General features: G+C 44.7%; 2 protein-coding genes and 1 non-coding gene across 4 annotated transcripts in view; 2 read left to right on the top strand and 1 right to left on the bottom strand.

The window, feature by feature from the left end:
* Window positions 1–5,124, top strand: part of LOC123412449 (metal transporter Nramp3) — a 5,694-nt gene extending 570 nt beyond the window's left edge. Inside the window, exons 2-14 of the mRNA XM_045105396.1 lie at window positions 609–778; window positions 1,049–1,127; window positions 1,221–1,261; window positions 1,420–1,498; window positions 1,594–1,698; window positions 1,897–2,006; window positions 2,273–2,454; window positions 2,541–2,610; window positions 2,840–3,013; window positions 3,390–3,494; window positions 4,050–4,181; window positions 4,309–4,404; window positions 4,521–5,124. Of these exons, the coding sequence (XP_044961331.1) occupies window positions 650–778; window positions 1,049–1,127; window positions 1,221–1,261; window positions 1,420–1,498; window positions 1,594–1,698; window positions 1,897–2,006; window positions 2,273–2,454; window positions 2,541–2,610; window positions 2,840–3,013; window positions 3,390–3,494; window positions 4,050–4,181; window positions 4,309–4,404; window positions 4,521–4,865 (1,647 nt within the window). The 5' untranslated portion in view covers window positions 609–649 and the 3' untranslated portion in view covers window positions 4,866–5,124. The remainder of the gene's footprint in view (window positions 1–608; window positions 779–1,048; window positions 1,128–1,220; window positions 1,262–1,419; window positions 1,499–1,593; window positions 1,699–1,896; window positions 2,007–2,272; window positions 2,455–2,540; window positions 2,611–2,839; window positions 3,014–3,389; window positions 3,495–4,049; window positions 4,182–4,308; window positions 4,405–4,520) is intronic.
* A 28,545-nt stretch (window positions 5,125–33,669) lies between these two features.
* On the bottom strand, window positions 33,670–41,252 carry LOC123407927 (alpha-glucosidase). 2 transcript variants are annotated; one of them, XM_045101175.1, is made up of 4 exons: window positions 40,645–41,252; window positions 35,696–36,357; window positions 35,364–35,594; window positions 33,670–35,277 (listed from the first exon to the last, which is right to left on the bottom strand). In XM_045101175.1, the coding sequence occupies exons 1-4, from the start codon at window positions 41,019–41,021 to the stop codon at window positions 33,749–33,751; spliced, it is 2,799 nt and encodes a 932-aa protein (XP_044957110.1). In that variant the 5' UTR covers window positions 41,022–41,252; the 3' UTR covers window positions 33,670–33,748. The 2 variants fall into 2 exon arrangements, with proteins under 2 accessions (XP_044957110.1, XP_044957111.1); XM_045101176.1 differs by lacking the exon at window positions 40,645–41,252 and adding an exon at window positions 36,758–37,230.
* Window positions 36,430–36,502, top strand: TRNAR-CCG. Its single transcript has one exon. It is a non-coding gene; the product is annotated as a tRNA-Arg (tRNA).
* Window positions 41,253–72,089: the final 30,837 nt, after the last annotated feature.

The following is a 72,089-nucleotide window of genomic DNA, read 5'->3' as shown; positions in this document are numbered from 1 at the left end:
ACTCCATACATTATTTTACTTCCCTCTTGCACCACATGCCCGCAGGACCCCGCTCCAAGTTGCTAAGCTTCCGTATGGGATAAAGCCAGCACTACTCACTACGTCGCCGTTGAAGCTTGCGATTCAATATTAGCCACCGCTCAAAGATACCATTAGGTACTGTTTATGGTTTCTATATTCCCGATGCTGCGTTGGTAATCACACATTCAACCCTCTTTACCTCCCGGCCGTCCAATTTGCGCGGACGAATATATATCCCCGTCTGAAAAAGCAGACGTCTCTGCCTCAGACCTCAGACCTCAGAGCGTTGCCAGATCGAGATTGGTTGAAATTGCCACTTTTGTGTACACACACACTGCGCAGCGCAGCAGTACTAGTATAAGTATATATCTTTTCTGCAGTCCACTGTTTCCGGGTCTTGATGTTCATCCATCTTATTCTTATCTTCTCGTGTTAGTGGCTATGGTCCTTACAATTGCAATCCTACTACTGGAAAGATTTCTTACGCCTCCACTAGGCATATTCTTTATGTACTTAAGCGGGCGAGATAGCGCCATTTCAAAGCGTACCTATAAATAACTGCCCACCTTGTTCCGTTGTGTTTGCAGGCAGCTCACTGGCTTGAGAGGGTCCTTGGGGGAGAGCAAGTATGAGTGGCCAGAGGCAATGCTCGTCGCAGCCGCAGTTTATGACTAGCGTCGGGCAGAACAATACCTCGAATGGACCGGGGACCCCTCTTATTGACAGCATAGATGTTGATCAGATTGTTATCCCTGAGGTATGACTGGTGCATGTGCTTGATAGTTCTTGATTGATTTTGAAGAAAACAAAGCAAATATATCATCATGGCATGCAGCTAATCTCTAGGCTTGCTAGTTAGGCCCACTCTTTCCTCCTTTCTCACATGTGCGTCTGATGTAGTGACGAGTACAGAATTTGCAGTTTTTGACCTCATGTGCCGAAATCAGTTTGTTTCCTGAATTTATTTCTGGACAGTGGATCAGATGAGGAAAACTAACTAACTGTTGGTTGTTTTGTGCTATTGCAGAAAAATAGCTGGAAGAACTTATTTTCATACATAGGGCCCGGTTTTCTCGTCTCTATCGCCTATATCGATCCTGGCAATTGTAAGATTAGCTGGATTTGTTGTTAATTTCATTCAGTGTATTCGTTCGCTACCGTTTCCGGCTCATGACAAACAAATTTTGTCCATATTGCAGTTGAGACGGACCTACAGGCTGGAGCACAGTACAAATACGAGGTGTGTCCTTATTTCTCTCGTCTCTAGCATATTTTTGGGTATCGCCCATCCTATCTTTCCTTTAAAGTTGGGAACTCTATGGACTGTACTTCATCTGCCATTCAACTTTCTCGTGATTATATCTACCATTAAGCATGACCGTCTTGTTTTGTTGGCAGCTTCTTTGGATCATACTTATTGCATCATGTGCTGCACTTGTAATTCAATCGCTTGCAGCCAGCCTAGGTGTTGTGACTGGTCAGTATTATGAGACATGCAGCAGCACTAGCACTTATCCTTGTTTCATTGAGCATATATTGCTGATATTTTTTTAAACTACCGCTATATGACAGGGAAGCATCTTGCTGAGCACTGCAGGGCTGAATATCCCAAGGTCACAAATTTCATCTTATGGATTCTTGCAGAACTGGCTGTAGTTGCGTGCGACATTCCTGAAGGTATTAAAACATGCGGACGTTGCATCTTAAGTGAAATACAGAGCTACCTGGATTCAGTAGTCCAGCCGTTTCATCATATTGCAGATGATGTCATACTATAAAGCAAATCCAATTTAAAATAGCATTTGTGATGGGGAAACTGTCAGTTAAAGTTGTAATTTTATCTAATCAGCTTTGGCGGTTGCTTATTCATTTCAGTAATTGGAACTGCTTTTGCTTTGAACATGCTCTTCAAAATTCCAATATGGTGCGGTGTTCTCATAACTGGGCTCAGCACTCTGATGCTCCTGTTCCTGCAACAGTACGGGGTAAGAACATGTCCCTGTTTACTTTCACAATTTTATTCACCGGTTAGTATTTTTTTAATGAAGTTCTGATGCTAGACATAACATTTTTCCTTTCAAGGTTTGATGTGTTTGTCGTCACTTGTGATATAACAAAACTACTATTTGAATGTGCTTTGCTAGCAGTTAGCACACAGTTTTAACTGACAGAACATTACTATTGTATTAGTTCACAGGCAGCGTGTGTATCTGTCTTGTTTCTCATGTTGCATCTTGATTTCTTTATGCAGATCCGTAAACTGGAATTTCTGATAGCATTTCTGGTATTCTTGATAGCAACTTGCTTCTTAGTTGAACTTGGGTATTCTAAACCAAACTCTTCAGAAGTTGTGCGAGGCCTTTTTGTTCCTGAAATTAAAGGAGATGGAGCTACAGGTCTTGCTATCTCACTACTTGGTGCTATGGTGATGCCGTAAGCTTCTTATCCACCCTGTTGCCTCAAATATTTCTATAACTTGTAACATCAGACCATTTTCATGTTCCAATAAAAAAATGCAGGCACAATCTTTTTCTTCACTCAGCATTGGTACTATCAAGAAAAGTACCACGATCAGTGCATGGGATCAAAGTAATCCATCTTACCTTAATTTTATGTTCAATGTGTACCTGAATTTGTCTATCCGTGTTAATCATACTCTTAACTTGATACCCAATGTGTACACCTAATTTGTTTATCCTTGCTGGTGTGCTCTACCAAATTAAGAATAAACAGTTTACGTGTTCAGAGCATATCTTATTACTTATTTCAGAAATACAAGCATGAAGATGACATACATTTATTTTCCACTTTCTTGCAGGAGGCCTGTAGATTCTATATGATTGAAAGTGCATTTGCCCTCACAGTAGCCTTTCTGATCAACATATCTATCATATCTGTCAGTGGTGCAGTTTGCAGTGCAGATAATTTGAACCCTGAAGACCGGATGAATTGCAATGATCTAGATCTTAACAAAGCTTCATTCTTGTTAAAGGTTGGTCAGATACTTATGATTTCTGTTTTTATAGTAGCTGACAATGTACCTATATGTATTGTTCATTTTGTGCTAGAAACTGTATGGTTTCAGCAGAAGTTTTCTCCTAATTAGATGGACATTTGTTTAAAGGTGTTGCTGTATATGTCATGTGCTAAACTGGGCATTTGCAGAGCTCTTATATGAACCCCTGTATTTTTCTTATTTTGAAAAATATGAAACGCTTTCTAATAAAAAAATCGCCTACTTTGAGGATTTGGCTTTTACTAAATTTACATAGAAGTACTCATGCATTAAGAGCTCCCAAATAGATTTGCTAAGTCCTGTATTGCAGCATACATTCTGATCCCATATCAACTTGTGCCTGTTGCTGTAGAATGTCCTCGGAAATTGGAGCTCAAAGGTGTTCGCTATTGCCTTGTTGGCATCTGGTCAGAGTTCTACAATTACAGGAACTTATGCAGGACAATATGTCATGCAGGTTTTGTATCTCTTCTATCGCTATTCTTTTTTTGTTAGACATTGCAAACTGCAAAGCTTATCGGCATACCGTATCTTGTTCTAATGCATGAAGACTCAAAAGTATATCAGGAATGTTAATCACAGAGGTAGCAAACTAACCATGCTGTGTGATTGTTAATAACATTTAGTGTCTTATTGAGCTTTGTGTAGGATAAATGTTGAAAATAGTTATAAGAAAAAGTATTATGCTTTGAATGTATGGAAAAGTATTATTTTTGAATGTATGCTAGTATTGCTATTCCACCTTTTCTTGTTTGAATAATTTGTGAACAAAATGGGCTGAAAAATTAGAATACATGGGTATCTACCATTGCTAGTGCAAGCTTAATCAAGATAAACTGGATTGTGATAAAATGTATAGGGATGGTAGTAAGCCCCGGGGAAAATATATGACTCTGATAATCTTGTTTTTTTTCTACAAGTCTTTTACCTGTAAACGAAAAAATATCATATACCAGATGTATGAATTATCATCTAACATAGGACGATGACCTTTACTTATTTCTTACTCCAGGGGTTTCTGGATCTCCGGATGACGCCCTGGTTACGGAACCTTCTAACTAGGTCCCTGGCAATTGTGCCTAGTCTTATTGTGTCACTAGTTGGCGGTTCCTCGGCAGCTGGGCAGTTGATTATCACTGCTTCGGTAATCATTTAAACTCTGTTCTTACATCATGCTGCTGATAATCTTACTTCGGTGCACACTGCCCAGGGAATTCACATTTCTCATTTCCTAAGTCTACTGTTAATTAATTTCTTGCTGTTATATGCAGATGATACTGTCATTCGAACTTCCTTTTGCTCTAGTACCACTCCTTAAATTCACCAGTAGCAAAACAAAGATGGGGCAGCACACAAATTCAAGATTTGTAAGTCATTCATCGCATAATTGGATATGCACAATGGCGTTGCAGCGATCCAGCTACTCATTACAGATCGGCTCCTTCATCATGGCCATCAACATCTAATTTCCGTTCTACTGCAGATTACCGTGCTAACATGGGCGATCGGCTCCTTCATCATGGTCATCAACATCTACTTCCTGATAACAAGCTTCGTCAAGCTGCTCCTTCACAACGGGCTATCCACCGTCTCCCAAGTATTCGCGGGGATATTTGGGTTCCTCGGCATGCTCATATACATCGCCGCAATTCTCTACCTCGTCTTCAGGAAGAACAGGAAGTGTACCTTGCCGTTGCTCGAGAGCGATGCGAAGCTTGGGGCCGCCGCAGGCCACGCCGAGGGAGAAGGTTCTCTTGGCCATCTTCCCCGGGAGGATATCTCCAGCATGCAGCTTCCTCATCAGCGCCATGCGTCTGATTTGGACTAGATGTATAGTTGCTGCAATGAGGAAACTAGATGTCTCCGATCATGGTGATAATTAGTAGCTGCATAACTGAAGAGCTAGGTGTCATCAGGAATTGGCGTAGATAATCGAAGAGATTTTATAGTCCCTGAATTAAAATCCTTCTTGCGGAAAGGGATAGTTAGCATAGTTTGCCAATAATTTTTGACGGTACTATACATTGTAGACAAGTGGATTTTTATTATCTATAATCAAGAAAAGGAATGAATTTCATCACGCTTTACCCAACTTTTTACTCCCTCAGCGACTATTAAGGCCAACTCTAACTGATCAGCTATCCGACGTCAGATGAGTAAACACCTAGTCAGAGGAGTAAACACCTAGTCGATCCTATAAACCAAATAGAGGAGGATAACTACCATCTGGAGGGGAAAATCCACCTCTCTCGCGCCTCTTCCCCCGTCACTACCTCTTCGCCAACTCACCTCCTGACAACCGTTCGTCGCTTCCGTTGCTACCTGGTTGCCTTCCTTGGCCCCCGTCGCCCTTCTGCCCGACTAGAGGCCGTTCGTCTCCCGCGCCGAAACCAGGGGAAATGTCGTCGCCGTTGCCATGGCCCATTCCTCTTTGGCGGCTACCACATTTGACCTTGCTTGCTCACTCTTGCAGGTCATTCCCATGCGTTGCCACCCGCCGGTTTGTCCTAAATGACGTCGATCGGCCGATGCACCACCACTGCACCGCAAGTGTTTGACGGTTTGCCTGGGTGAGTGTTTTCATTCGTTTTGTTCTGAATCAAACTGTTTGGATTGAACCAAGCTGTTTGAATTGAAAATGAAGGGTTGAGGGGAGATGGCCTCCGAGGGCTGGTCGTCATCCAAAGAGGAAGAAGATGACTAAGACTCTCAAACCGTTTTAGACATGATTTTCAATGATGATATTCAGCGACCTAGGAGAGGATCGCAGTTTAGCCGCATACACATCAACCGTGATAGAGCAGAGGGCCATGCCAAGATCATGAGAGACTACTTTGCTCCAAATTTAATATATCCGAAGAAGTACTTTCGTCGGCGCTTTTTGATGCACACAAGTATTTTTCTTACCATTACAAAAGTCGTTGAGAAGTATGATGAGTGGTTCAAACTTCGGAGAAATGCAAGCGGAGAGATAAGTGCAAGCCCTTTTTTGATGCACACAAGTATTTTTCTTACCATTACAAAAGTCGTTGAGAAGTATGATGAGTGGTTCAAACTTCGGAGAAATGCAAGCGGAGAGATAAGTGCAAGCCCTCTCATGAAGCGCATTGCGGGTGTTCGAGTCTTGGCATATGGGTGCTCGGTCGATACAATTGACAACTATGTCCGCATTGGTAAAAACACAATCTTGCAAGCCGCCTGAAGGTTCAATAAAGAAGTGATCGATGATTTTGGATTGGAGTATTTGAGAGCACCCAACGAGGAAGACAACCAGAGGCTGATGGCAAAGAGTGAAGCAAGAGGATGGCCAAGGATGCTTGGATCACTTGAGTGTATGGATTCTCGAAACAGGCTTTCGCCCCGCTTTATATATAAAGCAAATATTCCAGCATTCAGACAACCACAACCCAACAGAGTGATAAAACATAAAAACGCCGGGAAAACAGCATAGTCACGCCCAAGAAAAGAAAAAGAAACAGAAAATGCCATCATAGGTGCAAGCCAAGCAGCATGCGAGCGAGCGGAGAGCCGCCGGGCGGACGTCATCAGCGCGTCCAGATAGCGCTGAAGCCGGTCGCGGTGTCGGGTCCTAGCGAGCGGATGCCAGTGCTGCAAGAAGGCAAGGAATTTGAAGAACGGGTCAGATGCATGCCGTTGAAACTGTGGGGAACGTCGCATGGAAAACAAAAAATTTCCTATGCGCACGAAGACCTATCATGGTGATGTCCATCTACGAGAGGGGATTTGGATCTACGTACCCTTGTAGATCGCACAGCAGGAGGCGTTAAGAAACGCGGTTGATGTAGTGGAACGTCCTCACGTCCCTCGATCCGCCCCGCGAACCGTCCCACGAACCGTCCCGCGATCCGTCCCACGATCCGCTCCGATCTAGTGCCGAACGGACGGCACCTCCGCGTTCAGCACACGTACAGCTCGACGATGATCTCGGCCTTCTTGATCCAGCAAGAGAGACGGAGAGGTAGATGAGTTCTCCGGCAGCGTGACGGCGCTCCGGAGGTTGGTGGTGATCTATCTCAGCAGGGCTCCGCCCGAGCTCCGCAGAAATACGATCTAGAGGAAAAACCGTGGAGGTATGTGGTCGGGCTGCCGTGGCAAAGTTGTCTCAAATCAGCCCTAATACCTCAGTATATATAGGAGGGAGGGGGAGGGACGTGCCTTGAGGCTCAAGAGAGCCCCAAGGGGTCGGCCGAAGCAAGGGGGGGGGGGGGGGAGTTCTCCCCCTCCAATCCTAGTCCAACTAGGATTGGAAGGTGGAGTCCTTCTCCACTTTCCCACTTCCTATTTTTTTTCCTTTGATTCCCACGCATAGGGCCTCTTGGGCTGTCCCACCAGCCCACTAAGGGCTGGTGCGGCACCCCTAAGTCCTATGGGCTTCCCCCGGGTGGGCTGGCCCCCCGGTGAACATCCAGAACCCATTCGTCACTCCTGGTACATTCCCGGTAATGTTTGAAAACTTTCCGGTAATCAAATGAGGTCATCGTATATATCAATCTTCGTTTCCGGACCATTCCGGGCTCATGACGTCGGTGATCTCATTCGGGACTGCGAACAACATTCGGTAACCAACCATATAACTCAAATACGCATAAAACATCGCCTAACCTTAAGTGTGCAGACCCTGCGGGTTAGAGAACTATGTAGACATGACCTGAGGGACTCCTCGGTTAATATCCAATAGCGGGACCTGGATGCCCATATTGGATCCTACATATTCTACGAAGATCTTATCGATTGAACCTCAGTGCCAAGAATTCATATAATCCCGTACGTCATTCCCTTTGTCCTTCGGTTTGTTACTTGCCCGAGATTCGATCGTCAGTATCCGCATACCTATTTCAATCTCGTTTACTGGCAAGTCTCTTTACTTAGTCCGTAATACAAGATCCCGTGACTTACATCAAGTCACATTGCTTGCAAGGCTTGTGTGTGATGTTGTATTACCGTGTGGGCCCCGAGATACCTCTCCGTCACACGGAGTGACAAATCCCAGTCTTGATCCATACTAACTCAACGGACACCTTCGGAGATACCTGTAGAGCATCTTTATAGTCACCCAGTTACGTTGTGACGTTTGATACACACAAAGCATTCCTGTGGTGCCAGTGAGTTATATGATCTCATGGTCATAGGAATAAATACTTGACACGCAGAAAACAGTAGCAACAAAATGACACGATCAACATGCTACGTTCATTAGTTTGGGTCTAGTCCATCACATGATTCACCCAATGATGTGATCCAGTTATCAAGAAACAACACCTTGTACATAGTCAGAAGACCTTGACTATCCTTGATCAACTGGCTAGCCAACTAGAGGCTTGCTAGGGACAGTGTTTTGTCTATGTATCCACACATGTATCTAAGTCTTCATTCAACACAATTATAGCATGGATAACAAACGATTATCTTGATACAGGAATTATAATAATAACTTATTTATCATTGCCTCTAGGGCATAATCCCAACAGTATCCCACTTGCACTAGAGTCAATAATCTAGTCCTCACATCGTCATGCGAATTACATTGTAATAAATCTAACATCCATACAGTTCTGGTGTTGATCATGCTTTGCCCGTGGAAGAGGTTTAGTCAGCGGGTCTGCCACATTCAGATCCGTGTGCACTTTGCACATATTCACGTCCTCCTCCTCGACGTAGTCGCGGATGAGGTTGAAGCGTCGATTGATGTGTCTGGTCTTCTTGTGAAACCGTGGTTCCTTTGCTAAGGCAATGGCACCCGTGTTGTCACAAAACAGGGTTATTGGATTTAGTGCGCTCGACACCACTCCAAGATCCGTCATGAACTGCTTCATCCAGACATCCTCCTTAGCTGCCTCCGAGGCGGCCATGTACTCCGCTTCACATGTAGAATCAACTACGACGCTTTGCTTGGAACTGCACCAGCTTACCGCACCCCCATTAAGAATAAATATGTATCCGGTCTGCGACTTAGAGTCGTCCGGATCTGTGTCAAAGCTTGCATCGACGTAACCTTTTACGGCGAGCTCTTTGTCACCTCCATATACGAGAAACATCTTCTTAGTCCTTTTCAGGTACTTCAGGATATTCTTGACCGCCGTCCAGTAATCCACTCCTGGATTACTCTGGAACCTGGCTGCCATACTTATGGCCAGGCTAACGTCCGGTCTAGTGCACATCATTGCATACATGACAGAACCTATGGCTGAAGCATAGGGGACGATACTCATATGCTCTCTATCTTTATCAGTTGCTGGGCACTGAGTCTTACTCAATCTCGTACCTTGTAAAACTGGCAAGAACCCCTTCTTGGACTATTCCATTTTGAACCTCTTCAAAACTTTATCAAGGTATGTGCTTTGTGAAAGTCCTATCAGGCATTTCAACTATCCCTATAGATCTTAATGCCTAGAATGTAAGCAGGTTCTCCTAGGTCCTTCATAGAGAAACTTTTATTCAAGTAATCCTTTATGCTCCAAAAGCTCCATGCCGTTTCCAATCAGTAATATGTCATCCACATATAGTATTAGGAACGCCACAGAGCTCCCACTCACTTTCTTGTAAATACAGGATTCTCCAACCACCTATATAAACCCAAATGCTTTGATCACCTCATCAAAGCGTTTATTACAACTCCGAGATGCTTGCACCAGTCCATAAATGGATCGCTGGAGCTTGCACACTTTGTTAGCATTTTTATGATCGACAAAACCTTCGAGTTGCATCATATACAACTCTTCCTTAAGGAAACCGTTAAGGAACGCCGTTTTGACATCCATCTGCTAGATTTCATAATCGAAAAATGCAGCTATTGCTAACATGATTCGGACGGACTTAAGCATCGCTACGGGTGAGAATGTCTCATCGTAGTCAATTCCTTGAACTTGTGAAAAACCCTTTGCCACAAGTCGAGCTTTATAAACGGTCACATTACCGTCAGCGTCCGTCTTCTTCTTAAAGATCCATTTGTTCTGAATAGCCTTGCGGCCTTCAGGTAGTACTTCCAAAGTCCACACTTTGTTTCCATACATAGATCCTATGTCGGACTTCATGGCCTCCAGCCATTTGTTGGAATCCAGGCCCACCATTGCTTCTTCATAATTCGCAGGCTTGCTAACGGCAGTCCCCGGCAACGACACTATAAGAATGTTGTTGACGTGTCCCTGGCTTGATGCCTTCGCGACAACAGAGACAGAACTGCTCCCAGTTGCTCAACAATTAGCAATTGTCTTGCAATGGCCCACCAGCGCGTGGGTTCGCGGCAGTTTTCGAGGGTAGAGTATTCGACCCAAATTTGTTGGTTTGCCAGGCAGGAAGTGAGAGGATACTCTCGAGTATTAGCAGCTGAATGTGTCAGATTCAACCACACCTGAAAGATTAGTATCTGCAAGCAAAGTATCAGCATCAAAGTAGTATGATAACAACGGTGTAAGAAACGATCTGGTGACAAGGCAGACTATTCCTAACTGTCGTATCAATGGCGCCAGAAGTTGCCCGTGGACGGGAAATAGTCTTTCCCGTCAACGTCGTGCGAACCAGTATTGTAGCAGGTAGTAGCAGTGTAACGAGTAGCAGCAGTGACAAGGAACAACAGTACTGACAGCAGTAGCAAGTAGCGACAGTAGCAAGTAACAGCAGTAGCAAGTAACAACAGCAGCAACAGTAGTAACAGCAGTAGCAACAGAGCAAGTAACAACAACAGCAACAGTAGTAACAGCAGTAGCAGCAGAGCAAGTAACAACAGCAGTGGGACAAACTCGTAGGCAATGGGTCGGTGATTCGTTTGGATGACATTCATCATGCAACAGTTATAACACGGAGAGATATGTGGCTAGCTCCCGTTCGTCAATGTGATGTAGGCATCCATTCCGTGCGTAGTCATACGTGCTTAGGGAAAAGAACTTGCATGACATCTATTGTCCATCCCTCCCGTGGCAGCGGGGTCCAAAAGGATACTACAGGATATTAAGATTCTCCTTTTAATAAAGAACCGGAGCAACGCATTAGCACTTGGGAGGTGTTCGGAAAACCTCCAGCTCCGTCAGATCCAAGGATCTGCGGAGTCTCTGTTTCCCCGCTCCATAAGTTTGCACTACTGCTCCAGCTACTCCGGGAGCGGAGCAAGAGCTGGAGAGTCTCCGAACAGGCCCTTGGTGAACACATGAACTCCTCAAACTATGGTCATCACCGGGAGTGGTTCCGCTTATTGTCACTCCGGGGTTGTCGGGTCATAACACATAGTAGGTAACTACAACTTGCAAGATCGGATCTAAAACACACATATATTGGTGACAACATAATAATTTCAGATCTGAAATCATGGCACTCGGGCCCTAGTGACAAGCATTAAGCATGGCAAAGTAGTAGCAACATCGATCTCAGAACATAGTGGATACTAGGGATTAATCCCCGTCAAAACTAACGCAATTACATGATAGATCTCATCCTACTCATCACCGCCCAGCGAGCCTACAAATAGATTACTCACGAACGATGAAGAGCTTCATGGAATTGGAGAGGGAACAAAGGTTGATGATGACGATATCGACGATTTCCCCTCTCCGGAGCCCAAAACGGACTCCAGATCTATCCTCCAGATGAAGAACAGGATGTGGCGGCGCCTCTGTATCGCAAACACGATGAAATCTTCTCTTCTGATTTTTTTCGGGACGAAAGTGAATTTATAGAGCTAATTTTGGGGGCAGCAGAGCCACGTGGGCCCCACAAGCTTGGTTGCCGTGGCCAGGGGGGTGGCCGCGGCAACAGGGCTTGTGGCCCACTGGCCCATCCCCTCCGGTGGATCTTTGCACAGGTATTTTTCATATTTTCCAGAAATATTCTCCGTAAATTTTCAGGACGTTCCAAGAACTTTCATTTCTGCACAAAAACAACACCATGCCAATTCTGCTGAAAACAGCGTCAGTCCGGGTTAGTTCCATTCAAATCATGCAAATTAGAGTCCAAAACAAGGGCAAAAGAGTTTGGAAAAGTAGATACGATGGCGATGTATCAAGGCTCATTGTTGTCCAACAACATAATTGATAAGACGGGATTACCGTACCACTCTGGAGTAGTACGCGGTCTCGTGGACCTGCGAGGTCCGACAGGAACTTGATCCGGAGTTTCATGATCATCATCATTAACTTCCTCCTCAACCGGCGTCGCAACGACACGGGTTTCCCTTGCCCTGCGCCACCATCCAGAGGGATGAGAGGTTCGACAACCTCATCAAGTTCTATCTTCCTCCCACTCAATTCTCTCGAGAGAAACTCCTTCTCGAGAAAAGCTCCGTTCTTAGCAACAAACACTTTGCCCTCGGATTTGAGATAGAAGGTATACCCAACTATCTCTTTTGGGTAACCTATGAAGACGCACTTTTCCGCTTTGGGTTCCAGCTTTTCAGGCTGAAGCTTTTTGACATAAGCATCACATCCCCAAACTATAAGAAACGACAATTTTGGTTTTTTGCCATACCACAACTAATATGGTGTCGTCTCAACGGATTTCGATGGTGCCCTATTTTAAGTGAATGCACTTGTTTCTAATGCATAACCCTAAAACGATAACGGCAAATCGGTAAGAGACATCATAGATCGCACCATCTCTAATAAAGTACGATTACGACGTTCGGACACACCATTACGCTGTGGTGTTCCAGGCGGTGTCAACTGTGAAACAATTCCACATTGTCTTAAGTGAGCACCAAACTAGAAACTTAGATATTCACCCCCACGATCACACCGTAGGAACTTGATCTTCTTGTTACGATGATTTTTGACTTCACTGTGAAATTGTTTGAACTTTTCAAATGTTTCAGACTTGTGCTTCATCAAGTAGACATAACCATATCTACTCAAATCATCAGTGAAGGTGAGAAAATAATGATATCCGCCGCGTGCCTCCACACTCATCGGACCACACACATCGGTATGTATGATTTCCAACAAGTCACTTGCACGCTCCATTGTTCCAGAGAACGGAGTTTTAGTCATCTTGCCCATGATGCATGGTTCGCATGTGTCAAGTGAATCAAAGTCAAGTGACTCCAAAAGTCCATCGGTATGGAGTTTCTTCATGCGTTTTACACCAATATGACCTAAGCGACAGTGCCATAAAAACATGGCGCTATCATTGTTAACTCTAACTCTTTTGGTCTCAATGTTATGTATATGTGTATTATCACTATCAAGATTCAATATGAACAACCTCTCACATTGTGTGCATGACCATAAAAGATATTACTCATACAAATAGAACAACCATTATTCTCTGACTTAAACGAGTACCGTCTCGCAATATACAAGATCCAGATATAATGTTCATGCTTAACGCAGGCACTAAATAACATTTATTTAAGTTCATAACTAATCCTGATGGTAATTAAAGTGAAACTGTGCCGACGGCGATTGCATCAACCTTGGAACCATTTCCCACGCGCATCGTCACTTCATCCTTCGCCAGCCTTCGCTTATTCCGCAGTTCCTGTTTCGAGTTGCAAATATGAGCAACAGAACCGGTATCGAATACACAGGCACTACTACGAGAGCTGGTTAAGTACACATCAATAACATGTATATGAAATATACCTGATTTTTTCCTTGTCCGCCTTCTTATCAGCCAGATACTTGGGGCAGTTGCGCTTCCAGTGACCCACACCCTTGCAATAATAGCACTCCGTTTCAGGCTTAGGTCCAGCTTTGGGCTTCTTCGTCGGATTGGCAACAGGCTTTCCGCTCTTCTTTGAATTACCCTTCTTTCCTTTGCCGTTTCTCTTGAAACTAGTGGTCTTATTTGTTGGGGAACGACGCATGGGAAACAAAAAATTTCCTACGCGCACGAAGACCTATCATGGTGATGTTCATCTACGAGAGGGGATTTCCGATCTACGTACCCTTGTAGATCGCACAGCAGAAGCGTTAGTGAACGCGGTTGATGTAGTGGAACGTCCTCACGTCCCTCGATCCGCCCCGCGAACCGTCCCACGAACCGTCCCGCGATCCGCTTCGATCTAGTGCCGAACGGACGGCACCTCCGCGTTCAGCACACGTACAACTCGATGATGATCTCGGCCTTCTTGATCCAGCAAGATAGACGGAGAGGTAGATGAGTTCTCCGGAAGCGTGACGGTGCTCCGGAGGTTGGTGGTGATCTAATCTCGGCAGGGCTCCGCCTGAGCTCCGCAGAAACGCGATCTAGAGGTAAAACCGTGGAGGTATGTGGTCGGGCTGCCTTGAAAAAGTTATCTCAAATCAGCCCTAATACCTCAGTATATATAGGAGGGAGGGAGGGGAGGAGGCAGCCTCAAACCCTCAAGGTTTGGCCGAAATTTTAGGTGGAGGAGTCCTACTCCAATCCTACTTGGAGTAGGATTCCACCTTCCCACTTGGAAACTCTTTCCACCTTGTGTTTTTCCCTTCTCAAACCTTATGGGACTTAGTGGGAACTTATTCCAGCCCACTAGGGGCTGGTTTATCTCTTCCCATAGCCCATGAGACCCCTTGGGGCGTGACACCCCTCTCGATGGTCCCCGTCACCCCTCCCAGCACTCCCGGTACACTAACGATGAGCCCGAAACTTTTCCGGTAATGCCCGGAAACTTTCCGATAACCAAATGAGGTCATCCTATATATCAATCTTCGTCTCCGGACCATTCCGGAAACCCTCGTGATGTCCGTGATCTCATCCGGGACTCCGAACAACATTCGGTAACCAACCATATAACTCAAATACGCATAAAACAACGTCGAACCTTAAGTGTGCAGACCCTGCGGGTTCGAGAACTATGTAGACATGACCCGAGTGACTCCTCGGTCAATATCCAATAGCGAGACCTGGATGCCCATATTGGATCCCACATATTCTACGAAGATCTTATCGTTTGAACCTCAGTGCCAAGGATTCATATAATCCCGTATGTCATTCCCTTTGTCCTTCGGTATGTTACTTGTCCTTCGGTATGTTACATACCTATTTCAATCTCGTTTACCGGCAAGTCTCTTTACTCGTACCGTAATACAAGATCCCGCAACTTACATTAAGTCACATTGCTTGCAAGGCTTGTGTGTGATGTTGTATTACCGAGTGGGCCCCGAGATACCTCTCCGTCACACGGAGTGACAAATCCGAGTCTGGATCCATACTAACTCAACGAACACCTTCGGAGATACCTGTAGAGCATCTTTATAGTCACCCAGTTACGTTGCGACGTTTGATACACACAAAGCATTCCTCCGGTGTCAGTGAGTTATATGATCTCATGGTCATAGGAACAAATACTTGACACGCAGAAAACAGTAGCAACAAAATGACACGATCAACATGCTACGTCTATTAGTTTTGGGTCTAGTCCATCACATGATTCTCCTAATGATGTGATCCCGTTATCAAGTAACAACACTTGCGTATGTCCAGGAAACCTTGACCATCTTTGATCAACGAGCTAGTCAATTAGAGGCTTACTAGGGACAGTGTTTTGTCTATGTATCCACACAAGTATTGTGTTTCCAATCAATAAAATTATAGCATGGATAATAAACGATTATCATAAACTAAGAAATATAATAATAACTAATTTATTATTGCCTCTAGGGCATATTTCCAACATTATTCACCATCAACAATTGATGCTCTTTACGGAGTTCTGACTCTGCGACTTTCATCATCGCGAATAACTCGTCGGGTGACTTGTTCATCCCTTGCATGTTATAGTTCAACACAAAGCTCTTATAGCTTGGTGGCAGTGATTAAATAATTCTGTCAGTGATAGCCTCTTGCGAGAGTTCAAGCCCCAGCTCAGCTAGACGGTTTGAGTACCCAGACATTTTGAGCACATGTTCACTGACAGACGAGTTCTCCTCCATCTTGCAAGCATAGAATTTATCGGAGGTCTCATACCTCTCGATCCGGGCGTTCTTCTGAAAGATAAAGTTCAACTCCTGGAACATCTCATATGCTCCATGATGCTCAAGGCGACGTTGAAGTGCCGGCTCTAAACCATACAAGACTGCACATTGAACTACTGAGTAGTCCTCCTTGCGTGCTAACCAAGCGTTCTTAGCATCTTGGTCAGCCGCGGCGGGTGGTTCATCTCCTAGCGCAGCATTAAGGACACAATCCTTCTTCCCAACTTGCAGGAGCAACTTAAGATTACGAGCCCAGTCTACAAAGTTGCTTCCATCATCTTTCAACTTAGCTTTCTCTAGGAACGTATTAAAATTCAGGGTGACTGTCGCGTGAGCCATTGATCTACAACACAAATATTTTCAAAGTGGACTTAGACTATGTTCAAGATAATTAGAGTTTAACTAATCAGATTACTTGCTAAACTCCCACTCAAAAAGTACACCTCTCTAGTCATTTGAGTGGTTCATGATCCAATTCCACTAGCTCAAGTCTGATCATCACGTGAGTTGAGGATAGTTTCAGTGGTAAGCATCCCTATGCTAATCATATCAACTATATGATTCAAGATCGACCTTTCGGTCTCATGTGTTCCGAGGCCATGTCTGCACATGCTAGGCTCGTCAAGCTTAACCCGAGTGTTCCGCCTGTGCAACTGTTTTGCACCCGTTGTATGTGAACGTTGAGTCTATCACACCCGATCATCACGTGGTGTCTCGAAACGACGAACTGTGGCAATGGTGCACAGTCGGGGAGAACACAATTTTCGTCTTGAAATTTTAGTGAGAGATCACCTCATAATGCTACCGTCGTTCTAAGCAAAATAAGGTGCATAAAAGGATTAACATCACATGCAATTCATAAGTGACATGATATGGCCATCATCAAGTGCTCCTTGATCTCCATCACCAAAGCACCGACACGATCTTCTTGTCACCGGCGCCACACCATGATCTCCATCAATGTGTCTCCATCGCGGTTGTCGTGCTACTCATGCTATTACTACTAAAGCTACGTCCTAGCAATATAGTAAACACATCTGCAAGCACAAACATTAGTTTAAAGACAACCCTATGGCTCCTGCCGGTTGCCGTACCATCGACGTGCAAGTCGATATTAACTATTACAACACGATCATCTCATACATCCAATATATCACATCACATCGTCGGCCATATCACATCACAAGCATACCCTGCAAAAACAAGTTAGACGTCCTCTAATTGTTGTTGCATGTTTTACGTGGTTGCCATGGGTATCTAGTAGGATCGCATCTTACTTACGCAAACACCACAACCGGGATGTATGAATTGCTATTTAACCTCTCTCCAAGGACCTCCTCGGTCAAATCCGATTCAACTAAAGTTGGAGAAACCGACACTCGCCAGTCATCTTTGAGCAACGGGGTTGCTCGTAGCGATGAAACCAGTCTCTCGTAAGCGTACGAGTAATGTCGGTCCGAGCCGCTTCGATCCAACAATACCGCGGAATCAAGAAAAGACTAAGGAGGGCAGCAAATCGCACATCACCGCCCACCAAAACTTTTGTGTGCTACTCGAGATGACATCTACGCATGAACCTAGCTCATGATGCCACTTTGGGTTATGGTCGCATGGGAAACAAAAATGTTCCTACGCGCATGAAGACCTATCATGGTGATGTCCATCTACGAGAGGGGATTTGGATCTACGTACCCTTGTAGATCGCACAGCAGGAAGCGTTAAGAAATACGGTTGATGTAGTGGAATGTCCTCACGTCCCTCGATCCGCCCCACGAACCGTCCCGCGATCCGTCCCACGATCCGCTTCGATATAGTCCCAAACGAACGGCACCACCGCGTTCAGCACACGTACAGCTTGACAATGATCTCGGCCTTCTTGATCTAGCAAGAGAGACGGAGAGGTAGATGAGTTCCCACCAGCGTGACGACACTCCGGAGGTTGGTGGTGATCTAACTCAGCAGGGCTTTGTCCGAGCTCCGCAGAAATACGATCTAGAGGAAAAACCGTGGAGTGGTCGGGCTGTCGTGGCAAAGTTGTCTCAAATCAGCCCTAATACCTCAGTATATATAGGAGGGAGCGGGAGGGACCTGCCTTGAGGCTCAAGAGAGCCCCAAGGGGTCGGCCGAAGCAAGGGGGGGGAGTCCTCCCCCTCCAATCCTAGTCCAACTAGGATTGGAAGGTGGAGTCCTTCTCCACTTTCCCACTTCCCTTTTTTTTTCCTTTGATTCCTGCGCATAGGGCCTCTTGGGCTGTCCCACCAGCCCACTAAGGGCTGGTGCGGCACCCCTAAGGCCTATGGGCTTCCCCCGGGTGGGCTGCCCCCCGGTGAACATCCGGAACCCATTCGTCACTCCCGGTACATTCCCGGTAATGTCCGAAAACTTTCCGGTAATCAAATGAGGTCATCCTATATATCAATCTTCGTTTCAGGACCATTCCAGAAACCTTTGTGGCGTCCGTGATCTCATCCGGGACTCTGAACAACATTCTGTAACCAACCATATAACTCAAATACGCATAAAACATCGCCTAACCTTAAGTGTGGAGACCATGCGGGTTCGAGAACTATGTAGACATGACCCGAGGGACTCCTCGGTCAATATCCAATAGCGGGACCTGGATGCCCATATTGGATCCTACATATTCTACGAAGATCTTATCAATTGAACCTTAGTGCCAAGGATTCATATAATCCCGTATGTCATTCCCTTTGTCCTTCGGTATGTTACTTGCCCGAGATTCGATCGTTAGTATCCGCATACCTATTTCAATCTCGTTTATGGGCAAGTCTCTTTACTCGTTCCGTAATACAAGATCCCGTGACTTACATCAAGTCACATTGCTTGCAAGGCTTGTGTGTGATGTTGTATTACCGAGTGGGCCTCGAGATACCTCTCCGTCACACGGAGTGACAAATCCCAGTCTTGATCCATACTAACTCAACGGACACCTTCGGAGATACCTGTAGAGCATCTTTATAGTCACCCAGTTACATTGTGAAGTTTGATACACACAAAGCATTCCTACAGTGCCAATGAGTTATATGATCTCATGGTCATAGGAATAAATACTTGACACGCAGAAAACAGTAGCAACAAAATGACACGATCAACATGCTACGTTCATTAGTTTGGGTCTAGTCCATCACATGATTCACCCAATGATGTGATCCAGTTATCAAGCAACAACACCTTGTACATAGTCAGAAGACCTTGACTATCCTTGATCAACTGGCTAGCCAACTAGAGGCTTGCTAGGGAAAGTGTTTTGTCTATGTATCCACACATGTATCTAAGTCTTCATTCAACACAATTATAGTATGGATAACAAACGATTATCTTGATACAGGAATTATAATAATAACTTATTTATCATATCCTCTAGGGCATAATTCCGAAAGAAACACCCGCTCAATCACCATTTTGTTGCGAGTAGTCCAAAGAGTCCACATCATCGCTGCGAAGACCAGTCAGAACAGTCGGCGCTTACGGCCAACCTGGGTGGCCCTTACCTGCAGAAATTCTGCAAGGTCATGATCCTCCCACTCCGGCCCAGAGCCTCACGCACAAAGCACCAAAGGGCCCGCGCTGCAACGCAGGAGAACAAAATGTGAGTTCCAGTCTCCGGGACGTGGCACACGGGACATGTGCCGTTACCTGGACCATGGCGTTTCAGCACCTCGGTCCCTGAAGGCAAACAGTAGCAGAGAAGCTGCCAAACGAAAATCTTGATCTTCAGGGGCAACGGTACCTTCCAAAGTGGGGATAACCACGGAAGGACCGGCATCCGGCACAGTGCCAAATAAACCGAACTAACGGAGAATTCTCCCGAAGGAGAAAGACTCAAAGAAACACTATCACTGACCGACGAGTCTGGGAGGGGAACCACTGCCTGCAAGATCTCCCAATCCTGGACCTTGGCTGGTCCGAGGGGGCGGCGGAACGCAAAATGCCACCCGTCTTCCAAAGCAGACGCAGAGACAAGGACAACTGGGTCGTCGCAAATAGCAAAGAGCCTCGGAAATCGCAAGCGTAATGGTTCTCCATCCAGCTAGGGGTCCAAACAAATCTGGGTCCCAGACCCATTGCCCACCGAGACCCGCAGACCCAACCTAATATCATTCTTGATGCCCTGGATATATTTCCAGAAATGCGACCCAGTCGCAAGCGAGCAGGCCAAGAGGGGTCTACCCCGCAGGTACTTGGCCTCAATCAGTTGTAGCCACAAATGCCCCTTTCCCTGCAGGATCCGCCACACCCAACGCAGCATCAGTGCAACGTTCATGCGGCGGGACGCAGGGATGCCCAAGCCCCCTCGGTCTTTCGGAAGGCAGATATCGGCCCACTTCACCATGTGGTATTTGTTGGGGAATGTCGCATGGGAAACAAAAATTTTCCTACGCGCACAAAGACCTATCATGGTGATGTCCATCTACGAGAGGGGATTTCCGATCTACGTACCCTCGTAGATCGCACAGCAGAAGCGTTAGTGAACGCGGTTGATGTAGAGGAACGTCCTCACGTCCCTCGATCTGCCCCGCGAACCGTCCCGCGATCCGTCCCACGATCCGCTCCGATCTAGTGCCGAACGGATGGCACCTCCGCGTTCAGCACACGTACAGCTCGACGATGATCTCGGCCTTCTTGATCCAGCAAGAGAGACGGAGAGGTAGATGAGTTCTCCGGCAGCTTGACGGCGCTCCGGAGGTTGGTGGTGATCTAATCTTAGCAGGGCTCCGCCCGAGCTCCGCAGAAACGCGATCTAGAGGAAAAACCGTGGAGGTATGTGGTCGGGCTGCCGTGGCAAAAGTTGTCTCAAATCAGCCCTAATACCTCAGTATATATAGGAGGGAGGGGGAGAGAAGAGGCAGCCTCAAACCCTCAAGGTTTGGCCGAAATTGGAGGTGGAGGAGTCCTACTCCAATCCTACTTGGAGTAGGATTCCACCTTCCCACTTGGAAACTCTTTCCACCTTGTGTTTTTTCCTTCTCAAACCTTATGGGCCTTAGTGGAAACTTATTCCAGCCCACTAGGGGCTGGTTTATCTTTTCCCATAGCCCATGAGACCCCTTGGGGCGTGACACCCCTCCCGATGGTCCCCGGCACCCCTCCCGACACTCCCGGTACACTACCGATGAGCCCGAAACTTTTCCGGTGACCAAAACAGGACTTCCTATATATCAATCTTTACCTCCGGACCATTCTAGAGCTCCTCATGACGTCCTGGATCTCATCCGGGACTCCGAACAACATTCGGTAACCAACCATATAACTCAGATACGCATAAAAGCACGTCGAACCTTAAGTGTGCAGACCCTGCGGGTTCGAGAACTATGTAGACATGACCCGAGTGACTCCTCGGTCAATATCCAATAGCGGGACCTGGATGCCCATATTGGATCCTACATATTCTCCGAAGATCTTATCGGTTGAACCTCAGTGTCAAGGATTCATATAATCCCGTATGTCATTCCCATTGTCCTTCGGTATGTTACTTGCCCGAGATTCGATCGTCAGTATCCGCATACCTATTTCAATCTCGTTTACCGGCAAGTCTCTTTACTCGTTCCGTAATACAAGATCCCGCAACTTACACTAAGTCACATTGCTTGCAAGGCTTGTGTGTGATGTTGTATTACCGAGTGGGCCCCGAGATACCTCTCCGTCACACGGAGTGACAAATCCCAGTCTCGATCCATACTAACTCAACGAACACCTTCGGAGATACCTGTAGAGCATCTTTATAGTCACCTAGTTACGTTGCGACGTTTGATACACACAAAGCATTCCTCCAGTGTCAGTGAGTTATATGATCTCATGGTCATAGGAACAAATACTTGACACGCAGAAAACAGTAGCAACAAAATGACACGATCAACATGCTACGTCTATTAGTTTGGGTCTAGTCCATCACATGATTCTCCTAATGATGTGACCCCGTTATCAAGTGACAACACTTGCCTATGGTCAGGAAACCTTGACCATCTTTGATCAACGAGCTAGTCAACTAGAGGCTTACTAGGGACAGTGTTTTGTCTATGTATCCACACATGCACTGTGTTTCCAATCAATACAATTATAGCATGGATAATAAACAATTATCATGAACAAAGAAATATAATAATAACTAGTTTATTATTGCCTCTAGGGCATATTTTCAACAGTCTCCCACTTGCACTAGAGTCAATAATCTAGTTCACATCACCATGTGATTCCAATGAATTCAACACCCATATAGTTATGGGGTCTCATCACGTCTTGCTCATGAGAGAGGTTTTAGTCAACGGTTCTAAAACTTTCAGATCCGTGTGTTCTTTACAAATCTTTATGTCATCTTATAGATGCTGCTACTATGTGCTATTCCGAAATACTCGAAATATCTACTCTACTATACGAATCCGTTTCACAACTCATAGTTATTCGGATTAGTGTCAAAGCTTGCATCGACGTAACCCTTTACGACGAACTCTTTAACCACCTCCATAATCGAGAAAAATTCCTTAGTCCATCAGTTACTAAGGATAAATTTTGATCGCTGCTAGTGATTCAATCATGGATCACTCTGTGTACCTCTCAACAGACTTTGAGTCAAGGCACACATCAGGTGCGGTACCCAGCATGGCATACTTCAGATTCTACGGCCAAGGCATAGAAGACGACCTTCGTCTATTCTCTTTATTCTGTCGGGGTCGTGTTTTGAGTCTTACTCAAATTCACACCTCACAACGCAACCAAGAACTCCTGCTTTGCTGATCTATTTTGAACTCCTTCAAAAACTTGTCAAGGCATGCATCCTGTTAAAACTTCCATTAAGCGCTTTTGATCTATCTCCATAGATCTTTGATGCTCAACGTTCAAGTAGCGCAATCCACGTACTCCTTTGAAAACTCCTTTCAAACAACCTTGTATGCTTTACAGAAATTCTACATTACTTCTCATCCACAATATGTCAACCACATATACTTATCAGAAATTCTATAGTGCTCCCACTCACTTCTTTGGAAATACAAGTTTCTCATAAACCTTGTACAAACCCAAAATCTTTGATCATCTCATCAAAGTGTATATTCCAACAGTGTATATTCCAACTCCGAGATGCTTGCACCAGTCCATTGAAGGATCGATGGAGCTTGCATACTTGCTAGTATCTTTAGGATCGACAAAACCTCCTGGTTGTATCACATACAATGTTTGCTCAAGGAAACCGTCGAGGAAACAATGTTTTGACATCCTATGTGCAATATTTCATAAATAATGCAGCAACTACTAACATAATTCTAACAGACTTTCAGCATCGCTACGAGTGAGAAAGTCTCATCATAGTCAACTGTTTGATCTTGTCGGAAACATCTTTGCGACAAGTCGAGCTTTTCTTAATAGTGACTTATCAACATCATCGTCTGTCTTCCTTTTAAAGATCCATCTTTACTCAATAGTCATATGACCATCAAGTAGTTCTTCCAAAGTCTACACTTTGTTTTCTTACATGGATCCTCTCTCGGATTTCATGGCTTCCAGCCATTTGTCGGAATCCGGGCCCACCATTGCTTTCTCCATAACTCGTAGGTTCACTGTTGATCAACAACATGACCCCCAAGACAGGGTTACCGTACCACTCTGCAGTAGTACGCGACCTTGTCAACCTACGAGGTTTGTAGTAACTTGATCTGATGCTCGATGATCACCATCATCAGCTTTCACTTCAATTGGTGTAGGCGCCACGGGAACAACTTCCTACGCCCTGCTACACACTGGTTGAAGTGATGGTTCAATAACCTCATCAAGTTCTACCACCCTCCCACTCAATTCTTTCAAGAGAAACCTTTCCTCGAGAAAGGATCCGTTTCTCGAAACAAACACTTTGCTTTCGGATCTGAGATAGGAGATGTACCCAACTGTTTTGGATATCCTATGAAGATGCATTTATCCGCTTTGGGTTTGAGCTTATTCGACTGAAACTTTTTCACACAAGTGTCGAAGCCCCAAACTTTCAAGAAACGACAGTTTAGATTTCTCTAAACCTTAGTCTATAATGTGTCATCTCAACGAAAATACGCGGTGCCCTATTTAAAGTGAATGTGGTTGTCTCTAACGCATAACCCATAAACGATAGTGGTAATTCGATAAGAGACATCATAGCATGCACCATACCAAATAGTGCGTGGCTATGACGTTCAGACACATCATCACACTATGATGTTCCAGGTGGCATGAACTGCGAAACAATTTCCACATTGTCTTAACTGCGTACCAAAACTCGTAACTCAGATATTCATTTCTATGATCATATCGTAGACAGTTTATCCTCTTGTTACGACGAACTTCACTCCTGAAACAGAATTGAACTTTTCAATATTTCAGACTTGTGATTCATTAAGTAAATACTCTTGTATCTATTCAAATCGTCATTGAAGTAAGAACATAATGATATCCACTGCGTGCCTCATCACCCATTGGACTGCATACATCAAAATGTATCACTTCCAACAAGTTACTATCTTGTTTCATCTCAATGAAAACAAGGCCTTTCTCATGTGGTATGATTTGCATGTCACTAGTGATTCAAAATCAAGTGAGTATAAAGATCCATCAGCATGGAGCCTCTTCATGCAATTTATACCAACATGACTCAAGCGGCAGTGCCACAAGTAAGTGGTACTATCATCATTACCTCGTATCTTTTGGCACCAATATCATGAACATGTGTAACACTACGATCGAGATTCAATAAACCATTGAAGGTGATTATTCAAGCAAATAGAGTAACCATTATTCTCTTTAAATGAATAATCGTATTGCAATAAACACGATCCAATCATGTTCATGCTTAACACAAGCACCAAATAACAATTATTTAGGTTTAACACCAATCCCGATGGTAGAGGGAGTGTGCGACGTTTGATCATATCAACCTTGGAAACACTTCCAACACGTAACGTCACCTCGCCTTTAGCTAGTCTCCGTTTATGCCGTAGCTTTCATTTCGTGTTACTAATCACTTAGCAACCGAACCGGTATCCAATACCCTCGTGCTACTAGGAGTACTAGTAAAGTACACATCAACATCATGTATATCAAATATACTTCTTTCGACTTTTGCCAGCCTTCTTATCTACCAAGTATCTAGAGTTGCTCCGCCTCAGTGACCGTTCCCCTCATAACAGAAGCACTTAGTCCCAGGCTTGGGTTTAATCTCGGGTCTCTTCATTAGTGCAGCAACTGCTTTGCCGTTTCACGAAGTATCCCTTCTAGCCCTTGCCTTTCTCGAAACTTAGTGGTTTTACTAACCATCAACTATTGATGCTCCTTCTTGATTTCTAGTTTCGCAGTGTCAAACATCGCGGATCGCTCAAGGATCATTGTATCTATCCTTGATATGTTATAGTTCATCACGAAGCTCTCACAGCTTGGTGGCAGTGACTTTGGAGAACCATCACTATCTTATCTGGAAGATCAACTCCCACTTGATTCAAGCGATTTTCGTACTCAGATAATCTGAGCACACGCTCAACGATTGAGCTTTTCTCCTTTACTTCGTGGACAAACAATCTTGTCGGAGGTCTCATACCTCTTAACAAGGGCACAAGCATGAAATCACAATTTCATCTCTTTAGGACATCTCTTATGTTCCGTGACGTTTCAAAACGTCTTCGGCGCCTTGCTTCTAAGCCATTAAGTATTTTGTACTGAACTATCGTGTAGTCATTAGAAACGTGTATGTCGGATGTTCACAACATCTACAGACGACGCTCGAGGTGCAGCACACCGAGTGGTGCATTAAGGACATAAGCCTTCTGCGCGGCAACGAGGACAATCCTCAGTTTTACAGACTCAGTCTGCAAAGTTTGCTACTATCAACTTTCAACTAAATTTTCTCTAGGAACATATAAAAACAGTAGAGCTATAGCGCAAGCTACATCGTAATTCGCAAAGACCATTAGACTATGTTCATGACAATTAGTTCAATTAATCATATTACTTAAGAACTCCCACTCAAAAAGTACATCTCTCTAGTCATTTGAGTGGTACATGATCCAAATCCACTATCTCCAGTCCGATCATCACGCGAGTCGAGAATAGTTTCAGTGGTAAGCATCTCTATGCTAATCATATCAATTATACGATTCATGCTCGACCTTTCGGTCTCATGTGTTCCGAGGCCATGTCTGCACATGCTAGGCTCGTCAAGCTTAACCCGAGTGTTCCGCGTGTGCAACTGTTTTGCACCCATTGTATGTGAACGTTGAGTCTATAACACCCGATCATCACGTGGTGTCTCGAAACGAAGAACTGTCGCAACAGTGCACAGTCGGGGAGAACACAATTTCATCTTGAAATTTTAGTGAGAGATCACCTCATAATGCTACCGTCTGTCTAAGCAAGATAAGGTGCATAAAGGATTAACATCACATGCAATTCATAAGTGACATGATATGGCCATCATCTTGTGCTTCTTGATCTCCATCACAAAGCACCGGCACGATCTTCTTGTCACCGGCGTCACACCATGATCTCCATCATCATGATCTCCATAAACGTATCGCCATTGGGGTTGTCGTGCTACTCATGCTATTACTACTAAAGCTACGTCCTAGCAATATAGTAAACGCATCTGCAAGCACAAACGTTAGTTTAAAGACAACCCTATGGCTCCTGCCGGTTGCCGTACCATCGACGTGCAAGTCGATATTAACTATTACAACATGATCATCTCATACATCCAATATATCACATCACATCGTTGGCCATATCACATCACAAGCATACCCTGCAAAAACAAGTTAGACATCCTCTAATTGTTGTTGCATGTTTTACGTGGTGACCATGGGTATCTAGTAGGATCGCATCTTACTTACGCAAACACCACAACGGAGATATATGAATTGCTATTTAACCTCATCCAAGGACCACCTCGGTCAAATCTGATTCAACTAAAGTTGGAGAAACCGACACTCGCCGGTCATCTTTGAGCAACGGAGTTACTCGTAGCGATGAAACCAGTCTCTCGTAAGCGTACGAGTAATGTCGGTCCGAGCCGCTTCGATCCAACAATACCGCGGAATCAAGAAAAGACTAAGGAGGGCAGCAAAACGCACATCACCGCCCACAAAAACTTTTGTGTTCTACTCGAGAAGACATCTACGCATGAACCTAGATCATGATGCCATTGTTGGGGAACGTCGCATGGGAAACAAAAAATTTCCTACGCGCACAAAGACCTATCATGGCGATGTCCATCTACGAGAGGGGATTTCTGATCTACATACCCTCGTAGATCGCACAGCAGAAGCGTTAGTGAACGCGGTTGATGTAGTGGAACGTCCTCACGTCCCTCGATCCGCCCCGCGAACCGTCCCACGAACCGTCCCGCGATTCGTCCCACGATCCGCTCCGATCTAGTGCCAAACGGACGGCACCTCCACGTTCAGCACACGTACAACTCGACGATGATCTTGGCCTTCTTGATCCAGCAAGAGAGGCGGAGAGTTAGATGAGTTCTCCGGCAGCGTGACGGCGCTCCGGAGGTTGGTGGTGATCTCATCTTAGCAGGGCTCCGCCCGAGCTCCGCAGAAACGCGATCTAGAGGAAAAACCGTGGAGGTATGTGGTCGGGCTGTCGTGGCAAAAGTTGTCTCAAATCAGCCCTATTACCTCAGTATATATAGGAGGGAGGGGGAGGGAAGAGGCAGCCTCAAACCCTCAGGGTTTGGCCGAAATTGGAGGTGGAGGAGTCCTACTCCAATCCTACTTGGAGTAGGATTCCACCTTCCCACTTGGAAACTCTTTCCACCTTGTGTTTTTTCCTTCTCAAACCTTATGGGCCTTAGTGGGAACTTATTCCAGCCCACTAGGGGCTGGTTTATATCTTCCCATAGCCCATGAGACCCCTTGGGGCGTGACACCCCTCCCGATGGTCCCCGGCACCCCTCCCGGCACTCCCGGTACACTACCGATGAGCCCGAAACTTTTCCGGTGACCAAAACAGGACTTCCTATATATCAATCTTTACCTCCGGACCATTCCGGAGCTCCTCGTGACGTCCTGGATCTCATCCGGGACTCCGAACAACATTCGGTAACCAACCATATAACTCAAATACGCATAAAAGCACGTCGAACCTTAAGTGTGCAGACCCTGCGGGTTCGAGAACTATGTAGACATGACCCGTGTGACTCCTCGGTCAATATCCAATAGCGGGACCTGGATGCCCATATTGGATCCTAGATATTCTCCGAAGATCTTATCGGTTGAACCTCAGTGTCAAGGATTCATATAATCCCGTATGTCATTCCCTTTGTCCTTCGGTATGTTACTTGCCCGAGATTCGATCGTCAGTATCCGCATACCTATTTCAATCTCGTTTACCGGCAAGTCTCTTTACTCGTTCCGTAATACAAGATCCCGCAACTTACACTAAGTCACATTGCTTGCAAGGCTTGTGTGTGATGTTGTATTACCGAGTGGGCCCCGAGATACCTCTCCGTCACACGGAGTGACAAATCCCAGTCTCGATCCATACTAACTCAATGAACACCTTCGGAGATACCTGTAGAGCATCTTTATAGTCACCCAGTTACGTTGCGAAGTTTGATACACACAAAGCATTCCTCCAGTGTCAGTGAGTTATATGGTCTCATGGTCATAGGAACAAATACTTGACATGCAGAAAACAGTAGCAACAAAATGACACGATCAACATGCTACGTCTATTAGTTTGGGTCTAGTCCATCACATGATTCTCCTAATGATGTGATCCCGTTATCAAGTGAAAACACTTGCCTATGGTCTGGAAACCTTGACCATCTTTGATCAACGAGCTAGTCAACTAGAGGCTTACTAGGGACAGTGTTTTGTCTATGTATCCACACATGCACTGTGTTTCCAATCAATACAATTATAGCATGGATAATAAACGATTATCATGAACAAAGAAATATAATAATAACTAATTTATTATTGCCTCTAGGGCATATTTCTAACAGTATTTGGGTCTACCATCCCCTGCCTACCAGAAGAACCTAGCCAGCTCCTTGTCAAAGGCGCTATGCACACCTTGAGGCAAGATATACATCCCCATCATATACATGGGGAGGCTCGCAAGGTTAGAGCTAATGAGGACAGTCTTGCTGCCCTTAGACGTGAACCTGCCGCACCAGGGCTCCGCAGGGGACGCTATTTGTCCCACAAGTGGATCAAACCCGCTAACCAAGATCCTGGATTTAGCCAGGGGCATCCCCAAATATGAGATGGGGAAGGCAGCCAGCTTGCAGTTAAGGTTGACCGCGATCCTGTGCTGCTCAGCCTCGGAGTAGCCAAGGACCACAACCTCACTCTTATCAAAGTTAATCTTAAGTCCAGACATTTCCTCGAAGCAGAGCAAAAGGAACTTAAGATTAGCAATGTCCGAGTAATTGGACTAGACATGAAAGAATTGTCCCGCGGGGTGGAAGGTTCAACCTAAAGTCGAGTGTAACAATCCAACGATCATTCTTGAGGCAATTGTAGCGAAGGATCTTTGGATATGACGTTCATTCTTTGGTTTGCTTGGCTCTCACAATGACTTGAATGTGTTGTCGAGATCATCAATGTTTTCTAGGCTTATTACACGAGATGCTTCTACTTGCAACTATTTGGTCAATGGGCATAACTATTTAATGGTTTACTACCTTGCAGATGACATCTACCCTCATGGGTCACACCACTCTAAATAATTGCGCGTCCAAAAGGTAACAACAAATATTCACTACGCCCAATATCTAGAAGCGACTAGGAAAGATGTGGAGAGAGGCTTCAGTGTGCTTCATAAGCGATTTACAATTATTTGTGGCCCTGCCAAATACTGGAGCTCCAAGATTTTATGACAGATCATGACTTGTTGCATCATATTGCATAACATGATCATTGAAGATGAGAGAGATATGCATGAGAACTTTTGGTACATCACCAACGGAAGTTTGATTTAGCCAGAGTATGATCCAAATAGGATCCAGACATTTGTTGAAGGTATTGCATGATCGAGATACTCAACTCCAAGAAGATCTTATTGAGCATCATTGACAACTTCATAGCACTTTCTAGTTGTGTTATTTGCTACATTTGAACTATTCGATGTGTTTTAATTTGAATAATTTGGTTTGTAAACTTTGTTCGTGATTTGCTTGAATCTTCGGAGGTGTTTGTTTTGGTCACTGGTAATGTAAACGTAAATGGGAGCTGATTACACAAGGTAACGACACTGGAATGGACAAACATCATTTTGTTTGGTTGTACAGTGTAAAGGAAACGATTACCTTACCAGTGTTTGGTTTGGCACACAGTAACAACAAGCATTTTTCCCATTTTTTCACGTACAAAACATAACACAGGCTTTCACACATAATTTCCAAGTGCTTCACCAGCACAATTTCAAATTCATCAAACAAGTATTTTTTACATTCATCCAATGCAAAGACATCTTTGAACAAGAATTTGGCTCAACTTTAACGACATTACACATTTTTAAAATGCATATTAGGCCATGGATACAAACCCAAAATTCAATGACACACTTTGAAATAAACTGCATAACTAGTTCATAAAATTGTTTTCATAGGATAAATAGAAAGGCCAAGTTCACGATCTTGAAAGCAGCTTTTCCGTCGATCTTCATCTTCTAAGGCACACCACTGAACACATTTTCTAATCAACCTTGCTTATTTTTTTATCTGCCAATAAGCAAGAGTTAAAATGAGAATAAAGAAATACACAAGAGACAACCAGTAAAAAAATTAATAAGAAAAATATACCAGCAATATGCGGTGCACATAGATAGCTCACATTTCACAATAAAATGAACTAAAAAGAACAATGAACCTGGCAGCATCAAGCAAGCATATTTCTCTCATTTATTGTGTAACTCAATAAGAACAAGTCTCTGCTCATCCTTGCTTCGCTTGTAGGAAAGTAGTATAACTAACTGAAGATAAGAACAAGTCTCTGCTCCTCCTCGAGAAGAAAGAAGAGGCAATGCTGACCTGGTCACTCGGCCACACATTTTCACAAATTTACCACTTGCTTTTACAAATTAGTTATGATCCAGTTCCAAGTCCAACCTACCTACTGGTGTTGTAAAAACAAACAAGATTCCTGGAGCAACTTTATTACAATTGTAGCTGGATGGTGTATAAATAATTGAAACGGCACCAACTTTAAGCCAAACGCCACATGAATCATGACCAGCATCATTATCCACACCCTCAATCATCTATCTATCTATCTACAGACTTGAACATTTCTCCGTTTCCAGAACGGAGAATGGAACTGATAACAGTAGCTTTTGCAGTGGAATCTGCCGCACAAAGCAGGCATATGTTTATGGTTCAAATTTAAGCCAAACGCCACATGAATCATGACCAGCATCATTATCCACACCCTCAATCATCTACCTATCTATCTACAGACTTGAACATTTCTCCGTTTCCAGAACGGAGAATGAAACTGATAACAGTAGCTTTTGCAATGGAATCTGTCGCACAAAGCAGGCATATGTTTATGGTTTAGAAAGGCGTTAATAATTCGCGCCGACACTTTTGAGGCGGCAAAAACCGTGATCACCTGTCCACTGGTGAATTTTCAGTGGCACATCTGATGAGCCAAAACTTGGCACTAACACATTTGTATCTATATCACCCAACCTTGATCTATATCTTCCTTTCAGATTAGCTGGGACAGTTACGTCTATGTGTGTGCCGTCTAACGCTCCAAGGAAATTCTACAATATAAACAACAATGTGAAAATATTAGCATATTTTACCACTATTGAGATCATCTGGTGAATAATATTTTTTCTTAATAGTTATTTACCTTGAAATACTTCCATTTATCATCCGTGCAATCCTCGGGTATAGGTTCAGGTTTCTTAAGTAGCAGATGGTGCAGCTTCAGGACAGCTAGAAGACAAGCATTGAAGTTTCTACTAACCGGCTCCGGGCTTCGATAGAAGAATTTTCCTACTGTCCTATTTTTAAGATGGTGTGATAATACATACAAGAACGATGCCACTGTCTCCTCTAAAGATGTGTTCCTCGTACCCTTTAGACCACTAACATCTCTCACCATCTCACATAATATATGAAATGTTCTCCTATCCATACGAAGCTGACTTATACACATAGCATCGCTCTCACCAATTAGCCGGTACAAGTTCTCTCCCCTTAACTCTCTAATTTTAATTCTCCTTTCTATTTTCCAACATTTTCTCTTATAAGCTAATGCAAACATTAACCACACATAATAATATACAAGCATGATGGAAGTGGTCAGATTCAAAAATGTTGCGTTTCTCCTTCCACGTCTCGCACTCAAGGGAAGACGAGCCATAACTGAAAAGTAGAATGCGATATATAAGCATAAGGAAAATATACATAATTAAGGTGCAATTAGTCATGCAAAGAAAGGAAGATAAATTTGATGTCACATTTGTCTGCACGGCACCAACAAAAACTGGTGTATGTCCTACTGTACACGAGCGAAAAATATAGCTCTATAACAACAGGCATCATCTGGCACCAACAAAAACTGGTGTATGTCCTTCATTCAGACAAGAAAAAGCCCCTTTTTCATTTGTTTCCAGGAACGGTTCTATCAGTTGATGAGTTAACTAATTGATCAAGAACAAATATATGCTACACATCATCCATCACAAATAACTAATTGATCAAGAATAGATAAAGAACATGCATTTTTCGGACTTCCAGATCAAGAACAGGATCGGTAACCTAACCTCCAGATCCACGGCACGAGGTTGATGGAGGAGGGATAGATCAATTGGAAATCCGGAGACGGGCCTTGGTGCTCCTCGTCGCTAGCTTTAACCATACATCTCCGTCGGTGGCGTGGCGGCGGCGGCTGGCGTTCCGGCGGCGTGGCGGCGGCGGCTGGCGTTCCGGCGGCGTGTCTTCCTTCCAAGTGGCTAGACCAGGAGGAGAGGACCGAGGGGAGTCGTCGGCGGCTGGACGGAGATCGAGGGGAGGTGGCGGCGGCGTTGGACTTGAAGGAGATCGAGGGGAGGTGGCGGCGCAGATGGGGATCGAGGGGAGGCGTGGAGGGAGGAGGAGCGCTCGGGGTGAGGAGGTAACGCGCGTTACCGGTGGGGGGTGGGGGGCAACGAGGGATAACTGGCCTGGATCTGATTACGGTGGAAGTTGATTACAGTGTGTTATTACCAAACATGGGTAAAGGTATCTGTTTACACTGTAAACGGATGCGGGGCAAAAAAAGATGAAACAAACACCTCCTTCATATTTATGATTAGTATCTACGTATATGTGTGTTAATATTTAGTTGCAATGTAATTTATAATTGCATAAGTTCAAAAAAACAAGATTTGACACCGTTATATTTAGGGGATCAGTTAGGTCCAACCAAAAGTTAGTATAGTAAATATACTTCACTAAGGTTTGCTCGAGCGAGTGGCAGAAATTCTTTCCGCAATGGTGGTGGACGGCTGAGTGCAGCAATGGCGATCTCTATTGCAGAAAAGTCACTCTTAAGTGAATTTCATTTTTCAAGAAAGCAATGTTTAACTTCTTTGCCATGATACACAACTAACCATTTTGTGATACGATAATTGCTTCACGTACGCTAGTCAATGTACATCTTGAGTACTCCACCCTCATAATGAGAGCCGTTCAACGTCAAATCATTAATTATTCATGAACTAGCTAAACAATCATGCCATTCCACCCTCATATTCGAAGCCATTCATCTGGCTTTAATTTCTCGCCTTTATTCAATCAATGTTATGGTCCATATCACAAATTGCCTAAATTTTAATAGGACATGGCGACCTTCAGTTCGAACTCCTCCCCGACGACCAGCGACAGCCCGCCGATGTGAGCGACGCCGCCGAGTCCTCCTGCGTTCTGGTACCGTGTGCCGGCTGACGAGCTCGCCTCCACCTCCGCGCTGTTGACGTGGACGGTGAGCTTCTTCGGCGCCGCCGGCGACCGGTGCCCCATGAGCACCACCTTGCTTATCACCAGTGTCCTGCTCTGTGCGTACGAGTTGTGCACCACCTCCGACTTCACCTTGATGGCCCCGTCGCTCCCCATCTCGCAGCTGAACCTTACCATGCTCCAATCGCTTCTCCCGCCCATCTCCGGCGACTCGCCGTCGTCCAGGAAAAGGTCCCCGCTGGCCGTGCCGTCCTCCGCGAGCGCGACCAGGAGGTGGAACGCGGTCCGGCGCGCGCGCGACGTAGTCAGCGCGCTCTGCTGCAGCGGCAGGATGGTGCCGCCGGCCACGTGCACGTTCACCGTGTCGGCCGGCGCCGGGAGCGTGACGTGCTTGCCGGTCCGCGTGGCGACGGCGAGGGAGTAGTCGTAGAGGCTGTACCACCGGCCCGCCGGGAAGTAGGCGTCGACGGTTGTGGCGCCCGGCTCGAGCACCGGCGAAACGAGCACGCCGCGGCCGAGCAGGAACTGTCTGTCCACGCCGTACGTGGCGACGTCGTGCGGGTAGGAGAAGAAGAGCGGCCGCGCGATGGGCGCCCCCGTCATGTGCGCCTCGTACATGAGCGTGTAGAAGTAAGGGAGCAGCTGGTACCGGAGCCCGAGCGCCTTCCTCGCCGACGCCGCCACCGACGGCCACAGGTACAACTCTCGCCGGACGGTGAAGATCGCCGAGTGGTCCCTCGAGAAGGGGTAGAAGGCGCCGAGCTGGATCCACCGACCGCAGAGCTCCTCTGTCGTGTTGCCGTTGAAGCCGCAGATGTCGGCGCCGATCATGGGCATGCCGAAGAGGCCGAAGCTGAGCATGGTGTTGATGGAGTAGCGCAGGTCGCCCCACGTGGCGGCGTTGTCGCCAGTCCAGTGAGCGGTGTACCGGCCGGAGCCGACGAAGGTGGACCTGCTGAGCACGAAGGGGCGGCGGCCGGTGTCCCTCAGCAGCGCGCGGTGCGTGGCGCGGGCCTCGAGGAGGCCGAAGAGGTTGTGCGCGTCGTACTCGGTGACGCCGCCGTAGTGCACGGCGGAGGCCGGCACCGTCTTGTTGTTGATGGGGCGGCCCGTGCCGTCGTTGTTGATCCGGTACGGCGGGTCGTCGAGCGCGTTCATCGGCTCCGGGTTGTAGAAGTTGGAGATCTCGTTCATGTCGATCCACAGCCCGTCGACGGGGATGGTCCGGCGGAAGAGGGAGATCTCCCGCGCCCAGAACTCGGCGGCGCGCGGGTGCATGAAGTCCGGGAAGTAGACGTCGCCCGGCCACACGTTGCCGACGAAGTTTGTGCCGTTCCGCTTCAGGAAGATGTCCTGCTGCATCCCGCGGACGAACGTCCCGTACGTCGCGTCGATGCGGATCCCTGTCATCGTCATCAAATAAATCAAGTTCCATTTTGCTGCTACATTTGATCGATCGATCTCGATGGTGTCGTGTGTATGTATGTACCTGGGTCTAGGATGAGGACGTATTTCTGGGCGTTCCGGTGAAGCCGGTCGACGAACGGCCGGAGCTCGGCGGCGGTGAAGTTGACACGGTCCAAGGTGAAGTCCTTGAACCCGTCCATGTAGTCGATATCGGTCCACATCACCTCCAGCGGGATCCTGGCCTTGGCGTAGCCGGCCACCACACGCTCCAGGTCAGACACGTTCAGGTACCCGTACCGGCACTGGTGGAACCCTGCAAGCAACCAGCATTCGCCATGGCCGTTCAGCTCATACAGATGCAAGAAACAGAGTACTAGTGTAAGTAAGTGCAGGAATGCAATGTCAGCTCCTTACCGAAGGACCAGTACGGCATGGGGGCAGGGCGGCCGATGAGCTGGGTGTACTGGTCGACGACGGCGAGGGGGTTGGGGCCGGCGAAGAAGTAGAAGTCGAGGACGCCGCCGATGACCTTGTAGGTGACGTAGGACCCGCCGTAGAGCACGTCCATGCCGTTGCTGCTGAGCAGGAGCACGCCGTGCGCGGTCCCCGGTGGCCGCACGTCCATGTAGAAGGGGTGCGAGCCGTAGAGGTTGACGTCCACGTAGGACGCGCCGATGTCGGCGTTCCAGAGCGTGAAGGAGTCGTTGTGCCGCAGCCGGAACGAGCTCTTCGTGTGCTCGCCCAGCCCGTACAGCGACGCACGGCCCGCCGGCAGCGCCGACGTCACCTCCAGGTACTTGTCCCTGAAGACGAGGCCGGGGGCGGTGTCGAAGAGGATGTCGCCGGTGGAGCGGCGGGACACGGTGAAGCGGAACGGGGAGGCGTGGACGGTGAGCACGAGGTCCGAGCCCGCGGCGGACAGGACGCGGCTGCCCTGGAGTGGCGCCGAGGAGGCGGGCGGCGCGTCGTGGAGGACGTCCGCCGGCGCGGGGCGCGGGATGATGTCTTGCGGCACCTCCCATCGCGGGTGGTCGGCGTCGGTGATGCGCACGCGCAGCCGGCTGTCCGTCTCGAGGCTGCCATCGGCATGGCAAATGAAATGGTAAGTATATGAACAAGTACCTGAATTACAAAACCGATATCACAGTGGTCGCATGGCCTAATGGATAAGGCGCTCGCCTCCGGAGCGGGAGATTCTGGGTTCGAGTCCCAGTGTGATCGGTCACTGTAATTTTTTTGCTCTTCCTGTACACTCCCTACAGTCTACAGTCCTTTTTTTGTATCTTCCTCATCATAGGAACTTGTACGTCGGCCTGTCGGCGACCCAATGAACTCAGAAATTTCTCTGGGGGAACAGCAATTACTCCTAACGAGTAGTCCGGACGGACGATCAAAGTAATCACTGGTCACGCTACCTACTCCCGTCTCCCGGCGAGAGTGAGAGTTGAAGATTAACCCAAGCCACGAAGCACTTGCCTTGCAGTGAGGCGGAGCCTCTGGACACCAGGCCCGAGCGCCGCGTCGGCCGGCGTCTCGCCGGCAAGCGCCAGCTCCAGCCGCGCCGACAGAGCGCTCCCCGACTGGGTCACCGACACGACGTCGTACCCCCCGCCGCCGGAGCCATCGCCCGAGGGCAAGGCGACGGCCAGGGGGAGGAGGACGATGAGGAGGAGGGTCACGAGGGGTGGACAACAGTTGTCTGCCGCGGACGGCGTCGCCATCGGAGCACGCGCAGGGAAGGGGAGCACCGGGTGTGCGGTGCAGGCGCAGCGCAAGGAGGCCGGCCGGGCCAGCTAATATAATATAATGTGCAAGACAGATCCGGCTCTGCGAATAAGTAAGCAGTGGCGATGACCAGCCAATCAATCAGTCGGACAGGGATGCGATTTTGTCTGCCAGAGAAATATTCCGATCCTTGGTTTCTTCAGAGGAAGGATACAGCACAGCTGAACTGACAAAGCACGGCGCTTTCCACCAGTTTATTAGCAGATCCCGAAGACGATACACGATGTGCTTCATTTAACATTGCTTCCTGAACTAAGTAATAATTGAGTAGTAATGATCAGCTAAAAGGCCGTGAGCTTTTGGCTTTGCAGGCTTGAGGGCAGCGTAAATCTGCAGTGTTTATTTCTGTAACGTACATTGGCTTGTGGACTAAATGAAATCAACTCTTGATGTTAACCGCGCAGTTTAGCTACTCATGTTTGGATGAATGTTAGGGCTGCCGAGTTGCTACAGGCGCGTACCAAATACGAAGACGTATTGACGGTTTAATTTAAGCTGCTAAAACGTCTTTATATTTAGAAACAGAGGCAGTGGTAGTTACTAGCTGTACCGTCTAAAAAGTTAATCCGCTGACAGAACTGAGTAGCGCGGTCTGCGCAGATCGATGATAGCGCCAATAATTTGGATCGGTTTTGGAAAAGAAATGGAGGAGGATCTGCTCCGTTCTATAAATGGATTCCTGACAAGATCATATACGTGCAAGTTGTTGGCTACAGTGGTTTCAGGAGCATCGTAGCGTGTCAATCAAGAGATAAAAGATCCGGATAACAATAACTAATCTGTGCCTTTGCGTTGTTGTTGGATCTATAATATACTAACAGTGCAATACCATTTTCCTGCCAGTAGCTGTAGGGCTGGTTCACTGGTGGCGATTTTTGTGGACACAAATGATATTCATTACTTAAACTGAATTTTGTTTTACTTTTGTAAGCATGTATAGTAGATTCAGAACAAAATCAAATGGGGCTGCATTGTTTGAAGCTATTTCCTCCTTTTCTTTTTACACAACATATTAGGTTGCCTTATGTCAAACTTTATAAAATTTGACCACATTATGTTTAAAAGTATCAATATTTAGAAATTACAATACCAAATAGATACAATACAAAAAATGTACTCAATGATAAATATAATGATATTGATTTGGTATTGTGAATGATGATATTTTTATCTATAGACTCGGTCAAATTTTTAAAAGTTGACGTAAGACAAATTCTATATGCTGATTAAACAAAACGGAGGGGTTACCACTAAATTGTCACTCTAGTGTAACTCAACTCATAATTTTGTCTGAACTGGTTTTAAAAACGGCAACTTTGCTTACTCAAAAGGGAAAAAATGCACTTCTTTAAATAAAGAGAAAAAATGCAATTGGTTATAAGCACAATTCTCACCAAAATTCCATTTTTCTAAATCAAATGAGATTTAAGAAAATCATGGTCAACTTGGATAGAGGTGATCCAAATGTCGTTTAATTGGCACACATAATTTTTTTTAGAATCACTAGAGTAAGGAAGGGTGTGCAGGATAACGATTCAATCTCAACGTCTTTGCTGGATTCTCTCTCAACAATTAATAAAGAAAATAAAAAATATCAGTTTACTAGATGGTACATATTTTCTTGCCAGTAGTTGTGGGACTGGTTCCCTGGTGGCGATTTTTATGGACACAAATGATACACATTATAGTTAAAAAATGATATTCATTACTTAATCTGAATTTTATTGTACTTTTGTAAGCATATGTAGTAGCTTCAGAAGAAAAACAAATGGGGCTACATTGTTTGAACCTACTTCATCCTTTCCTTTTTACACGACATATTATGGTTGTGAGCACGCAAAAAAACATATTATGATTGTCTTAAGTCACACTTTATGAAAACTGACACATTTATATTTAAAAGTATCAATATATACATTACCAAATAAATACAATACAGAAATATACTCGGTGATAAATATAATGATATTAATTTGGTATTGTGAATGCGGATATTTTTGTCTAAATTCCCACTATCCTCTAACTCAACTCATAAATTTGTCTCGATTGATTTTAAAAAGGGAAACTTTGCTTACTCAAAAGGGGAAAAAGTGCACTTCTTTAAAAAGAGAGGAAAATGCATTTGGGTCTAAGCCCAAGTTACAGTTTTACTGAAATTTCATTGATCTAAATCAAGTGAAATTTAAGAAATCATCATCCACTTGGATAGAGATGGTCCAAAAATGTCATTTAATTGGTGCATGTAAACAAAATTTAAAATTTCTATAGGATGGAAGTGTATGTAGGATAAAATTATGCTTCAATCTCAACGTCTTCGCTGGATTCTCTCTCAAGAATTAGTAAAGAAAATAAAAAAAACAGTTTTTTATTGTAAAATATATGAAAGTGGAAGTTGAAGTAAGTGTCAAGGGTTGAAAAGTAGATATCCCATCCTTAAAATTGAAGGAATATATACACAATTAACTTGTATATCTATGTTAGTATCAGGGTTTGTGGTATTGATAAATTGCTACTCGGTGAGTCCTTGGTCGATCATCCCCTTCCGTTTATAAGCTCCACTTTATTCCCTTTTTTCGAGGGTACACTTTCTTTCATATATCTAGTCCAAAATAGAACAATGAGCAATGTAAAATACTTTAACGGAATCGATTTTTAATTTTCTCCCAGGCGATGAAGTAAATTATATACAGTCAACCTAATTTCTAATTTATGGTGTCTTCTGTGATATGACTCAAATATTTATTTTACATAATACTCCATCTGTAGTTGTATGGAGTGCGAAACATGTAGTAAATTTTTGTGCGTGACATCAAATATTGATGCACATAAATACATTCTTTTCACGGTACCGGACAGAGCTACTTGCCAAATATTGACGTGAAAGAAGGCCGGTGAAAGACAAAAGCATAATCCGGCCGGAACAGTGTATAGTATGGAACTATATGGACCATGCATATACCTCTCATGATGTGAGTTTGTGACCACCTTATCTGCACCACCCTTTATTTTGTTGGCTTTCCTTTGGAATTGGACGGCAAGGGTTGTCCGAGCATGCATGCATGGGCCAAAAGATGGCGACGGTACGTACGCGTATGCAACGTAGTACGTGACATATCATCTGCTCGGCTACTCCTACTACGACTACATGTAGCTGCCTTTTGCCGTGTGATCATTCGTTGATGCCGATGGCGATGGGCCATGCGCGCGTGTACGTGACATCTCATCTACCGGCGTGCCGTGCGGTTCGAGCAGAGCACAAGTCACGAGTGTTTGGACTGTCTTCGTTGCACTGTGGCTAGTCCTGGGTTTGGACCAAAAGCATTAGTGGCTGTCATGTGATGTACTGCTGGGCATCAGAATCAACTTCGTAGACTTGGGCTAAGAAAGTGGTCACGCTCGATCGCGAGTAGTCCGACACGCGGACTGGACACGGATCAGTACGTACTACTGATTAGATTCTCACCACTACGCGAGGTCCACACCACGCTTGTCTTGTACAGAAGAAAAAAAATGCTCCGGCATGCGTTGAACTTTTATGTCTGGAATCCCGTAAAAAAAACTTTGATGTCTGAACGCACCTGGCGTACACGGCGAGCCTCTGCACGTCGCCGGTGGACGACGCGCCGCCGGTGGCGGCCGCTGCCTCGGCGCGCAGCCGCCGCCCTCCATCGTCCACCGCGACGCGGCTAACACGGTACCCGCCGGCGGCGAGCGGCCCCTCCTCCTTGGACGAGCACAGGCGGGGCGCGAATAAGCAGAGACACAAGCAGAGCAGCAGCAGCGACCGCGTCGCCATCGGATGGGGCTGGTGTGTGTGTGTGTGTGACGGTCTTGCGCTTGTCGCTGTGTCGATCGGCGAGCGATGGCACCTGTACTTATAGGATCGCCGGCCGTCCAAATGGACCAATCGTGGCCGCTTTGGTTGGCCGGTTGGTTCGGTATCACGGCATGGCATGGGGGAGACGCGAGCAGATCATGGAATCCGGCCGTTGCCCGGCACCGCGCGCCCAGGGGTAACGGCATGGCGCGGTACGGGTCTTCCTTCCTTCCAGAGCCGTCGGCGGCGGCTGCGGTCGACGCATCGGGACCGGTGCCGGCGATAAGACCCAGTGGGCTGTTACTTGCCGCAACGGTGGCGAGCGGCGAGTGGTCTACGGGCGGGGTGAGCACGTACGCAGACTCCCGCTGACCGGCCCGCCCTCCTCGCTGCGTGCGTTTCTTAATTCGTTCGTTCATTCAATCAATCGTCCGTGTAAGATATACTACGTAGTATACTAGGCAGGTGCGTATTTCGAGCGTATACGGCAGCATGGATTTTTCAAAGGCCACACATTTTCTCTGACTCGACGTGCACGTAACCTTGCGATGAGTCCTAGTGCATTCATAGATCTGGCATTTCTAACCGAACCTCTACAACCGTATTTTTTTCCCAACAAAATAAGGAGTTTTATTTCAAAGTAATAGAGTTACAGTCTAGAGGTAAAATTTCCTTGATAAATGAGACCATTTGTGTAACCACACATATGTAGTACACTTAGAACGACTATACCTTATCAAACAATCTGCTACTCTATTTTGAACACGATGTAATTTTGATGGAACAAACTCCATATCAACCACAAGTGCTTTAATCTTCAAAGTCAAATGAGCGTATGCAGAACGGTCAACGTAGTCATCAACAAGTGTAGATAGAGCCATGGACGAGTCAAATTGAACGTAGATCCGTATGTTGAATTGCAACAGCCATATCTTGCATTATCGTGTGGATCTCAGCCTCGAGTGCATCATTGCAATGAAATAAGAATATGTATGCCGCAAAAATAACACTACATCATACCTCCTTAAGATCATACATGTCGCCGCGGTACTATTTGCAGTCGAGAAGGAACCATCAAATGATAATGCAGACTGTCCCTGTGGTGGTGGTGTCCAACATAAGGCTAGTTTCGAAACCGGCACAATGAACGCGTTATTAGTACTGATCAAAGGCATCTTTCCCTTTGGTATCTCCTCAGACGAGTATTTGATCGTTATCAAGGGACCGTCGATAACTTTGGAAAAATTCAAACGAAACGTATGTGGGAGTAGCATCCTTATCATGGACTATATCATTCCTTAAATTCCAGATTCTCCACACTAACAAAATAATCATGCTTCTAGTAGTTGCCGAACAACCATCCAATAATAAAAGAAGCCAATCCTTCTCTGAATGTTGTAGTCGCTCTAGCGGAGGGAGAGGCCAAACCTCCCGCATACGCTCCCAAAGCTCGTGTGCATGATAACAAGTAACGAGCATATGAAAACTTGATCCATCCTCCATACCACAGATCACACATGTAGCACGAACACCAATATGATGCTCCACCTTACCTAGCATTGTAGATAGTGCGCGCTGAAGCTTTCCAAGCTATTACTTTCATTTTTTGCGGAACATCAGTACACCATTTTTCATTGCACAAGAGAGGCTCGTAAAAAGAATGCTCACTCCAGCATAATAAAAAATAATTAAACAAAACTTGCGGAACAGTTGAAATGTTGGGGGACATCCGAGGATGGTCAGCCATGGCTTGTGTATGAATGATGGATGGGAGTAAACTTTATATTTATGTTTGGGAATGGCCAATAATGTGTTTAGCATGGAAGATACGAAAATCTGTGTTGTGACATTGACAGGAAAATCACACCACCCAAAATTAAAATTCATCTCAGTTTAAAACCATGAGCTCTCGCACCTCTGCAAGCCGGTGCTTCCCTCTGCGAAGGGTCTTTCTATTTACTTTTATGTTATTTACTCTCATGTTATTTTATTTTATTTGAGTCATCGTCTCCTTACTAAAAGCACCAGACCCGAAAGCACTATTGTCATTCTTATGCATTGAGTCTAGTTAATGTTGGGTGTGAGCACGATTGGATGTTTTCGACTCCTAATTACAATGTTTAATCGTTGCTTGAACCTCAGAGGTGCTCTGCATTTATGTTTTGCAATCTCAAAAAGGGTTGGCAAGATACCATATCATCATGTTACATCATGATTGTTTTCACAAATTGTTGGCATATGAGATATTTTATTACTTCTCGCTAGTTGGTTATCTTATTACCATGAGTGAATATAATGTCTAATTGTTATCATTGATATGATTATATATGATCTTTATGCTCAAAACCTGAACACTAGCTAAGTATATATACAACAACGAGAATAAAAGAGTTTGCAAAGTTTTCTTTATCACTTTCAGTTTGTGAGCTTAAATGCTTGAGTACAAGCGATGCATTAAACTTGGGGGAGTTGATACGTCACAAACACATCTACTTTTCCAAACACTTTTGCTCTAGTTTTGAAGTCTAATTTGCATGAATTGAATGAAAATAACCGGGACTAACGTTGTTTTCAGCAAAACTGCCATGGTGTTTTTGTTGTGCAGAAATAAAAGTTCTCAGAATTGGACGAAACTTTTTGGAGTTTCTTTGGACAATATAAAAATTATTGGAGCGAAGACCCACCAGAGGGGGCCACCTATTGGTGCCAAGCCAACGGGGGGCGACCACCCCCTTGGGCGAGTCCTATTGGCTTGGCGCCACCTTGTTGCTCCGTCGACCCTAATTCGAGGCCTATAAATTCCTATTTCCAAAGAAAAAAAATAAGAAATAATATTTCATCACGTCTCATGAGATGGAACCACCGCCACCTCATGTTCTTCCTCGGGGTAGGGGGGCACTGATCTGAAGTCCGTTTGGGGATCCAGAGAGGGGGATTTGTCGCAGTTGTCATCACCCACCCTTCTCCATCAACACCATTATGATGCTCACCACCGGGAGTGAGTAATTCCTTTGAAGGCTTGCTAGACGGTAATGGGACTGGATGAGATTGATCATGTAATCAAGTTATTTTGATAGGGCTTGATCCCTGGTGTTAGAGCATATTTCTCCATATGTGACTTTGGTAATTGATGACAATCCCTATGGACTAATGGTTGCCTTAAGTTATATTCAAAGGATTTGTCCATAGGCACTTCTTGAAATCCATCTGTTGCTTTCAAGGAGTTTATATGATGACCAAGGTGGTATTGAAAGTTTTATCCAAAGATTGGTCATAAAGACACAGGGTTGATCAAGACTAAGTCAAAGAGTAAATCTAGTTGATCAACACACAAAGCATACAAGATGTACCGAGGGGGATCAAGTGATCCCATGGTATGGTAAGCATTGTCCAATACGCTTTGTGTACTAACCCATGGTCTTCATGAGAGTTTTATGTGGGGTTGGGTGTGTTTCCATGGGCTTGCATCAAGAGGAAGATCTCATTCAACTCATGGAATATGGTAGTGTGCAAGTTCAAGTGGAGCATCATGAAGAGATCATGCTTGAAGCTTGCCATCCACTGTGGTGACAATGGACTTGTGAAGATGTGCTGAAGAGTGGCTCACCCCATAGTGGAGTATGGGGGAGCAATCAACTAGTCTTCATCGAGCCAACACAATCAAGAAAGGTGGTCCATATTGAGGAGGACAACATCATCATCATTTAGCTCAAGAGGACTATGTACAAGGCAAAGGTTAGTCCTTGGTAGGTTTTCTATTTTAACGGTCTCAGTGTGTTGGTTGGGAGACCGGGTTATAGCATAGGTTGTCGTACTATCATGGGGGGGGGGATCTCTAGTGAGTAGCTTGATCATATCGTTCGTTGATATCTCAAACCATTGCTTTCTTGGCATCATCATCATTCTTGGTTCTTGGTTGTTTTTCTCTATGTGGGTTCTTGAGCTTATGGTCATCTTCATGACAAGATCGAGTTCATCGAAAACGAAGTTCATGTGCATCTTCTATGATGTTTCTGATGTTGGAGTTTTTTCCGGTTCTTCATTCATAGAGGTTTCACATCTCTATATCGTTGTTTGGATAGTACTTGCCGTGTGCTATTCAACAAGCTTGAGTTTTCTCAATTCGGAGCTCGTCTGAAAAGTTACGGCAATTTCTTCTCTCTTAAGCGGAAGTACCGCTGCGGTGGAAGCGGTAGTACCGCCCGAGCGGTACTACCACTCTCCAGTACCACTTATCTAAGCTCTCTGGCATCTTCGGTGCCTTTGCCCATTTTGAGCGGAAGTATCGCTGGGGGATGAGCGGTACTACCGCCCTCCCCTTCTGGCCTCTCTTCCGCTTAGTTTTTCTCTATGGTGCCTTCGGTACCTTTGATCATTTTGAGCGGAAGTACCAATCAGCAAGGAGCGGTAGTACGGCTCCAACGGAAGTACCACTCAGCCAAGCGGTAGTACCGCTTGTGCACGACCTATACACATAACGGTTGGATTTGGGAAGATCTATTTAAGGGGGTCTTCTTCCTCAATGGTTTTTTATAACTTGAGCTCATATCCCCCCATTGTTGACCATATTTGAGTTTGCTAACTCTCAATCCCTCCAATGATTCTTGCTAGTTCTTGATGGAAAAGAGAGAGGAGATCTCGATCCACATTTCCACCAATCACTTTCTCCTCTTTGTGAGGGGAATCCCTTGGATCTAGATCGTGGATTTCTTCGTGTTCTTCGTCTCATTTTCTTCCATAGCATTAGTTGTTGTGATGGGATTTGAGAGAGAAGGGCTTGGGCACTCTGTCTTCCCTTGCCATTGCATTTGGTGCGTCGGTTTGAGTTCTTCACTCTGATACATGGAAGTGAAGTTTGAGAAGCTTATTGCTCTTGGGTGCTTGGTACCTTAGAGCTTATTCTTCTTGGATGCTTTGGCGTCCTAGAATCTTGGTGATGCCTTGTAGCTCAATCATTGTGGTGTAAAGCTCTGGGCAAGCGTCGGGGTCTCCAATTAGGTTGTGGATATTGCCCCGAGCCATCTGCGCGGGTACCATTGACCTCCCCCAAGGGTTGCCATTTGTACGGGTTTGGTGACCGCCCTCAAAGGTCCCTTAGTGGAATCATGATATCTTGCATTGTGCGAGGGCGTGAGGATATTACGGTGGCCCTAGTGGCTTCTTGGGGAGCATTGCGCCTCCACACCGCTCCAAATGGAGGTTAGCATCCGCAAGGGTCTGAACTTCGGGATACTGACTCCCTACTGAGTTGAGTTGGTTTCCCTCCAAGCATAAAGGGTGATGTAGCACAACGACAGCAAGTATTTTCCTCAGTTATGAAACCAATGTATCAATCCAGTAGGATGATTCACAATACTATGTAAGCGGTACCTGCACACAAATAACAAATCATCACAACCCAACGCGTGTAGGAGTTGTCAATCCCTCGTGGATAAAGTAAAAGATAGATTGATAGATGCAAATAAGGTGATAGCAAATAAAACACAACAAGGTAATATTGGGTTTTTTGATAATATAGATCTGAAAATAAAAGAGCAAATAAAATAGAAACGCAAATAGCAAAGTAGAGATTGCAAATAGATGATGTGAAATAGACCCGGGGCCCGTAGGTTTCACTATTGGCTTCTCTCGAGAAAATAGCAAATGGTGGGTACACAAATTACTGTTGGGTAATTTATAGAAGAGCGAATAATTATGACAATATTCAAGACAATGATCATGTATATAGGCATCACGTCCAAGACAAGTAGACCGACTTATGCTTGCATCTACTTCTATTTCTCCACACATCGACCGCTATCCAGCATGCATCTAGTGTATTGAGTTCATGGAGAAATGGAGTAATACATTAAGAACGATGACATGATGTAGACAAGATCTATTCATGTAGGAATAGACCCCATAGTTTTATCCTTGATAGCAATGATACATGTGTGTCATGTCTCTTTCTGTCATTGAGATTGAGCACCGAAAGATCAAACCCATCACAAAGCACCTCTTCCCATTGCAATATAAAAGATCATGTTGGCCAGACAAAAACCAAATATCGGAGAAGAAATACAAGGCTATATGTAGGATCGAAAGTATGCCTAGAGGGGGGGGGGTAATTAGACTACTTGACAAGATAAAAACTTAGCCTTTTCCCAATTTTAGTTGTGGGCCAGTTTTAATAATTATGACTAGTCAATTTCACCCTACACATGCACATCTAATAGTATACCAGGGGAAAGTAAAGACATGCAAATGTAATGTAGAGGTTAAAATAGGAAGATCAAACGCAAAGGTTGACACAACGATTTTTGGCATGGTTCCGATAGGTGGTGCTATCGTACATCCATGTTAGTGGAGACTTCAACCCACAGAGGGTAACAGCTGCGAGAGTCCATGGAGGACTATACCCACAAGGGGTCGACAAAGAAGCGGCCTTGTCTATTCCATCACGGCTTCCGTCCACACAGGACTAGCCTCATTCAGGTAGATCTTCACAAAGTAGGCGATCTCCTTGCCCTTACAAACTTCTTGTTTAAACTCCACAACACGAAGTAGGAGGCTCCCAAGCGACACCTAACCAATCTAGGAGGCACCACCCTCCAAGAGGTAATATATGCGGTAGAATGATGAACTCCTTGCTCTTGTGCTTCAAAAGATAGTATCCTCAACACTCATCCCTTGAATGGTGTTGACCAAGATATCGGAAATTTTATTTTGCCCATCTCTGGTTCTGAGCTGTGGGGTGGAAGCTAGAGCATTCCTAACATCCTTTGCCTCTGCTGCCTCTTGAGCAGTAGCTGAGCTGGGATGGCTTGAGTCCATCACAACTTCATTGTCTTCAAACTCTGGCTGAAGTAGCAGGTGGGGACGATCAAGCAGATAGGCATGTTTGCCAATTTTGGCATTGATGAGCATATGAATACATATATTGTATTGTATTTGGATCATTGTTATAGTAAAATGTGTTTCGTGTGTTAGAGCATATTTTTCTATATGTGGTTTTCGTAATTGATGAAAATCCCTATGGACTAATGGCTGCCTTGAGTTATATTCAAAGGATTTGTCCATAGGCACTTCTTGAAGCCCATCTGTTGGTTTCAAGGACTTTATATGATGACCAAGGTGGTACTCAAGGTTTTATCCAAAGATGGGTCATAAAGACACATGGTCGATCAAGACTAAGTCAAAGAGTGAATCAAGTTGATCAACACACAAAGTGTACAAGATGTACCGAGAGGGATCAGGTGATCATGTGGTATGGTAAGAAGTGACCATTATGCTTTGTGTACTAATCCATGGTCTTTGTGAGAGTTCTATGAGCGGTTAGGTATGTTTCCATGGGCTTGCGTCAAGAGGAAGATCTCATACAACTCATGAAGGATGACATCAAGTGATGATCGTCATCAAGATTGCGGATTGCAAGTTCAAGTGGAGCATCACGAAGAGATCATGCTTGAAGCTTGTCATCCATTGTGGTGGCAATAGACTTGTGAAGATGTGCTGAAAAGTGGATCACCCATAGTGGAGTATGGGGGAGCAATCAACTAGTCTTCATTGAGACCGGGCAATTAAGAAAGGTGGTCCATCTTGAGGAGGACAACATCATCTTCATTTCGCTCAAGAGGACTATGCGCAAGGCATAGGTTTGTCCTTGATAGGTTTTCTATTTTACCGGTCTCAGTGTGTTAGTTGGGAGACCAAGTTATATGACAGATTGTCGTACTATCAAGGGGGCTCTCAAGTGAGTAGCTTGATCGTATCTTTCGTTGAGAGCTCAAACCATTGCATTCTTGGCATAATCATATTTCTTGGTTCTTGGTTGGCTTTTCTCTATGTGGTTTTTTGATCTTATGGTCATCTTCATGACAAGCTCGAGTTCATCGAAAACGGAGTTCCAATGCATCTTCTATGATGTTTTTTATGTTGGAGTTTTACCGGTTCTTCATTCATAGAGATTTCTCACCTCTATATCATTGGAATTTCCATACCGTCTCTTCTTAAGATAACCAACAAGCTTGAGTTTGCTCAATTCGGAGCTTATTTGCACAAGTTATGGCAGTTCTGGTGTTACCTGTTTTCATCTGTTGCCTTTGTCCTAGCATGAAAAGACCGAAGCGGTAGTACCTCTCCCAGGAGCGGTACGACCTCTTATCTGTGGTAGTACCGCCCTAGTCAGCAGTAATACCACTCTTCTCCAGGGTTCGACACTTTTCGTGTCCGACTGACCGACAGTTCTGGGCGGTAGTACCGCCCACAGAGCGGTAGTACCTCTTATTACTACTATGCGAGTTCTGTTGGGGAATGTAGTAATTTCAAAAAAAATCCTACGCCACACAAGGAACTATCTAGGAGAAACCACCAATGAGCAAATGGGTAGAGCATTTTCGTACTTTTGAAGATCGCTAAGCGAAAGCGTTGCTAGAATGCAGTTGATGGAGTCGTACTCGTAGCGATTCAGATCACGGTGGATTTTGATCTATGCACCGAACAACGGTGCCTCCGCGTTCAAAAAACGTGCAGCCCGGTGACGTCTCCAACGCCTTGATCCAGCAAGGAGGGAGGAGAGGTTGAGGGAGAGCTCCGGCAGCACAACGTCATGGTGACGGTGGAGCTGCGTGGTATTCCGACAGGGCTTCGCCAAGCACTACGGAGGACAAGGAGGAGGAGTAGGGCTGCACACACACACACACAGAGAGAGAGAGATTGTGTCTCAAAATAGCTCCAAACCCTCCACTATATATAGGAGGAGAGGGAGGAGGGTGCCAACCCTTAGGTTTTCCACCCTAAGGGGTGCGGCAGCCCTAGATGTGTGGAGGGGTGGCACCCTAGGGTGGGCTTTGGGCCCAAGGCAGCCCCTCCACGCCTAGAGTTTGGCCCCTTAGCCCCTTGCTGCGTCTTGGGCCCTTAGTGGTGGCGCACGAGCCCACCTAGGGGCTGGTTCCCATCCTCTTTTGACCCATGTAGCACTTTGGGGCTGTTGGCCCTTCCCGGTGGTCCCGATACAATACCGGTGACGTCCGAAACACTTCCGGTGATCAAATCCTCACTTCCTATATATGAATCTTTACCTCCAGACCATTCCGAAACTCCTCGTGATGTCCGGGATCTCATCCGGGACTCCGAACAACCTTCGGTAACCACGTACACTATTCCCATATAACCTTAGCGTCAACGAACCTTAAGTGTGTAGACTCTATGGGTTCGGGAATCATGCAGACATGACCGAGACACCTCTCCGGTCAATAACCAATAGTGGGGTCTGGATATCCATGTTGGTTCCTGCATGTTCCACGATGATCTCATCGGATGAACCACGATGTCGGGGATTCAGTCAATCCCGTATGCAATTCCCTTTGTCTACCGGTATGATACTTGCCCGAGATTCGATCATCGGTGTCCCTATACCTTGTTCAATCTCGTCACCGACAAGTCTCTTTACTTGTTCCGTAACACATCATCTCGTGGCTAACTCCTTAGTCACATTGATCTCATTATGATGATGGATTATCGAGTGGGCCCAGAGATACCTCTCCATCACACGGAGTGACAAATCCCAGTCTCGATTCCTGCAACCCAACAAACACTTTCGGAGATACCTGTAGTGCACCTTTATAATCACCCAGTTACGTTGTGATGTTTTATACACCCAAAGCACTCCTTCCGTATCCGGGAGTTGTACAATTTCATGCTCTAAGGAAATGATATTTGACATTAGAAAAGCTTTAGTAGACAAACAAGACGATCTAGTGCTATGCTTAGGATTGGGTCTTGTCCATCACATCATTCTCCTAATGATGTGATCCCGTTATCAATGACATCCAATTTCCATGATTATTAAACCATCATCATCTATTGATCAATGAGCTAGCCAACTAGAGGCTCACTAGGGACATGTTGTGGTATATGTATTCACACATGTATTACGGTTTCCGGTTAATAAAATTATAGCATGAATAATAGACAATTATCATGAACAAGGAAATATAATAATAACCAATTTATTATTGACTCTAGGGCATATTTCCAACAGTCAATAATCTAGTCCACATCACTATGTGATTGCAATGAATCTAACACCCATACAGTTCTTGGATTTGATCATATCTTGCTTGTGAGAGAGGTTTATTAGTCAACGGATCTGAACCTTTCAGATCCGTGTGTTCTTTACAAGTCTCTATGTCATTCTATAGATGCTGCTACCATGCACCATTTGGAACTATTTCAAATGACTGCTCCACTATACGAATCCGCTTTACTACTCGGAGTTATCCGGATTAGTGTCAAAGCTTGCATCGACGTAATCCTTTAGGACGAACTCTTTAATCACCTCCATAATCGAGAAAAATTCCTTAGTCCACTAGATACTAAGGATAACTTTGACCGCTGTCCAGTGATCCATTCTTGGATCACTTTTTTACCCCTTGACTGACTCATGGAAAGGCACACTTCAGGTGCGGTACACAACATAGCATACTATAGAGCCTACGGTTGATGCCTAGGGGACGACCCTCGTCCTTTCTCTTTCTTCTGCCGTGGTCATGCTTTTGAGTTTTAATCAATATTCACACCTTACAACACAGCCAAGAACCTCTTCTTTGCCGATCTATTTTGAACTCCTTCAAAAACTTGTCAAGGCATGTATTTTGTTGAAAGTTCTATTAAGCACTTTGATCTATCTCCATAGATCTTGATGCTCAATGTTCAAGTAGCTTAATCCTGGTTTCCCTTTGAAAAACACTTTTCAAACAACCCTATATGCTTTCTAGAAATTCTACATCATTTCCGATCAACAATATGCCAACCACATATATTTATCAAAGATTCTATAGTGCTCCCACTCACTTCTTTGGAAATACAAGTTTCTCATAAACTTTGTATAAAACCAAAATATTTGATCATCTCATCAAAGCGTATATTCCAACTCCGAGATGCTTGCTCTAGTCCATAGAAGGATCGCTGGAGCTTTGCATACTTGTTAGCATCCTTTAGGATCGACAAAATCTTCTGGTTGCATCACATACAACCTTTCCTCAAGGAAACCGCCGGGGAAACAATATTTTGACATCCTTTCTGCAAGATTTCATAAATGATGCAACACCTGCTAACATAATTCCAACAGACTTTCTGCATCGCTACGAGTGAGAAAGTCTCCTCGTAGTCAACTCTTTGAACTTTGTCGGAAACATCTTTGCGACAAGTCGAGCTTTCTTAATGGTGACTTTTCACCATCATCGCATGTCTTACTTTTAAAGAACAATCTGCAGTTAATAGTCTTACGACCATCAAGTAGTTCTTCCAAAGTCTACTATTTCTTTTCATACATGGATCCTCCTCTCGGATTTCATGGCCTCTAGCCATTTGTCAGAATCCAGGCCCACCATCGATTCTCCATAGCTCGTAGGTTCATTGTTGTCTAGCAACATGACCTCCAAGAAAGGATTACCATACCACTCTGGAGTAGTACGCGTCCTTGTCGACATACGAGGTTTGGTTTTATGACCACTATCATCAGCTTCCACTTCAATTGGTGTAGGTTGTTGGAAATATGCCCTAGAGGCAATAATAAATTAGTTATTATTATATTTCTTTGTTCATGATAATCGTTTATTATCCATGCTATAATTGTATTGATTGGAAACACAGTGCATGTGTGGATACATAGACAAAACACTGTCCCTAGTAAGCCTCTAGTTGACTAGCTCGTTGATCAAAGATGGTCAAGGTTTCCTGACCATAGGCAAGTGTTTGTTGGGGAACGTCGCATGGGAAACAAAAATTTTCCTACGCGCACGAAGACCTATCATGGTGATGTCCATCTACGAGAGGGGATGAGTGATCTACGTACCCTTGTAGATCGTACAGTAGAAGCGTTAGAGAACGCGGTTGATGTAGTGGAACGTCCTCACGTCCCTCGATCCGCCCCGCGAACAATCCCGCGATCAGTCCCACGATCTAGTACCGAACGGACGGCACCTCCGCGTTTAGCACACGTACAGCTTGACGATGATCTCGGCCTTCTTGATCCAGCAAGAGAGACGGAGAGGTAGAAGAGTTCTCCGGCAGCGTGACGGCGCTCCGGAGGTTGGTGATGATCTTGTCTCAGCAGGGCTCCGCCCGAGCTCCGCAGAAACGCGATCTAGAGGAAAAACTGTGGAGGTATGTGGTCGGGCAGCCGTGAGAAAGTCGTCTCAAATCTGCCCTAAAAGCTCCATATATATAGGAGGAGGGAGGGGGATCTTGCCTTGGGGTCCAAGGGACCCTCAAGGGGTCGGCCGAGCCAAGGGGGGGAGGACTCCCCCCCAAACCGAGTTGGACTTGGTTTGGTGGGAGGAGTCCCCCTCCCTTCCCACTTCTTCCCTCTTTTTTTTTCTTTTTCCTTTGATTCCTTTTCTTGGCGCATAGGCCCACTTGGGGCTGTCCCACCAGCCCACTAAGGGCTGGTGTGTCTCCCCAAAGCCTATGGGCTTCCCCGGGGTGGGTTGCCCCCCCGGTGAACTCCCAGAACCCATTCGTCATTCCCAGTACATTCCCGGTAACTCCGAAAACCTTCCGGTAATCAAATGAGGTCATCCTATATATCAATCTTCGTTTCCGGACCATTCCGGAAACCCTCGTGACGTTCTTGATCTCATCCGGGACTCCGAACAACATTCGGTAACCAACCATATAACTCAAATACGCAAAACAACGCCGAACCTTAAGTGTGCAGACCCTGCGGGTTCGAGAACTATGTAGACATGACCCGAGAGACTCCTCGGTCAATACCCAATAGCGGGACCTGGATGCCCATATTGGATCCTACATATTCTACGAAGATCTTATCGTTTGAACCTCAGTGCCAAGGATTCGTATAATCCCGTATGTCATTCCCTTTGTCCTTCGGTATGTTACTTGCCCGAGATTCGATCGTCGGTATCCGCATACCTATTTCAATCTCGTTTACCGGCAAGTCTCTTTACTCGTTCCGTAATACAAGATCCCGCAACTTACACTAAGTTACATTGCTTGCAAGGCTTGTGTGTGATGTTGTATTACCGAGTGGGCCCCGAGATACCTCTCCGTCATACGGAGTGACAAATCCCAGTCTTGATCCATACTAACTCAACTAACACCTTCGGAGATACCTGTAGAGCATCTTTATAGTCACCCAGTTACGTTGCGACGTTTGATACACACAAAGCATTCCTCCGGTGTGAGTGAGTTATATGATCTCATGGTCACAGGAACAAATACTTGACACGCAGAAAACAGTAGCAAAAAAATGACACGATCAACATGCTACGTCTATTAGTTTGGGTCTAGTCCATCACATGATTCTCCTAATGATGTGATCCCGTTATCAAGTAACAACACTTGCTTATGGCCAGGAAACCTTGGCCATCTTTGATCAACGAGCTAGTCAACTAGAGGCTTACTAGGGACAGTGTTTTGTCTATGTACCCACACAAGTATTGTGTTTCCAATCAATACAATTATAGCATGGATAATAAACGATTATCATGAACTAAGAAATATAATAATAACTAATTTATTATTGCCTCTAGGGCAATAATAAATTAGTTATTATTATATTTCTTTGTTCATGATAATCGTTTATTATCCATGCTATGATTGTATTGATTGGAAACACAGTGCATGTGTGGATACATAGACAAAACACTGTCCCTAGTAAGCCTCTAGTTGACTAGCTCGTTGATCAAAGATGGTCAAGGTTTCCTGACCATAGGCAAGTGTTGTCACTTGATAACAGGATCACATCATTAGAAGAATCATGTGATGGACTAGACCCAAACTAATAGACGTAGCATGTTGATCGTGTCATTTTGTTGCTACTGTTTTCTGCGTGGCAAGTATTTGTTCCTATGACCATGAGATCATATAACTCACTGACACCGGAGGAATGCTTTGTGTGTATCAAACGCCGCAACGTAACTGGGTGACTATAAAGATGCTCTACAGGTATCTCCGAAGGTGTTTGTTGAGTTAGTATGGATCGAGACTAGGATTTGTCACTCCGTGTGATGGAGAGGTATCTCGGGGCCCACTCGGTAATACAACATCACACACAAGCCTTGCAAGCAATGTGACTTAGTGTAAGTTGCGGGATCTTGTATTACGGAACGAGTAAAGAGACTTGCCGGTAAACGAGATTGAAATAGGTATGCGGATACTGACGATCGAATCTCGGGCAAGTAACATACCGAAGGACAAAGGGAATGACATACGGGATTATATGAATCCTTGGCACTGAGGTTCAAACGATAAGATCTTCGTAGAATATGTAGGATCCAATATGGGCATCCAGGTCGCACTATTGGATATTGACCGAGGAGTCTCTCGGGGCTTGTCTACATAGTTCTCGAACCCGCAGGGTCTGCACACTTAAGGTTCGACGTTGTTTTATGCGTATTTGAGTTATATGGTTGGTTACCGAATGTTGTTCGGAGTCCCGGATGAGATCACGGACGTCATGAGGGTTTCCGGAATGGTCCGGAAACGAAGATTGATATATAGGATGACTTCATTTGGTTACCGGAAGGTTTTCGGGCATTACCGGTAATGTACCCGGAATGACGAATGGGTTCTGGATCTTCACCGGGAGGGGGGACCACCCACCTGGGAGGGCCCAAGGACCTTGGGGGTGGCGCACCAAGTAGTTGGGGTCAGCCCAAGGCTGTATTGCGCAAGAGAGAAAGAAAAACCAAAAGAAGAGAAAGAGAAAAAAAAGAGAAAGGTGGGAAAGAAGAGAAGGACTCCACCTTCCAATCCTAGTTGGACTAGGATTGGAGGAGGACTCCTCCTCCCCTTGGTGGCGCAGCCCTTGGGGCTCCTTGAGCCTCAAGGCAAGCCTCCCCTCCCCTCCTCCTATATATATGGAGCTATTAGGGCTGATTTGAGACAACTTTTGCCACGGCAGCCTGACCACATACCTCCACGGTTTTACCTCTAGATCGCGTTTCTGCGGAGCTTGGGCGGAGCCCTGCTGAGATTAGATCACCACCAACCTCCGGAGCGTCGTCACGCTGCCGGAGAACTCATCTAACTCTCCGTCTCTCTTGCTGGATCAAGAAGGCCGAGATCATCATCGAGCTGTACGTGTGCTGAACGCGGAGGTGCCGTCCGTTTGGCACTAGATCGGAGCGGATCGTGGGACGGATCGCGGGACGGTTCGTGGGACGGTTCGCGGGGCGGATCGAGGGACGTGAGGACGTTCCACTACATCAACCGTGTTTCTTAACGCTTCTGCTGTGCGATCTACAAGGGTACGTAGATCTGAAATCCCCTCTCGTAGATGGACATCACCATGATAGGTCTTCGTGCGCGTAGGAAATTTTTTGTTTCCCATGCGACGTTCCCCAACATAGGTGCCACAGGAACAACTTCCTGCGCCCTGCTACACTCACTGGTTGAAGTGATGGTTCAGTAACCTCGTCAAGTTTCCACCATTGTCCCACTCGATTCTTTCGAGAGAAACTTCTCCTCGAGAAATGACCCGTTTCTAGAAACAAACACTTTGCTTCTGTATCTGAGATAGGAAGTATACCCAACTGTTTTGGGTGCCCTATGAAGACGCATTTATCCGCTTTGGGTTCGAGCTTATCAGGCTGAAACTCTTTCACATAAGCATCGCAGCTCCAAACTTTTTATAAACAACAACTTAGGTTTCTCTAAACCATAGTTCATACGGTGTCATCTCAAACGGAATTACGTGGTGCCCTATTTAAAGTGAATGTGGTCATCTCTAATGCCTAACCCATAAACGATAGTGGTAATTTGATAAGAGACATCATAGTATGCACCATATCTAATAGGGCACGACTATGACATACGGACACACCACCATACTATGGTGTTTCACGTGGCATGAGTTGTGAAACAATTTTCAGGTGAAACATTTTTCACATTTTCTTAAGTGTTTACCAAACTCGCAACTCATATATATATATATATATATATATATATATATATATATGTGTGTATATATGTATACACACATATATGTATATATATATATATATATATATATATATATATATATATATATATATACCTCCACGATCACATCGTAGACATACTATCCTCTTGTAACGATGATCCTCAACTTCACTCTAAAATTACTTGAACCTTTCAATAATTGAGACTTGTGTTTCATCAAGTAAATATACTAGTATCTACTCAAATCATCTGTGAAGTAAGAACATAATGATATCCACTGCGTGCCTCAGCACTCATTGGACTGCATACATCAAAATGTATTACTTCCAACAAGTTACTTTCTTGTTCCATATCACTTGAAAATGAGGTCTTCAGTCATCTTGCCCATGTGGTATGATTTGCAAGTATCAAGTGATTCAAAATCAAGCGAGTCCAAATGATCCATCTGCATGGAGTTTCTTCATGCGTTTATACCAATAGACATGGTTCACATGTCTCAAACTTTTCACAAATGAGTGAGTCCAAAGATCTATCAGCATGCATCTTCTTCATGTGTCTTATACCAATATGACTCAAGTGGCAGTGCCAAAAGTAAGCGGTACTATCATTACTACTTAATATCTTTTTGACATCAATATTATGAACATGTGTATCTCTACGATCGAGATGCAATAAACCATTTATTTTAGGTGCAAGACCATTGAAGGTATCATTCAAGTAAACAGAATAACCATTATTCTTTTAAATGAATAACCTTATTGCAATAAACATAATACAATCATGTCTATGCTCAACGCAAACATCAAATAACAATTATTTAGGTTTAACACTAATCCCGATGGTAGAGGGAGCGTGCGATGTTTGATCACATCAACCTTGGAAACACTTCCAACACACATCATCACCTCGCCTTCAGCTAGTCTCCGTTTATTCCGTAGCTTTTATTCCGAGTTACTAACACTTAGCAACTGAACCGGTATCTAATACACTGACGCTACTGGGAGTACTAGTAAAGTACACATCAATATCATGTATATCTAATATACTTTTGTCGAGTTTGCCATCCTTCTTATCTACCAAGCATCTAGGACAATTCCTCTTCAGCGACTGTTCCCCTCATCACAGAAGCACTTAGTCTCGGGTTTGGGTTCAACTTTGGGTCTTTTCACTAGAGCAGCAACTCGTTTGCCGTTTCATGAAGTTTCCCTTCTTGCCCTTGCCCTTCTTTAAACTAGTGGTTTTACTAACCATCAATAATTGATGCTCCTTTTCGATTTCTACTTTCGCGGTGTCAAACATCATGAGTAGCTCAAGGATCATCATACCTATCCCTGATATGTTATAGTTCATCACGAAGCTCTAGTAGCTTGGTGACAATGACTTTGGAGAACTATCACTATCTCATTTGGATGATCAACTCCCACTCGATTCAAGTGATTGTAGCACTAGACAATCTGAGCACATGCTCAATGATTGAGCTTTTCTCCCTTACTTTGTAGTGTCGGAGGTCTCATACCTCTCAACCTGGGCATGAACAAGAAATCCCAATTTCATCTTTTGGAACATCTCATATGTTCTGTGACGTTCAACTCATCTTCGGTGCCTCAATTCTAAGCCATTAAGTATTACACACTGAACTACCATGTAGTTATCAAAAACATGTATGTCAGATGTTCACAACATCCACAGACGACGTTTGGGGTTCAACACACCGAGCGATGCATTAAGGACGTAAGCCTTGTGTGCAGCAATGAGGACAATCCTCAGTTAATGGACCCAGTCCGCATAATTGGTACTATCATCTTTCAACTAAGTTTTCTTTGGGAACATATCAAAAACCGCAGAGCTATATCGCAAGTTATAACATAATTTTTAAAGACCTTTTGACTATGTTCATGATAATTAAGTTTATCTAATCAAATTATTCAATGAACTCCCAATTAGATCGACATCCCTCTAGTCATCCAAGTGAAACATGATCCACGTCGACTAGCCCGTGTCCGATCATCATGTGAGATGGACTAGTCATCTATGGTGAGCATCTTAATGCTGATCGTATCATCCAGACGACTCATGTTCGACCTTTCGGTCTCCCGTATTCCGAGGCCATGTATGTACATGCTAGGCTCCTCGAGTCAACCTAATTGTTTTGTGTGTGTAAATCTGCCTTACACCCATTGTATGCGAATGTTAGAATCTATCACACCCGATCATCACGTGGTGCTTCGAGACAATGATCCTTCGCAACGGTGCACACTTAGGGGAATACATATCTCAAAATTTTAATGAGGGATCATCTTATCTTTGCTACTGTTGTTCTAAGAAATAAGATGAAAAACATGATAAACATCACATGCAATCATATAGTGACATGATGTGGCCATTACCATCTTGCTCCTTTGATCTCCATCCTCGGGGCATGATCATCATTGTCACCGGCATGACACCATGATCTCCATCATTGTGTCTCTGTGAAGTCGTCAAGCCAACTATTACTTCTACTACTATAGATGACGTTTAGCAATAAAGTAAAGTAATCACATGGCTTTGCATCCCATACAATAAATTAAGACAACTCCTATGGCTCCTGCCGGTTGTCATACTCATCGACATGCAAGTCGTGAATCCTATTACAAAAACATGATCAATCTCATACATCACATATGTAACATCACATCCTTTTGGCCATATCACATCACATAGCATACCCTGCAAAAACAAGTTAGACGTCCTCTAATTGTTGTTGCAAGTTTTACATGGCTGATTAGGGTTTCTAGCAAGAACGCTTCTTACCTACGTGATAGCCACAACGTTGATATGACAATGCTATTTACCCTTCATAAGGACCCTCTTCATCTAATCTGATCCGACTAAAGTGAGAGGGACAGACTATGCACCTTATGCAACAATTGCATGTCGGTCGGTGGAACCAGGCTCACGTAAGTTACGTGTAAAGTCGGTCCGGGCCGCTTCATCCCACGATGCCGCCGAATCAAGATAAGACTAGTAACGACAAGCAGTTGACAAAATCAGCGCCCACAACTTTTGTGTTCTACTCGTGCATAGAATCTACGCATAGAACCTTGGCTCAGATGCCACTGTTGGGGAACGTAGTAATTTCAAAAAAAAATTCCTACGCCACGCAAGGATATATCTAGGAGAAACCAGCAATGAGCAAAGGGGTAGATGTAACGCCCCGGACACACCCGCCGGTGGTCGTTACTCCTGGCGGGATCTAGACTGGCCCCACATATGTCGAGCACGCTTAACCTGGGAGTTCTGTTCGAATGGGCTCCCGGAAAAGAAGGAATTCCTTATTGATATGAGTAGTACACCCCGGACACACCCGTCGGTGGTCGTTACTCCTGGCGGGATCTAGACTGGCCCCACATATCAATACTAGTCTTTTCTGCGCACTTTGTCCTCACTCATGCGCACCCGGGATGAACTTCCCGGTCGGTCATCCATCCTAGAACTACTCCAAGCCGAGCACGCTTAACCTAGGAGTTCTGTTCGAATGGGCTCCCAGAAAAGAAGGAATTCCTTATTGATATGAGTAGTCTATCATCCCTAATAAGCCAGGCTATCACATAGCTCTGATACCAAACTTGTAACGCCCCGGGCACACCCGCCGGTGGTCGTTACTCCTGGCGGGATCTAGACTGACCCGACATATCAATACTAGTCTTTTCTGCGCACTTTGTCCTCACTCATGCACCCGGGATGAACTTCTCGGTCGGTCACCCATCCTAAACTACTCCAAGCCGAGCACGCTTAACCTGGGAGTTCTGTTCGAATGGGCTCCCGGAAAAGACGGAATTCCTTATTGATATGAGTAGTCTATCATCCCTAATAAGCCAGGCTATCACAGTAGAGCATCTTCATACATTTGAAGATCGCTAAGCGGAAGCGTTGCTAGAACGCGGTTGATGGAGTCGTACTTGTAGCGACTCAGATCACGGTGGATTCCGATCTATGCACCGAACAACAGTGCCTCCACGTTCAAGACACGTGCAGCCTGGTGACGTCTCCAATGCCTTGATCCAGCAAGGAGGGAGGAGAGGTTGAGGGAGAGCTCCGTCAGCACGACGACGTGGTGATAGTGGAGCTGCGTGGTATTCTGACAGGGCTTCGCCAAGCACTACGGAGGACGAGGAGGAGGAGGAGTAGGGCTGCGCCGAGAGAGAGAGAGAGAGAGAGAGAGATTGTGTCTCAAAACAGCCCCAAACCCTCCAGTATATATAGGAGGAGAGGGAGGAGGGTGCCCACCCTTAGGGTTTCCACCCTAAGGGGTGCGAAAACCCTAGATGGGTGGAGGGGTGGCGCCCTAGGGTGGGCTTTGGGCCAAGGCAGCCCCTCCTCGCCTAGGGTTTAGCCCCTTAGCCCCTTGTTGCGCCTTGGGCCCTTAGTGGTGGCACACCAGCCCACCTAGGGGATGGTTCCCATCCACTTTTGGCCCATTTAGCACTTTGGCGCTGTTGGCCCTTCCCAGCGGACTCTCGGAGCCCTTCCGGTGGTCCCGGTACATTACTGGTGACACCCGAAACACTTCCGGTGATCAAATCCTCACTTCCTATATATGAATCTTTACCTCTGGACCATTCCGGAACTCCTCGTGACGTTTGGGCTCTCAGCCGGGAATCTGAACAACTTTCGATAACCACATACACTATTCCCATATAACCCTAGTGTCATCGAACCTTAAGTGTGTAGACACTACGGGTTCGGGAAGCATGCAGACATGACCGAGACACCTCTCTGGTCAATAACCAACAACGGGGTCTGGATATCCATGTTGGTTCCCGCATGTTCCACGATGATCTCATCGGATGAACCATGATGTCGGGGATTCAATCAATCCCGTATGCAATTACCTTTGTCTACCGGTATGATACTTGCCCGAGATTCGATCATCGGTATCCCTATACCTTGTTCAATCTCATTACCGGCAAGTCTCTTTACTCGTTCCGTAACACATCATTGATAACCCACAAGTGTAGGGGATCACAAAAGTTTTCTCGGGTAAGATAACCCAATTTATTGATTCGGCACAAGGGGAGCCAAAGAATATTTATAAGCTTTAACAGTTGAGTTGTCAATTCAACCGCACCTGAAATATACTTGCTTGACAATGAAATATTAGTAGCAACGGTGATATGGAAGCGATGGTGGCAACGTAAATAATAGTGACAAAGAAGCGAAAGTAAAACAACTTGTGACCAGCAGGATTAAAACATTGTAGGCTAGGGAGATGGATGGTTGGTCATGGATGAGAGATATCATGTATTTAACTTGGGTAAAGGCACATAGGAAAGTAATGATCATCTAGGCATATATCAAACATTAGGCATATATCCCGAGGTAGTCGTGCGTGCTTGCAATAAGAACTTGCACAACATCTTTTGTCCTACCATCCCGCTATCAACGGGGCCAAAAGGAACTTATGGAGATTAAGGTGCTCCTGTCAAATAGCACCGGAACAAAGCATTAACAACTAATGGATACATGGAATCCTCAAACAATATTCTATCCCCTTTGGTGTCCCAAGCTGTCACCATTGGGATCGCCGGTTCCGGACTATAATAAGTGCATACTACTCATAGATAGGATCTAGAACACAAATATATTCATCAAAACATAAGTTATTTAGATCTGAAATCATGGCACTCGAGCCCAAAGTGACAAGCATTAAGAGTAACAAGTAGTAGCAAAGATGATAAACACCATAGTAGATGATATGCAACATGCCCCCAACAATCCGACGAACTATTACATGATCTAACTCATCCAATCTCTCCCATTCTCTTCACCTACATCAGGGAATTACTCACACATGATGGGAGAAGCCATGGAAGGATGATGGAGTGGTGATGGTGATGACGATGGCGACGATTTCCCCTCTCTGGAGGCCAAAACAGCCTCCAGATTAGCTCTCCGAAGAAGAAACGAGGGTGGCGGCGGTTCCGCGTTGAGAACTTGCAAAACGACTTCTGTTCTGGGATTTCTGCGTCACGGGTAAAAATAGGAGCCAAAATAGGGCACCAGAGGGGTGGCCCCCAACCAGGCGGCCTCTTGGCGCGGCCAGGGGGCAGGCCGCGCTAGCAGGTCGCATGGGGGCCCTGTGGCTCCCCTGTGGCCCATCTTCTGGTCCATGGTTCCTCCTGGTGCGTGGATTTTCTCTATTTTTATGGGAATTTTTTGGGACGTCTAAATATCCATTTTCCTGCGCACAAGAAAACCATACAAGCAGCTCTGCTGAAAACAGCGTTAGTCGGGGTTAGTTTCATTCAAATCATGCAAGAATGAGGCCAAAACATTAGCAAAAGTGTTTGGAAAACTCGATACGTTGAGACGTATCAACTCCCCAAGCTTAGCATATTGGTTGTCCTGAAGCAATTCAGTTCAATGAACTGAACGCGACAAAGAAAACTTTGACAAACTCTTTTGCTTCATCAGATGTATATAAGCATGCACTACGAACAAGTCCAACAAGTATTGAAGTGGTGCTACAAAGACAACGCATGAAGCAATCCTTTGATCATGTGAAGAGTTTCAAACAACTAAGAATGAATAATATGTAACTGAAAATCATAATGAGATCACAATGCACATGACTTGGATATACCAGAGTGGTATCTCGCTAGCCCCAAGAGTGACGCAAAACATAAATGCAGACGCTCCTTCGGAGTATTAAAGGAGACTAGAAATAAATAATTCAGAATAAGCCATATCACAATCATGCAAAATACTATGTGGTGCTTTGGGACAATGCACATTACACTCAGAATGACAATTATGCTCTCTATAGTTGGTGCTTTTTATAAGAAGAGGACGACTCAACAGAAAAGTAAAATAGATAGGCCCTTCGCAGAGGGAAGCATTGATTTGCAGAGGTGCCAGAGCTTGAGCTTTAAAACAGATATAAATCAAAATTTTGGGTGGTATGCTTTCATTGTCAACGTAACAACTAAAAGATCTCAATATCTTCCATTCTAAATACATTATAGGCGGTTCCCAAGCAGAAAAGTAAGTTTTAACTCCCCCTCCACCAATCGATCACACTCCACGGCAGGCCGAATCCACGGGTATCGACCATACAAACAACAATCCTTGGGAGTTTTGTTTCATTGAATTTGATTTGACTCTGAGCATGGAACTGGGCATCCCGGTTACCAACCACTTTCTCGTGAATGATAGTGAATCAACACATATCTTGAGAATAACCTACTTAGCATGGAAGATATTGATAGCCCCTAGTTTCTGCATGAGCGATTCGGGCATACAAAGCAAAATATTTACTTGGAAATTTAGAACACGACACATGCAAATTTACTTAGGACGGCACATAAATACCGCATATAGGTAGGTATGATGGACTCATATGGCGCAACTGGTTTGAAGGATTTTGGATGCACAAGCAGTCTGTCCGCTTAGTACAGGCGAAGGCTAGCAAAATACGGGGAAGGGACTAACTAGAGAGGAATAACGGTCATAATCATGCAGAGAGACAAAGCAACATTGAATCGGGCATGAACGCGATTAACTATTCTGAAATAAAAGATCGTCAAGGCTTGATAGACTTCTAGTCATAAACATGTGTAAGCATGTGCCAAGTCAATCCAAAAACTCTCCAAAGGGAAATACCACTCTAATATGCCAAACCATGAACAATGCAATGCATGCTAAACATTTCAATAACACATTATGCACTCCATTTATTTGAGACTAGTCACAAAGAAAGCATGAACTATTGGGAAAGCATTGTAATCATAGCACTATGTCGCTACAAGCTGGTCTCTAGATCATAAGTACATGCATATGTACAAAAGTAGAAACAAATAGAGTTCATACCGGCTTTCATTGTTGCATTCCTTCTGTCGATCTTCATCATTATTGCATCGTGACTTGCACGATCGAACGTAGAAAGATACAATCAAGTGCAATTTCGACCATGGACGTGAGATGAACTCTGCAAACAAAGCAAATTAAAGAGAGAAAAGAAATCTTTTTGGGTTTTCCAAAGGTTAAACGTAAGCAAAAGAAAATAGAAATCTTTTTGTTGTTTTTGCAAAGAAAGAACAGAGAAGAACATGCAAAAACTCTGAGAAGACTTAAAAAGGATGCTACAGATGATACAATGAAAGCGGAGAAGGATATGTACTCCCCCAAGCTTAGGCTTTTGGCCTAAGTTCAGCTCGGCTACTGCGGGATCCAGGAGCTTCCTTCGGCTCCGGAGTGGTACTGGTGGCTCCAAGAATCATACGAGGCCTCGGGAACATACACTGATGCCCGACTGGCCTCCCAAGGAGAAGGCTCTTCTTCCACAGGAACAACCTCCTCCATGGGGTTGTGGCACTGCTGATGGATCACGAACTCGTCCAACTCAGTCGAGGTGAAATACCACCCGTTCCTGCTAGTGTAATCAAACAAAAGTGGTGCAGGTAGATGGATCTCGCGATTAGTAAGCTCGCAAACCTCATAATATAAACAAGGTAACCAAACTCGGGAGTCCTAGTAACAAACTCATGCCTCTTCATAGCGGTAAAATCAAAGCTTATGAATGAAAAAGGCGTATCATCCGTGCGCACAGTGCACCCGAGGTGCTAGAGGATAAGCGTGGCATAAATGCCACCAAAGTGAGGCCCTTGCCGCTGTTAGCGACGAGGCGACGAGCAATCAAAGCACCAATATAATATGTGTTATCTCCTAAGAGGGAGGCTGCCAAGATAGCGAGATCTGGAGCCGAAATGTTGCTTGTGTTGTCACGAGCTAGCACCCCTCGAGCAATATAGTATGCGAAATACCTGATGTGAGGAAACAAGATGCTGGAGATCTTGATCCGGTGAATTTCTCACGGGTCCTTACTGCAAAGGGAAGCGAATAGGGATTTCAGCTCGTATGGCTGAACGTTCATTTTGGTTGTCTTCCGGACATTCCGCACGCCTATAATATCACAAAATTCTGCCAAAGACATGGTGAAGACATCCTCATATAATCTGAATTCAATCATGGAAGTTTTATCATTATATCGAAACCAGTTGACAAAATAATAGGTGAGTTTTGGATAATGTTGCACAGGTCGTGTTACGAGATATGTCAAACCTGCAGCTGCACTGAGGTTATCAAAATCATCCTTAATACCCGCCGCCATAAGTAAATTCGAACACGGGTATGCCATGGCACGTGCCGTGTCCGTCTCGTGGAACAATTCCGGTGGCACGATATCATCATTGTAACTTGTCCTCACAGTAGAGGATGAAGCTGCAACTCTAGTTAGTCTATCAGTAGGCTCGGGTCTCTTCTTCCCAAGCCATCCTTTTGCTTTTCCAAAGAATCTCATTTCTGAAATTTTTAGTTCAGCACAAAAATGGAGGTTTAAGAAAAAAACGAGTTGGAGCAAAATATTCCACTCACTTCCCTCATGCATAAGCTTGCATCAAAACTTCACAAATAAATTTCTAAACATGCGTGCAAGCTCATATGAACAACACCAAGAACTCCTAAATACTCACATATAAGACCACCAATCAAAATTTTAATTGGAGGAGTGGAGGAGTCACATACCAGGGAGCAAATGCTCAAATTCTCAATGCAAATGATGGTCTGTAGAGAGAGATCGAAATTTGCCACCAAGAACAGCATGAAATCGAGCTCCAGGAGAAAAATCGGGATTTTTGGAGCGAGAGAGAGAGAGAAGGGAGGAAGAAGTACGTGGAAAGGAGCCCAGGTGGGCCCAGGCGACTTGTGGGCGCGGCCAGGGGGCAGGCCGCGCCAGCTGGCCACATGGACCAAGGGTGCCCCCTGGCTGGCTCCAGGTGCCCGTGCATCTCTTTTTTTGATGGAAATTTTTATTATAAATTTTCTGGAATTTTTCTGACAACTTCACTTTTGAAAAAAATTCGCAAACTGAAAGCTGCAAAACTTCCAGAAAGCTCGAAACACTGGTTAAATATATGAAGCTTCAAAAACATTAAACTTTGGTACAACAAGGAGGATGAAATAAAAAGGAAATTAAAACATAAAAAGCTTCTCTTTTTACTCATATAAAACATATTTGTTACCAAGGTTGATCAAGTCTTACTACCAAATAGGTGTTATATTTGAGCAAAAAGTTTCACTTCTTATAAAGTAATCATGCTACCTTTATTTCAATGGATATTGTCCCCACAATAATGGTTTTGTATTTGTGGTGCACATGTAGAGGATAATCCCACTCTCCAACCTTCACGGTCTCGATATTCTCAATAGAATTAAGGCCATGCCTTTTATCAATCTTCTTCAGAAAATATACCGTGTGCTCCTTCTCATTAACATTGAAGGCCACCTTTCCTTTATTGCAATCAATAATAGCACCTGCGTTGTTAAGAAAAGGTCTACCAAGAATAATAGACATGCTCCCATCCTTGGGCATGTCAAGCACAACAAAATCAGTAAGGATCAAGCAATTAGCAACTTCAAGTGGAAAATCCTCACAAATACCTACAGGAACGGCTGTTGACTTATCAGCCATTTGAAGAGAGATATCTGTAGGGATAAGTTTATCTAAACAAAGCCTTTTGTAAAGAGAGAAAGGCATAACACTCATTCCTGCACCAAGATCACATAAAGCAGTTCTGACATAATTATTTTTTATGGAGCAAGGAATGGTGGGTATACCTGGATCACCAAGCTTCTCAGGAATCTTGCCACTGAAAGAGTAATTAGCAAGCATAGTAGATATTGCCTCATTAGGAACTTTTCTTTTATTAGTGACAATATCTTTCATATACCTCGGGTACGGAGGCAACTTAATAGCATCGGTCAAAGGAATTTGAAGAAAAAGAGGTTTCATCCATTCATAAAATTTGTTGTAATGCTCTTCTTCTTTGGTTTTGAAAGACTTACCTAGGAAGGGCATTGATTTCTGTACCCATGGTTCTCTTTCCTTCCCATGTTTTCTTGCAACAAAATCTTCTCTAGTATGTATTTTGCGCTTGTCAGGTGCTTCTTCTTCTCGTATCTCACGAGGATCAATCTTCTCATTATCTTTATCAGGTTCAGCACCATCTCCAGTTTCAGCATCGGAAATAGACTTACTATTAGGATCAACAATAGATTCTTCATCAATTATGGGATCATTGGAGTTGTCAGCCTCCTTGTGTTTCTTCTTCTTCTTCGGAGAGTTGACAATGTCTTCTTTCTGCAATTGAGAATCTTGCTCGATCCTCTTTGGATGCCCCTCCGGATAAAGGGGGTCCTAGGTATGTGTACCTCCTCGGGTCTTTATACCATATGCCTGCGTAGCAACTTGTTTGGCATTGTTAGCAAGCAATTCTTTTTGCACATTACAAATTTGTTCAAGCTGAGTTTGAAACATATGAAAATGCTTAACAAGACCTTTAGCATCATTGACAGTTCTACTTAAAACATCAAGCAAACTTTTGATAGCAAGGGAATTATCATGGAATTGGCTTTGAATCCTCTCACTAAAGTGATTTTGCTTGACAATAAAATTATCAAGCTCATCTAAACATTGATCAGGGGGCTTGCCATGAGGGATGTCACTTGCATTGAATTCTAAAAGAGAGTGTACCTCTACCATAGGTGGGTGAGTGGTAGGCTCACATAATTACTCAATAGGAGGTAGATTCTTCACATCTTCCGTTTTAATACCTCTCTCTTTCATAGACTTCTTGGCTTCTTGCATAACTTCCGGGCTCAAGAAAAGCATACCTCTCTTCTTGGGTGATGGAGGTGGTTTAGGAACAGACCAATCATCATGATTCTTAGCTATCTTGCCCATTAATTATTCGGCATCGTATGGTGTTCTTTCCCTGAAAACACAACCAACACAACTATCCAGATAGGTTCTAGATTCATCGATTAGACCAGCATAAAATATATCAAGCAATTCATTCTTAGGGATTCCATGTACCGGTCTAGCCATAAGCAAAGTGCAATACCTCCCCCAAGCTTTAGGGAGGTGCTCATCCTGCAGCTGTTTAAAGTTATAAATTCTTTGTAAAGCAGCATGTTGCTTATGAGACGGAAAATATTTAGCAACAAAAGATTGATCTAAATCTTGAGGACTCTTAATGGAACCACGTGGTAGTGCATCATACCATGCTTTAGCATCTTCCTTCAAAGAGAAAGGAAGTAGCTTAGTAACATAATAATTTCTCTTCTTGTCCTCTGTAGTGAATAAGCCACCCAACTCAGTGAGTTTGGTAAGGTGTGCAATAACATCGTCATCATCTCTGCCATAAAAGGGGTCATCTTCAACTGTGAATATAAGTGAAAGATCGGCAGAGAACTCAAAATCAGCACCTCAATGCAAATAGGAGATGAAGCAAACTTAGGATCAGGAGTAAACTTGTTCTTCATAGAATGCTTTTCAAGAAACTCCTTAAGAGAAGCAGGGTCAGAGTCAGCACACTCTATAAGTTCCCTGCATAAATCATCATCGAGTTCAATATAATCATCATCAAGAATTCTTTCCTTGAGACCATTCAAGTCTGGGTAACCAAAAGATTTACCAATGGGGTAGCGTGTAACAGGAAGTTCGATTCCAGACTGTTTAGCAGCCTTAGCAATCTAAGACTCAATAAAACAACCAAGTAAACCAGGCTCATCAATAGTAGTGGAAGCATCATCAAAAGTGTCAGTAATAGTAACACTCAGTAGAAGCAGCATGTGATGGTGGTGAAGCGAACTTACTCATAATGGAAGGTGAATCAAGTGTAGCGCTAGTGCTAAGAACCGTACCTTTTCTCGTAGTGGATGGTAAAATTGGAACCTTGGGGTCTCCTTTCTTAGTCATAGTGAATAAATCGCAGCAAGCAAAATAACTCCAAGTAGACTTGTAAATAAAGCTATGCTCCCCGGCAACGGCGCCAGAAAATGGTCTTGATAACCCACAAGTGTAGGGGATCGCAACAGTTTTCGTGTGTAAGATAACCCAAATTATTGATTCGACACAAGGGGAGCCAACGAATATTTATAAGCTTTAACAGTTGAGTTGTAAATTCAACCGCACCTGAAATATACTTGCTTGGCAACAAAATATTAGTAGCAACGGTGATATGGAAGTGATGGTGGCAACGGAAATAATAGTGACAAAGCAGCGAAAGTAAAATAGCAAAAGTAAAACAACTTGTGATGAGCAGGATTAAAACATTGTAGGCTAGGGAGATGGATGGTTGATCATGGATGAGAGATATCATGTATTTAACTTGGTGCAGGGCACATAGAAAAGTAATGATCATCTAGGTATATATCCTGAGGTAGTCGTGCGTGCTTGCAATAATAACTTGTGCAACATCTTTTGTCCTACCATCCCACTATCATCGGGGCCAAAAGGAACTTATGGAGATTAAGGTGCTCCTGTCAAAGAGCACTGGAACAAAGCATTAATAATCAATCACTACTGAAATTCAGAAATTTGTCGTCTGCCATGGCAGACGGCAAAGGGGGAACCATGGACGGCAAAGGCTTTGTCGTCGGTCAGCAGACGGCAAAAAAAATCCGGTGAAGAGGTTCTTTGCCGTCTGCTTTTTAAAAGCGGACGGCAAACGATCTTTGCCATGAGGGGGCAGACGGCAAATTAAATGGGACGACAGATACACCAACGGTCCCGTTAAGTGTTAACGGCAGGCCTCCTCTCTTTGCCGTGTGCCATTCCCCCTTTGACATGAGGGGGCAGACGGCAAAGGGGGGAACCAAGCCCCCTCTCTCCCCTCTTTGCCGTCTGCCATTCCCCCCTTTGCCATGAGGAGGCAGACGGCAAAGGGGGGAACCAAGCCCCCCTCTCTCCCCTCTTTGCCGTCTGCCATGCCCCCTTTGCCATGTGGGGGCAGACGGCAAAGGGGGGAACCAACCCCTTTTTATTTTATTTCTTATTATATCCAACATATTTCACAATAATCAGGATATATATATATATATATATATATATATATACATTTTACATAAATAAATTTGTTTCCGTACTCATAACCATATTAAAATAACTTTCATCCATAGTACATACATATTATGCAAGTTCCATCCGTACCAAACCATATATTACACCAGTTTCATCCACATGCATACAAAGTTTCATATATATCCATATACTACAATAGTTTCAATACAAGCTTCCGTGAAGCCATGGTACAAGAAATGATCTTCAAGCATTCCATTAATATAATCCAAGCTTCCCGTGAAGTGAATGTAATCTGCAAAATGACAAATAAGAAAGTTAGAAGAATAATACTAGATGAAGAAGTGTATATAGGTTATTCCGGAGAGAAATTAGCTAAGTCAGAAGAAGAAGGACAACAACATATGATGTTTATGAGGTAATCAACAACAACAACAAAAATGTGAATATGAAAGAGGAGAAGAAAGACGAGGAGGAGGAGAATAAGAAGAAATCAAGAAGAAGGATAAGGAGGAGGAGGAGGAGAAGGAGGAGAAGAAGGAGAAGGTCTATCATCCTTCTCCTTGTTCTCCTCCTCTCCTCCTCCTTCTTCTCCTCCTCCTCCTTCTCCTTCTCATCTTCTTCTCTTCTTCTTCTTCTTCTTCTTCTTCTTCCTTCTTTTCATTTTTCCTATTTGTTCTCCTCTTCTCCTCTTCTTGGAGCTAAATTATCTAATTATGTCTTTTTCGAGCTAAATGGGCTAATTATGTCATTTTAGAGGAAAACAAACTAAGTATATAATATTCATGAGCTAACAAAGGTTCTTATGCCATTTTGAGCTTATTATGTCATTTTGGAGCTAAATGGGCTAATTATGTGATTGTTGGGGGAAAATAAGGTAAGGAGAATATGAAAGAGGAGAAGAAAGAGGAGGAGGAGAAGAAGAAAAAGAAATCAAGAAGAAGGAGAAGAATAAGGAGAAGGAGGATGAGGAGAAGGAGGAGAAGAAGGAGAAGGTCTTCTCCTTCTCCTTATTCTCCTCCTCCTTCTTCCTCTCCTCCTCCTTCTCCTTCACTTCTTCTTCTTCTTCTTCTTCTTCCTTCTTTTCATTTTTCCTAGTTCTTCTCCTCTTCTCCTCTTCTTGGAGCTAAATTATCTAATTATGTCTTTTTGTAGCTAAATGGGCTAATTATGTCATTTTGGAGCTAAATGGGCTAATTATGTCATTGTTGGGGAAATTAAGGTAAGGAGAATATGAAAGAGGAGAAAAAATAGGAGGAGGAGGAGGAGAAGAAGAAATCAAGAAGGAGGAGAAGAAGGAGAAGGAGGAGGAGAATGAGGAGAAGGAGAAGAAGATGGAAAAGGTCTTCTCCTCCTTCTCCTTCTTCTCCTCCGCCGCT

Source organism: Hordeum vulgare, chromosome 7H (assembly GCF_904849725.1).
Source record: "Hordeum vulgare subsp. vulgare chromosome 7H, MorexV3_pseudomolecules_assembly, whole genome shotgun sequence".
Classification (NCBI taxonomy): domain Eukaryota; kingdom Viridiplantae; phylum Streptophyta; class Magnoliopsida; order Poales; family Poaceae; genus Hordeum; species Hordeum vulgare.
This window is presented reverse-complemented; position numbering and strand designations above follow the sequence as displayed.

Coding starts and splice junctions, on each gene's coding strand:
- LOC123407927 (XM_045101175.1), bottom strand. CDS start 41,021: ATGCCATGCCGTGATACCGAACCAACCGGCCAACCAAAGCGGCCACGA. Junction 35,595..35,695: donor CATGCCGTACTGGTCCTTCG/GTAAGGAGCTGA, acceptor GGTTGCTTGCAG/GGTTCCACCAGTGCCGGTAC. Junction 35,278..35,363: donor CGTCCTCATCCTAGACCCAG/GTACATACATAC, acceptor TGACGATGACAG/GGATCCGCATCGACGCGACG.